General features: G+C 38.4%; 1 protein-coding gene across 3 annotated transcripts; it reads right to left on the reverse strand.

Annotated features, from left to right (window-relative positions):
• Positions 1–21,356: 21,356 nt before the first annotated feature.
• Ccna1 (cyclin A1) lies at positions 21,357–34,386 on the reverse strand. 3 transcript variants are annotated; one of them, XM_040281596.2, is made up of 9 exons: positions 34,235–34,386; positions 33,241–33,426; positions 28,709–28,955; positions 28,397–28,521; positions 27,464–27,687; positions 26,181–26,385; positions 25,084–25,197; positions 24,059–24,192; positions 21,357–22,699 (listed from the first exon to the last, which is right to left on the reverse strand). In XM_040281596.2, the coding sequence occupies exons 2-9, from the start codon at positions 33,403–33,405 to the stop codon at positions 22,648–22,650; spliced, it is 1,266 nt and encodes a 421-aa protein (XP_040137530.1). In that variant the 5' UTR covers positions 33,406–33,426; positions 34,235–34,386; the 3' UTR covers positions 21,357–22,647. The 3 variants fall into 3 exon arrangements, with proteins under 3 accessions (XP_040137530.1, XP_040137528.1, XP_040137527.1); XM_040281594.2 differs by having other exon boundaries at positions 33,241–33,423; positions 34,235–34,345; XM_040281593.2 differs by lacking the exon at positions 34,235–34,386 and adding an exon at positions 33,903–34,124.
• Positions 34,387–72,089: the final 37,703 nt, after the last annotated feature.

Consider the following 72,089-nt stretch of genomic DNA (forward strand, 5'->3'; position numbering starts at 1 on the left):
TGAAGACCTTGCCTGCTCTAGATATGTAAGTCCTTTTGTGAACAGATGCAGGATGTGTTGACCCCACAAAGCATGACAGCAACAATAACTTGTGTTAGTCCATTTTCTGGTAATATGATTAAAAACCTGAGATAAACAATTTAAAAAGAGGAAAGATTTATTTGACTCATGGTTTCAGGTTTCACTCCATGGTCACTTGGCCCCATCACTTTGAGCCTATGGTAAAGACAGAAAATCATGGTGGAGAGGTCATGGTGGAGCATAGTTGATCACCTCATAATAGCCAGAAAACAGAGAGAGAAGGGGCTGGGAAGCTAATATACCCTTCAAGAGTATGCCCCTGGTTCCCTTCTTCCAACTACCCTTTACCTTCTAAAGAATTCACCCTCTCCTAATAACACCGTCACCTGGAAACCAAGCCTTCAGCACATGAGTTTTGGGAGAATATTTAAGAATCAAATCACAACTCAACTCTATCCTTCTTTTGATGAGAATTTATCTGAAAATCCTTGGTTTGTTATTATCAGCATAGTTAAGGACAATATCTATTCTAAAAATAATGCTCACAGTTATCTATCACCATGACAATTATTTTACTTCTTTTTAAATTGTCCTACAATCCTTAAAGACCTCAGAACTTAGGTTTCTGGTCTTGCCGCAAATGGAAACCAAAGTTTACGTTAATTATTCACTGCCCCTTCTCACCCACTTCCTAATTAATCATGTAATAATGAGAACAGCAACAAGTTGTCCAGTATTGCTGGACTGGACAACTCTGGTGGCACAATTCCCATTGTATCCTTGGGGTAGATCATTGGATACAAGTACAATGTGAATTGCACCCTTCAAGTTGGGTGGTTTGGAAGGAGAGACTTTTTCTAGAAGGGAAATCAAGGAAAATTTTAGTGACTTAAATGATTATATATATATACACACATATATATATACACACATACATATATGTGTGTGTGTGTATATATATCATACATAAATACACACACTATATTTATACAATATACAAATGGAATAAATACACATACAGTATATTTATATAGTGCACAAATAGAACACACACACACACACACACACACACACTGGACATACAAAGCTGTAGAAAAAGGACACTCCAGTAGTAGAAACAGCTTGAACAAAGATATGGAAGTGGATCAAGCATGAGGAGCATGTGAAATATAGTGAAATAGTAAGTTTGTAACTTACTATTGTGGGTGAAGAGAATTGTCCCGCCCAGTTGGTCTGCTATAACAAATATCTTAAACTAGATAATTTAAAATAATGGAATCTTATTCATCCCAATTATGGAGGCCAGGAAATCCAAAATCAGACCACCAGCCGGTTCAGAGTCTAGTGAGACTCCCTCTCTGCTTCAAAGATGGTGTCTTGTCACATTTCCCTCACAGGCAGATGCTGCGTCCTCACATGGCAGAAGAGCCGAAGGTACTGGAATGCTCCCCTCAACCTCTTTTACTAGAACACTAACACGATTTATGAGGGTGGGATACTCATAAATCAACCCCACCTCTCAAATACTATCATACTGGGTTATTATGTTTCAACATATGAATTTTAGGGAAACATACATTCAAATCATAACAAAAAGGAAGGATAAAAGCTCCAGACATGGGCAGTGGGCTGTCGTTACAGTTTATGAACCACACTCTGGCACTACCTCCAGAAGTTTAGCCTAGCAACCCTGTACATAAGATAATTCAGGAGAAGAGTTGAAAGATGGTGAGGGGACATCTGTAATCATCTGTGACTATAGTTTGGATCTGAACTGTCCCCCAAATTTTCACGTGTTTAGGATTTTTGTCTCAACCTGTGGCTATTGGGAGATAGTGGAGACTTTAAGAGGTGGGGCCTAGCGGGAGACTTTAGGTCCTTGGGAGTGTTCCCTTGAAGAGGACTGTGGAAGGCCAATGGCTTTCTTTTTTCTCTTTGCTTCCGGGCCACCATGGGGTAAGCAGCTGGCTCTACAACAGGCTCCCTGCCATGATATTCTGCCTCACTACAGGCCTCAAAGCATCAGGGCTTGTGGACCATGGAATGAAACCTCTGAAGCCATGATCCAAAATAACCTTTCCTCTTTTCAAGTTGATTTCCTCAGGTATTTTTGTTTCATTAGTGGAAAGTTCACAATCTGGGTGGGAAGTATTAAAGTTATGAACTAGAAAGAAGGAGATAGAAAAGAGGGTGAGCACACAAGAACAATGATAAGAGGATGAATTAACAGGATTGGCAACAGTTTGGATTGAATAAGGAAGAATTCAAGATACCAAGGTGTCCAGTAAAGTATTGTTGCCATTAACTAAAGCAAACAAGTCTAAAAGAAAAGATAGTAAAAGATTTGAGAGAGAAGATGATAGCTTAGAAGTTGATAACCTGTTATTGTATAAACAAATAAGTAATAAAGTATAGGTACCTGATCTCCTCAAGTACATACAGATAGTGCTTAAGTTTGATCTCATTCTCCATTAACAGTAATGGAGAATGTAACCCTAAGCAAGAATCCTCAGATCTCTGTCTCAATATCCTTAAATGTAAAATGATGATGACAGAAATTCCCTCTCAGGGTTGAGTGACAACCAATAAAAAAATAGGTAAATAAAATGAATTCACATAGGTAGAAGTTTAGAAGGGTGTCTGATACAGAGAAAGTACTTTCCAGATGTTACCATTAAAATTGCAATAAAAAACCCAAAAATTTCCACTTGGGAGATACGTCAAGGCCCACTTATTCCTCTAGCAAGAAAGTTCTTCCTCATCTCACTCTGTGGAAGCAGTCATCTACAGCTTCTCAGGTGACTCAGGCCCAAGACTCCCAGCACTCTCTCTACTTTGAGGGCAGCTCTGAAGGCAGTTCTGTGCCTATGGTTGAAGAGTTAGTGAGGTTGTGTCCCCAAGTCCAAAGATATAATATGCTGTACATTAAGTGCTAGGTTTAGCAATTTGGTGAACCAACCCTCAGGAGCCAATTGTTAAATGGTTAATGGTTATTGAGCATAAAAAATCATATAAGCTTTAAGTAATTAAGCTTTAATAAAAATAAGCTAATGAACACTTAGTACTCATCATTTCAATGTTCTTAAGGTTATTCTTATCTATTATATTTGTAGGGTAGAAAGGCTATTTAATGGAATGCTACTCCCAATTCCACATTGGTAGCTTGAAATAACTGTGGTCGGAATATTTAATACACAAAAATTGGCAAAAGTTTGCCAATTAAGATTGGTTTGGATTTTAAGAAGTGATGGAGAACAGGGCACAGTGGCACACACTTGTGATTCCAGCAGCTCGGGAGGCTGAGACAGGAGCATCACAAGTTCAAAACCAGCCTCAGCAACTCAGCTAGGCCTTAAGCAACTTGGTGAGACTCTGTCTCAAAATAAAAAACAAAAATGGCTGAGGTTAATAGCTTAGTGGTAAAGTACCACTAAGTACCGGGTTAAATGTCCAGTACCAAAGTAAATAAATATAAAAAAATACAAGTAGTGGAGAAAACATGATTGAACTTTTTAAATGTACCATGTCTCTGGTCACAACACTGTGAATAGTGTTTTAAAATTAAGGAAATATTTATCCAATATTCTTCCAGTATTCAAAGTCATTGACCCACAAGTGAATTCCAACATACATCTCTGGTGTTTTGATTGTCCTACTGTTACCAAAGGGGATCAGAAGAGGTCCCAGAGAGAGGAACCTCAACTCAGGTCAAGAGGAACCTGGGCATATGTGATAGAAAAGAATTTTCCATGTGTCTGATATTGAGGCACAGAAAGCAAGGAATATACTTCCAGAGGACAATGTGGGACAATAAGGATGTTTGGGGGGTTCTTGGGTTCTTCTTTTTTTTTTTCCATTTTTTTTTATTGATTGTTCAAAACATTACAGAGCTCATGATATATCATCTTTCATACATTTGACTCAATTGGGTTTTGAACTCCCCAAATACATAATGCAGACTCACTTCTGTTACATACTCACATTTTTACATAATGGCATATTAGTGACTGTTGTATTCTGCTACCTTTCCTATCCCCTACTATCCCCCCTCCCCTCCCCTCCCATCTTCCCTCTCTACCTCCTCTGCTGTTGTTCAATTCTCTCCCCCTTTTTTCCCCCTCCCCCTTGCCCCTCATAACCTCTTATAATTTTGTGTATCACTGAAGGTCTCCTACCATTTCCATATGTTTTCCCTTCTCTCTCCCTTTCTCTCCCCCCATTCGTCTTAGTTTACTGTTAGTCTTTTCCTCATGCTCTTCCTTCCTGTACTATTCTTAGTGGCTCTCTTTATATCAAAGAAGACATTTGACATTTGTTTTTTAGGGCTTGGCTAGCTTCACTTAGCATAATCTGCTCTAATGCCATCCATTTCCCTGCAAATTCTATAATTTTGTCATTTCTTAGTGCTGCATAATACTCCATTGTGTATAGCTGCCACAATTTTTTTATCCACTCATCTATTGAAGGGCATCTAGATGCTAAATGCTCACTATCTCTAGCAATCAGAGAAATGCAAATCAAAACCACCCTAAGATACCATTTCACTCCAGTAAGATTGGCAGCCATTATGAAGTCAAACAACAATAAGTGTTGGCGAGGATGTGGGGAAAAGGGCACACTTGTACACTGCTGGTGGGACTGCAAAATGGTGAGGCCAATTTGGAAAGCAGTATGGAGATTCCTGGGAAAGCTGGGAATGGATCCACCATTTGACCCAGCTATCGCCCTTCTCGGACTATTCCCTGAGGACCTTAAAAGAGCGCACTATACGGATATGGCCACATCAATGATTATAGCAGCACAATTCACAATAGCTAGACTGTGGAACCAACCTAGATGCCCCTCTTGGGTTCTTCTTTAAAGGAATCCTGATGAGGGGTAGGCATGGGAAGGTACTGGGGATGATACCAGTCTTCTGATCACAAGAAGCTTTGTGGTAGTCTGGAAATTCTTAGGATCCTTAAGTTGTTGCCTTCTCCATTATCTAATCAATAGATAACTTTAGAAAAGTGCCTGATATTGTAGGTTTCCTATATCCCCCTGCTCAGTCTATTCTAAAACTACAAGTATTAGTTGGCTAATTAACAGCACACAGGGCAATTTTTATATGTGGGAGAATTTCCAATAACTTTGATTGTGAGTGAAGATTTTTACATTTCCCAGAAACATCAGAGTGTTGGGCCTAGGAAAGGAACTGGCTTGGAGAATAAAGGTAAGAGGAACAGTTAGAGCACAAGGCTTTCAGGTTGAACTTATATTTTCCTTGTTCTTCCCTTTGTCTCTGTCTTTTTATATCTTACTCATTGACTTCAATGAAAATATTCCCTGAAATTCATGTGAGAGTAAATTTGTTTCTCAATTGCAGCCATAAATTAACTATAGATACAAGGGTTCAGCAAAAATTAATTAAAAATATTCAGTAAGAATAAATAACTACATTGAATTGTTAGAGTCCGGCGGAGCGTCGGAGAAAGAGACCACACAAGAGACTGGCTCCATGCAATTGGCAAAAGGGGATTTATTGGGGATCGATTCCAGCGCGCTGGGGCTCCGTGCTTACTCAAGAAGGAAGAGCAGCCCGGAGCCCCGAGCTGAGGTCAAGCAGAGCTTAAGTACACTTTCTGGAGAGGGCGGTGGGCTTTGCATATATCAGAACAAATCATCATGAGGCGCGGGAAAATTGAACAACAATTCTGAGACGTGATTGGCACATTCATTGGCGGGAACAGGTTGGGCGGGGGTGATTGGTCATTCCTAAGCGGGGTACACATTCAAACTGATTGGTTCGGGCCCTAGGCTAAATGGCCAGTAGGGCGTTGTTTTAACTATCTCAGGAATCTGGGTGTAACAGAGGAACTTAATAATACCTAATCTTTTACATTCAAGCTTTCCAGTTTAGAAACTTTACCCTTTCAGAATTTACCCCATGAATTTATCTGTCTTCCTCCTGTAGTAAGAGGAATGGTTTATAGGGTTGAGATCAGGCAATGCATAGTACATATTTTTATTATTTACAAGTTGTGTGTTACATTCTTCTATTTATACCTGAAAGTTCAGTCCTCTTTCTCTACACCAATCCAATAATGAAGAAAAAAAAATTGAAAAAAAAAAGGAAAAGTGTTTATTGCTTTGCTAGCAAAGGAGAAACAGAGAACTCCTTCCCAAAAGCTGTGATTCTGTCCACTCGCAGGAACAGGGGGGTTTTATAGAGGTGATTCAGAGAAAATGAGATGAGAGAAAAGAGATCAGAAAGGAGAAGTTTAGGTAATACTTGGACAGGACCTTCTAACAATCTCCCTCCTCCACAATAAAAGCTGGGAGGAGAAGTTTAGGGAAAAGATTAGGGAGAAGTTTAAAGAAAAGAAGATCAGAGAAGTTTAGGGAAAAGAAGATCAGGAAAAAGAAAAACATGTATTCATAGCATCAAGTGAACCCCTGTTACTTGTTATTATTATTATTTTGTGTTGAACCCAGAGTGTTCTACCACTGAGCTACATCATCAGTATTTTTTTTTAATTTTTCAGTTTTGAGGGAGAGTATCACTAAATTGTGGAGGAAGGCCTTTAATTTGTAATCCTCCTGCCTCAGCCTCTCAAGTCTCTGGGATTACAGGTACATGTCCTATTACACTATTCTTTACAACAATATGAAGTATAATAAACGTATCTATGTATCTTCAGGCAAACTCTTCTTCCTCCAGAGAGTCAATTGTTATTTATTTAATAGCACATCACTGAGCAAGTTCCTTTTCTCCCCTTATAGCATTCTTACCTCTCCAGGACACAGGAAAACCCCAGTTAGTAGGCTGAGTCAGGACCTTTTCTTTGTAGCAATCTCATTCTTAAATCAGGTCAAGGACGTGAGCAGTGGGTCAGGGGTATGAGAAAATACTTAGTCAAGTGTCAGTTAATCAACAGCCCTGCCTCAGTGGCACTGCAAGGTGTGACATAACTATTTCATAATCCTTGCCTGATCTCAGCCCTATAAACTATTCCTCTTACAACAGAAGGAAGATGGATTTTAAAAAAAAAATCATGAGGTAAGAACCAAAGGGCAAGGATATGATAGTTCAAAAGGCCTTAATTGCTAAAAAGATCTTAAGAGCCTACACAAACAACACAGACCAGAAATTCCCAGACATAGGAAAACAGGATAATTAAGACCAGAGCCCACAGACCACAAATTTGTAAAACTAGTTCCAGTTAGTGTTACCGCTGTTTTACCGGTGAGGCTGTTTCACCAATGCTGAATTATAAAGTAGAAGCTTTTTTAAAGGATAGCAGAAAAGCTTCTCCCTAGAGGAAAAAGGGGTCCCAAGAGGTGGAATCTGTGGAAGGGCTAGGTCTTCCCTCTTTTATAGCTAAGGTCTACTTTCAGCTTTCCCACATTCCTGTTATCTTGCATTCCTGTCCTTTGTTCTGTTATCTTGCAGTGGTGGAATGTAGGTGGGCAGGCCCAAAGGGTGGGGGACAGGTGGGCCCAGTAATCTGGGCAGGGAAGACTTTTGGATTAGCATCTCCTTGTTTGCTGGGAGCTGCTTCATTAACATTTCCTTGGGATGGACTCCTGGCCTTGGGACATTTTTAATTCCCCCAGGTGCTGTTCTGGTTTCCTGGATTCCATTCTCAATAATGGCCTTCATTTCATCTTCACCTTAATCAATGTTAGACCTGATTTACCTAACTACACTAACTACCTATCTTTAAATCTGGCTTCATTAGAACCTGAAGCACAGGCCAAGAGACCAATATCTGCCCTAGGGTTGTTAGCTAATGTAATCTGTCAATCCAGAGCCAGGAGGTAATACTTGGATAGGACCTTCTAGCAATCTCCCTCCTCCCCAATAAAAGCTGGGACACAAAGAAAAAAGTTGTCCTCTTTTCTCAGAGAAGATCCACTCCCTTCCTTGAAGGTGTCTTTTTCTCATTTAATTCCCTTTTAATAAACTTTGCATTGGTTGCAGTGGTGCATGCTTTTAATCCCAGTGACTCAGGAAGCTGAGTTAGGAGGATCACAAATTCAAAGTCCACCTCTGCAATTTTGCAAGACCCTGTTTCAAAATAAAAAATAAAAAACAATTAAAGGGTTGGTGATGTAACTAAATGATAGAGACCTTCTAGGTTCAATCCCTAGTATGGAAAGAAAAAAAGAAAATCTTTGCTATACTTGAGAAACTGATGTGACTCCATTGAGAAACCAGCCTCTACCTCAGACAAAGCCTGTCCAAGGAAGAGGGTATGACCCTTGTCCTTGGAAAGACCCACAGAGTACTCCTAGGCACACACCCACTCTGCTGAGTTGTTTGTCTGCAAATAACAGGAGAGATCTGCAGCACCAGGTGTCCCTGACTCAGGCTAGGTGTGGAGTCATAGCAACCCCCTAGCAACCACTAATCAGTATGAGACAGGGAAAATACCTGGATGCCAGATGACCCTCCCCGTAGTTTATGGTGGTTGATAACATGTTGGGAAACCATATAATTCAGCACGTACTCCCCTCGTGGCCTAAACCAATCAGTTCAAACGAATCCCCCTCTTGTACTAACCAATCACCCCTACCCAACTTGTTCCCTCCAGTGAATGTGCTAATCATGTTCTAGAGTTGTTTTATGATTTTCCCTCGGTATGTGATGATTTGCTAAGAGATGCTATTGAAGCTAGATTTAAAGTTAGGTAGTCAGTGTAGTTAGGTAAATCGGATCTAATATCTAGTAAGATCCCAAATGGAGGCCATGTTGAGAATGAATTTCGGGAAAAGCAGAACAACTCTTGGAATGTTAATGAAGTCCAGGAAAAGCCCAAGGCCCAGAGCCCATCCCAAAGAAGTGTTAATGAAACAGCTCCCAGCAAACCTGGAAGATGCTGACTCAAAAGTTCTTCCTGCCCAGATTACTTCTTTGGCCCACCTGTGCCCCACCCTTCGGGCCTTCCCACCTACATTCCATCACTGAAAGATAACAGAACAAAGGACAGGAATGGGAGGGGGAACCAGATGAAGACTCTAGGTATAAGAAGGGGAGAAAACTGCACTTCCACAGATTCCACCTCTTGGGTCCCCTTCTTCCTCCAGGAGAAGTCTTTTCTGCTGTCCTTTAATAAAGCCTCTACTTTCCACTCTGACCTTGCCTCGGCGTGCTTCTCTGGTGTTATTCTTCAACATTGGGGAAGCAAGGACTCGTCACCGGTCAACAGCAATAACACTGATATATGTGAAGTCCCTGCCTTCCCCAAAGAGTGTATAAAACTGCTGCAAACCCTGGGCTCGGTGCCTCTCAGCGTCACCAGTTGCTGTGTGCGTAGAAGATAGAACTAGCTTGCAATAAACACCTCTTTGCTGCTTACGTTGATTTTGGTCTCTGGTGGTCTTTTGGGGGTCCCGAACTCGAGCATAACATACTTATTACTAAGACTTATATCTTACTAGAAATCCTCTCTCAAATGAGATCTTATCTGTGTTATCACTGGTACCTGCAATGACAACTCAAGAGTCTAGGGACAAGGCTGGGTGTGATGGCACACCCTTTGAAATCCCAGGGACTAGGGAGGCGGAGGCAAGAGGATTGCAAATTTGAGGTCAGCCTCAGCAACTTGATAAGACCCTGCCTCAAAATTTAAAAAAAAATAAAAAAGTATAGGGACAGAATGGCTCTAAAATGAAGCTAGGATCAGGGATCCTTGGAGTCTTTTTCTTAAGACTAGCCTGAGCAACTACCTAGTGTACATGATTTCAATGAAACTCCTGAACTGTACTCTTGACTTCTCATCAGAGTTTTGATTTAGACAATTTTCATCTGATTTTTTTCTTTCTTTTGTTCTTATTTCTCAAAATTAGCCTGGAATCCTTCCTTCAATGCTTCCTGAAATAGTCTTTGATAGTCTTCCCAATGACATCAAAACTTAGACATCTCCTAACCTGACTGGTGGAATGCTTCTTCCTTCTTTCCTTGCCTCAAACAAAGTTTCTCAAACTGAGACCCAGCAGTCCTCATCCAGGTTGAATCCAGCCTCTGGCAAACTTTAGGTAAAAGACAACTGAAAGGATTACAGTGTAATGCCAGATTCATGGGACCCCAATAGACCTCCAGGAGCCAAATAGGATGCAATCACACAAGAGTCTTTATTGCAAGCTCGAGCCTGGACTCAGCAATCTTTCCCAACGCAGCAGTCCCAGGAAGTACGTCCCAGTCCTTTATCCAGTGAGATTTTATAGGTTTTGGGGAGATATTCTATGTGTCACAACGTCACACAGCAAATCATTCCATACCACAGGAAAATCAAACAACAACTCTTAACCTTGATTAGCACATTCACTGGAGGGAACAAGTTGGATAGCAGGTGATTGGTTAGTACAAGAGGGGGATTCATTTGAACTGATTGGTTTAGGCCATGAGGGGTGTACATGCTAAACTACATGGTTTCCCAACATTTATCAACCATCATAAACTACTGGGGTGTCATCTGGCATCCCAGGTATTTTCCCTGTCTCATGCTGATTAGTGGTTGCTAGGGGGTTGCTATGGGTCCTCACCTAGCCTGACTGAGTCAGGGCCACCTGGAGCCTCAGATCTCTCCTATTATTTACAGACAAACAACTCAGCAGGGTGGGTATGTGCTTAAGAGTGCTCTGTGGGTTTTTCCAAAGCAAGGATCATACCCCCTTCCTTGTACAGGCCTTGAGGTAGAAGCTGCTGTTATTTATTTATTTTCAAAAATGGAGTCACACATCAGTTTCTCAACAGCTTCTCCCTGTTTCAATTGCAAATTTCTCTAACAATATAAAAAGGAAGGGCAAGTTGAAGACCACATTACACATCTTGGGTATTAATGCTTTAAGCATTGCATACTTCATTTATTAAGGTTGAGGCTTTGGAGATTACACAAAATATTAACTGCTTTTTTTTCTGATAGCACAGCCAGTTCAGCAGCATAAGTTAGGTGTAAGGACAAACCTATCAAAGCTTGTAATTGATAGAATGCATAACAGAAGAATATAGTATCTGGTTACAGTATTTTCTAAAGTGAAAGAAATGTCTACTGCTCATTAAAAACCTGCTCGCTTCACCCAAATGAGCTTTCTGAGCAAATGTGTTTTAGGTACCAAATCAATGATTTTATGTAATCATTTTAAAATTAGAGAGCCAGTTTAAATTGCAACCATAATCAAAATTAATCGCATGACATTCTTTTGAAACATTAGATGTCTGAGAAAATTATCACTTGACTTTGCCACGGGGCTGTGTTACCAATTGATTTTAAGACTACCCTGACAATTTCATGGTTAGCTTGGATTCTGTCATTGACTAACATGTCACATCCCATTCTCCATAGCTAATGGTGCTCTTACGAGTACAACATGGATCAAATCTGCTTACCTTTTCTCAAACTAAGGAAAAACAGGGGCGAATGTTTCAAATTAAATTACTATTAGTCTCATTGGGATAAAAGAACTTTAAAATAGTTTTTACCAGCTCAGAAAACCCATATTTGTGATTTCATATATTAAAGTAGTTTTCATATTATATCCCATCTTTTTGCATGTTTCAAATTAAGCAATCACTATTTCTTCCTGCTCATGGATGACTCACAAAAATTTTGAATACATATATAAATAGCACATTTTTTTCAATATGCTTGCCCAAAGCAAAAAAAAATTTTAATAATGGGTTATAGTTATAGGTTCTATGATATTATAAGGATTTTGAATAATTTATTTATATCAATAACACTGATTAAATGAGAACATGGGTTTGTATACCAGAGCTGTTCTACATAGGATGAAAACTAATCCCAGAAACAAAACCCAGACATGTACATGTATATCCTTCTATATATGTATATCTCTACATACTGGAAGATATGCACTCAAATGTGCATAAGCTGCAATGAATTTGTTTTCCCCAAGTATAATTTACTTTTTCTGAATTAGGCAGATAGAGCCCAAAACAAAAGGCCATCCTGTGTGGCACCATCTAACTATTTGGAGTACAGATTTCAAGCTTTCTTTCAAGTACCTGACATTTTCATCTTGTTCTGGCAGCCTCATTTTTTGTTTCTCTCTCCTGTTTGGCCAGAAATGAAACCTTAACAATGTGCCATATTCCCCTGAAATCTGATTATATATCGCATCTGTGTGTTTTTCAGCAGCAGACAGGAACTTCACATGGGGCTGTAGAAATCTACACAGCTGGAGTGAAACTGTGATTTTATTCAGACTCTGCATGAGAAGTGGAGAATTATAGGCATAGATAATAAACCGACCTCCAAGAGAAGAGATAAAAGACAAAAGGGGGTCTATCAGAACAAGGAAGCTCAGGGAGAGAGATGCAGTGTGATCTCAGCTGTAAAGCTTGTACCAGAGACTGCTTCCTATCGAAAGTCCCATTGGTGAGTTCAAATTAACAAATATTTATGTGCTTTCTAACATATTTTTAAATTTACCTATATGTGGTGCTGAGAATTAAACCCAGTGCCCAACACATGCTAGGTAAGCACTCTACCCCTGAGCCACAATCCCAGCCTTTATTGTGCTTTTTGTGTGCTGGCAAAAATCTAGCTCTAGGAATATCAAGACAAATGAGGCATGGTCACAACCCCAAGAGAGCTTGGGGCTAGTGGATTTATACACAGTGTGGTGAGACCTGGTGATAGAATAGAATGCTCCAGGAGAGAGAGAGGTATAGCACTTGTCCAGGAATAGTGTGTTCATACAATTCTTCGCGATGGATACAATGTCTGAGATATGTCCAAAATTATGCACACTGATGCATGATGGAAAGACCACAAGACTGACATTTTCATCAGAGATGATAATTCAAGCCCTAGGTCTGCACATATTAACTTTTGACCTCTGGTTGCAATGAAAATAATTAATAATTATCACTGCTTAACATATGCAAAGGGTACTATGCTAAAATTTCTCATCAACTGGGTGAGATCCAATTACTTGCATCCCCATTTGCAGGTGAAGAAACAGCATGACAGAAATATTAAGTTACTTGCTCAAAGTCAAGAAATGAGTAAAGTAAGTAGATTTGGGCCATTACTATCAACTATAACTCTAAACTTGCCAACATATGGGCCAATTTTCTTATCTGTAAAATGCAGTTAATAATGTTTGTCTTATTTAACCACACAAAATCTTATGAGAATCAAATGAGGTAATGTGGTCGAAAATGCATTGGAAAGTGTATATCCAATACAACTACAAGATACTAATTATTTTTCCAGTTACTATAACATTAAAATTGCCATGCACTGTTGCTCCTTCAACATGTGCAGTAACTTTTCTCCCCAGCCCAAGACAACAAAAGCTCTTTGTGATAATGTATTGTGCTTAAAGCTTGAATCATGTACTAAATGTTGGCGTATCACCCATGGGACAAATTCATGAGTACAGACAATTCTTGCTTAAATCCCCTTACTCTAAACACTGCAAAAATTGTGGTATCTGGAGCTCACATTAATAATAGAAAACACCACAAAGGTGTTGCTCAAGGATTCCACCTGGAGGATTCTATCTGATGTCTGTTCATCTACCAACACACTCCAACCTAAGCCCAGGTGTTTTTCCTGGATGAGGAGTTATGCATGCTCTGGATCCTGAACCCAGTCTTTTTACAGTTTCTAAAGTTCCTTTCTAGTTAAGCTTCCTAGGTTGAGGCAGAGGGGATGGTTGCAAATGCTGAAAGTTCACCCTCTTTAATTTAATGAGGGAGGAAACTAAAGAAGAAATAAAAGCTCTAAGGGACTCCCAGGTGCTAATACAGACCTAACCCATGGGCCCTTTCCCCTATGTAGTTCACAGCCAAGAAATGGTAACTGGAGACTTTTCTGTACATTATACTGCCACACAGAGGTCACTGAATAGTTGCAAGGAAAAGGGAGAGTAGAGATGCAGCTTGTCTGAGTTCAGTGTTTCAAGTACAGGATGGAGAATCAAATAGAATAAGACTCTTAAAAATTCCACTTTAAGCCAGGTATGGTAGAGCATGCCTGTAATCCTAGTGGCTCAGGAGGCTGAGGCAGGAGGATTGTGAGTTCAAAACCAGCCTCTGCAAAAGCAAGATGCTAAGCAACTCAGTGAGGCCCTGTCTCTAAATCAAATACAAAATAGGGCTGGGGATGTGACTTGGTGTTCCAGTGCATCTGAGTTCAATCCCCAGTACCCCCCCCCCCAATCAAAAAAAAGTTCCATTTTAAAATTATTTAAATTTCGTCTCACTGTTTATTTCTAGCAAATGTATAATGGTGAGGGCTAGATCCACAACACCCCCTGGGCTCAAAGAACTTGACAGCAGTGATTAATTTCTAAAGGTTCAAATCTACACACACAAGCCTATATCTATTAACTCTTATACTTCTAGCACTGATTTGGATGCTATAGGCCAGTACTTCTTAAGCTTGATTGTGTGTGCAAATTGCCTGGATGTCTTATTAAAGTGAAGGTTTCAGATTTAGTAAATCTAGAGTAGAGTTCGAGGTTGTATGTTTCTAACAGGCTCCCAAGCAATGCTTTTAGTGATGACCCATGGACCACACTGAGTAGTAGACAACAGAGGATGCTATAAATAAAGAAATAAGTATCTCTGAGGCTACGCAGAGTGGTACACATCTGCAATCCCAGCAACTCTGAAGGCTGAGGCAGGAATATCACAAGTTGGAGGGCAGCCTCTACAATTCAGTAGGACCCTAAGCCAGATCCTGTCTCAAAAGTAAAAATAAAAAGGGCTGAGGATGTGTTTCAATGGTAAAGAAAAAAATAAAAGTACCTAACAAATTCTGCTATAACAAGCACTTGTAAGTACCTTGGGGCCAAATTGCTTTCAAAGCCAATGTTAAGGATTCATAAATTTTAACATTCTATATTGTCAGATAATAGTTACCAAAACTTTAGTTTTTCCTGAAGGTAATAATACAAGTCACAAAATGCTTAATAACATCAGACATTTTTAAGTATTTCAGAAATGTCTCTTGTGTCAATATTTAATATGCAGACAGCCACTAACTTAGTGATTTGCATTAACAGGATTCAACAAAGCACCACAGGGGACACCAGGAAGATGGCTGCTGCTTGTCTGGATGGCCCATTTGGGCACCAGGGCAATAACTATAACGTCAACTGAATGTAAATAGTTAGGAATCGTTTTTTCTAATATCTGCAGGATTCCTTTATAATTCAGAATAATAAAATAATTATTTAGATAAGACTAGGAAAAGGATTAAACAAAATTCACTAACAGATAATTTTAAAATATCTGTATAAGCAAAATTGTAAATAACACAACAATTGAATGTCAATCAATTTAGGTAACTGTAATTGCTAATTAATACCTTTTCCATAGGGCAACATTTCCAATCTGTGTTTGTCTGAACATTAGTGTCCTTTTAAACCTGAATAGGTTTGAGTAAAAGACATTTGAGAAATGCAGTTTATTCTCTTAGGATTTATAAAGAATATGTGTTATTTTAGGACCTCCTAAGAGCAAATAGCAAGAAAGGAGTAGATTTATTAGGGGAACTACTGTGAGATGAAGACAAGGAGAAAGCTGGAGGAGACAGGAGAACCTCCAGGACCATAATGTAGGTCTGACTTCTGTGCAGAGGTAAAGGAAGAAAAGTTTGCATATAAAGAGGCTCACACTAAGAGAGAAAATATTAACAAAGTATTCAGAAGTCCATCTAGGAGTCCTCCAGCTGAAGTCACTAGTTAAAAGAATCCCCACTTGTCTTTGGAATCATATTCTCAGCCACCAAGAGCAGCCTGAGACTGACCAAGGTCTCTGCAGGGCAAAGGGCAGGTGCATGGATTTCAGAGCACCAGTTGGGACAAGAGTGCCCACAGTGAGATATCTGCAGGGTGTTTATCACGGCTCTGAGAGTTCCAATAGAGAACTCATTTAAACTGTTTTTAGCTTGAGTTTATATGGCCACAAACCACCTCCCATCTTCCCACATGCACACACTTCCCCTGTCTCTCAGCTTTGCAAGGAGCACAGGGGTCCCTTAGAACACAGCTTGGGAAACACCACCTCAGGGTAGAGACTCATTCTTGTTTTGATATTTTTCTTTCTTTGCTCTTGTGTCCTTTCATATCTGCAGCTGTTCAAAGTTCAATGTCTAAAGAGTAATCTTTCTGCCTAATTGCAGTGTGGCAAGCATGTTTTCTTGCCCTGGCTATTTCTAATTCCTAACTCTCAAACTGATTCAACAAAGAACCTCCAGAGAGATGTTCACTGTTGCAGCCCATGATATGTGTTCATCTGATCATTTCCTTTCCTGGACAAAAAGCTAAGCTACTTTCCCCAGCTCCTATCCAAAAAGAAATATGTAAGCACTGAAGTAAAGTTCCAGTGTGATTTTCCATGTTCTCTTATTAGCATATCTGAAAACAAAAATTTCCATGTTGGCAGAGTTGAACAGCACCTTGCTGCTGTTGGAAGAAGTGGGCCAGTTCCCTGAATTTTGAAATTTTGAAAAAAGAACTTGGACAAACTGGCCTTGGAATTTGGGCCATATTTGTTATTTCAGCAAAGCCTATCTAAACTAAGATAATAATCCATACAATGCAGGATTCCTGGGGAGAGAGGAGTTCTACAAAGCTTTTTCTCCAAGAAGTTTAATTCTGTATTGTTAAAGTGAGAAGAACTTTCTTGATCTCCCAATTAGGCCTAAATGAACATCTTTCATGCTGTGTGAATACTAGAGGAGTGTCTTTCTCTGAAGTGGTTTCCTGCTCCCACCACAAAGGACACCAACAGTGGTCTCACCACCTTTGCTCCTGGACTGAGCTCAGTCTGGTTGATTTGGCCATTGCTGCTTTACTGCTCCATAAACATGAATAACTTTGCATTAGTCCTTCAATTCTGGGGTTCAGATGACTTGAAAAATGTGCTTCCTCTAACGTTCTGTCACAAAGCCAAAGCTTCAAGATTTATGACATCATGAAGTGATTTTATTTTCAGGGATTGAAGAATAAGTCATTCTGCTTAAAGGTCTTTTGTTTATGCATTTCAAAAGCAAGTATGATTTATGATGTATCAGAATACATGCAAAATAAGATGTTATTCTTTATTAAATGGCAGCTCAGAAAGATTTCCTTTTGAACATAAAAAATCTTCCCTCTAAAGCAGATGAGGAAATACATAAAGGCCAAAAAAGACAGCAAAACCCTGAATCTGTCTCTCAAGAATCATTCTATCCTCAATTCTCATCTTTTAAAAAAAAATTATTTCAAGTTTCTAGTGAAAGTTTTTCTTTACCTTCTAGCTTCTTATATACAAGAGATGTAAGAATTATGAAGAGAATGAACTTTGTGCAGTATATTTTGTTTCCATTATGATTTTTCTCATAAATTCATTTCATATAAATGTTCTTTGAAAAGCTGTATAATTCCCAGCTATGTCACTTTGTGACTAATTAAATCAAGGGCTAGTTATTGTCTATAAAAAGCCATAGTCAATTGGTTTATTCAATAAAACATTACTGAAAACCTAGCATAAAGTAAAATGTTGAGGGCAAAGGATGAAATATAATCTAGGAGGAGAACATAGGCAAGGGTCAGCCAGTTGTCCACAAGGACACTTACCTGAGGCTGTCAGAGAGCCAAATAAACGATTCATTCTGATGAATCAGTAGCAGAGTGGTATAGGTATAGGGATGAGGGAACTATTTTCAGATCAAGAAGTCTCTGGAAGGGAACAATGGGTTAACTCAAGCAGAGTCTGTTGGGGTGGGTAGGCCTGAATATTGAAGGGCCTATGTGCCCCATATTTTGTCCCAATGGTAATAAGAGATGGAAGAATTCAACTCAGGAAAGTGATACTCAATTTCATTGCAGAAACTCTAGAAAAAGGGAAGAGGAAACTAAAGAGCCAGGAGAGTTTATTCCTATGATTCATGCAGATGAGAATGACAGGGGGCTCTGCTAGGGCTGTGACAGGAGGAGTGTGAGGACAGAGATGGATTCAGGCATTAGGAAAGTAACCCTGTTATTCTTTGTTTCTAAGAGAAATTCTGGTTTGACATATCATCTCAAGTTTAAGCACTTTCCCCAGCCCTGCTCTTGCTCTAAATGTCAAAACTGCCACATCAAATTGTCCATCTCAGACATGCCAATCTTGCCACTTCCCCCACTTTAGCTTCTAGTGTTTGGGGGCAAGGGCGGGAAAGGGGGAATAAGGCTGAAATGAAATGCTATCCCGTTACTTTAATGTGACCCCTTTCTGTTGTCCTTAATCATCCTAAGATATGACATTCTCAGGGGAGAATGCAGATGGTGATCAACTTTCAAACATCTTGCCCAAGCACCCTCAAGTTTAAGATATGTAATAAAGTGAATTCATATTTGCATTTACTTTTTTTAACCATTAAAATTTTTTTCCACAGAACGTCAGATTACTGAATTCCACGGGTTGATATACAGAGTTTTAAGTGACCTACATTCAGTAGTTATGTATTCTAATGGATGTTAGAACATTTGTAACACACTCATTATTTCAGAAATGTTACTGTTTAAAAAGGGTGAAGTTCCAAAGTAAGTCATTTCAAAGGTGTTGTCCAGATATGCTAGAAATAGCAAAAATTATTTAATTTCCTAAAAGTCAACAGATATCAATTCAATCAAACTCATCATTCACAGTGAGATGAAAGTTCAGAACAATGAATGAGATGCCCACAGTGGCAAAGATAAATCCTTTATCAACACTGAAATCACCTTTCCTCCCAGAGCTTAGAGCTGAGTTTCATTTCCCAGTTCCTTGCAGTAAGGATGGGTGTGACTTCTCCACATTCTCATGCCTCGCCTACCACATTTAAGAATCAAGCAGGGGATTCCTGCAGAAGGATGGACATGTAGAAACAAAAACTCCCAAATGTCAACATGCACTGGAGGGTGACTGGAGGGTAAACTGAGAAGTCTTCAACAAAATGAGCCTCAGAAATTTGGAGATGGCTGACACAACAGATTACCTGAACACAACCAGTGTCACACAATTGATAGCCAAGTTGAAAACAGGATCCTGGTCTCCTGTTTAGGATAAAATTAAGAATTAAGTCCTGAATAAAAAGATAAAGGTAGAATTGGTCTCCCACTGTATTTACTTCTCAGTTATAATTCTCCTAAAAGAATGAGCTTCTGAGAATCACCAAGGTGACTGAAGAAACCATATTCTAGATGACACATTTGAAACCAATACTCATGACAATTGAGGTACTCAGCTCCACATGGTGGTATATGGATGTTATTCTCTATGTTCTCTTTGCAGATCAGAGGAGAGAGTCTTTTCTAGCAGGTTTGAGTTTAGTCAGATGAGCCCAAGTTGACCTCAGTTCCTCCCCTAGCACCTCAGACATTAACCTGATCTCAGATCTCTGGTTCCATTTGAGGCATTCTAGCCACATACTCTGTTATGATTCAGTTAATGATAACCTGATCCCCTTCCCACATGCTTTTCCTTTTGCCTGAGTACTTCCCATTCTTTTTTTTCAAAAATTACCATCAAGTCCAGTGATGCCTAATGAAAAACATAGTAAAAACAAACAACCCTCTGTCTACAATGAATTCATACATATCCTGTGAAACTAAAGGGAGGGATGTCTCATCTGCAGTGAAAAACCATCAGAGACTTTGGGTCTTGCACACTGGGTCTTGCCTTGGTGCCAGGATGCTACATGGAATCACAACCGTGCACCCTGAGGAGCTCCTCCCCTGCCCCAGGTACCTATCCCCACAGCCCTGACACATGGAGCAGAAAACTTGGCAGTAGCATGGGCCAGGGCTCTCTCAGCCAAATAGTATATACTTCCATTTCAAAGTTTTAGACTAAAATGTATGTAGTAGTTTTAACTCTGATGGTGAAAGATTATAAGGAAAACAGAAACAGAACACATTGCTTATATCCATCCCATCTTGGGCTTTAGCTCTCAACAAAGGGTCATCAAATGCTGCCCCTATCATCTTTTCTTGAGGAACACTTCACTAAGAGCCCATTGGTTCATGGTCATGTCTGAGTTCCTCAGAAAGGGCTGGGTTTGTCTAAAGCCACAAGCAAAAGAGCATCCAAAGATAGACAGATACAGTACTCCCAACCCAGAGCCCTGCCCAGACCAGTTTCCTGGGTGGCAAGAAGTGGGTGTGGCCGGAAAGGGAGAGATGGGTGAAAATTAAGAGAACAGATAAACCATATTCTTATGATATTTTATAATAGTAGAAGTAACTAAGATTCTACTTATTCCCTATGGATAATCTCAAAAAACAATGCTACTTCAGATATGTAACACAGAAGGGTACAAGAGACTATCAATGACCATTAAACGTTAAAAATAAGCATTGTTTATAGACACATATTCATAAAAACAGTGAATGGACTTCATCAACACAAAATTTAGGAAAGAAGAACAAATCAAAGGATGGGCATGCAGATGGCTGATATTCACTTTCAAATTTGGCAAGAGATACACAGGGGAAAGTTATATTTCTGTTTTCAAATAATGTATTTCAGGGAGGCAATAAAATAATAAAAAAGGTCAAAGCTGAGGTCTAGTTCTTTGCAGTCAGTGGGTATTTGTGTTGGGGGTGTGGGAATAGGGTATGTGCAAATTGCCAATAGCAAGTAACGTAAGGTATGTGTGCAGACCTCTAAGTCCTATAGTGTGGTTTCATGGTATATTTTGGATCCAGATTTGGAAACAAAAACATCCTCTGCAAAGTGATTTTTAATGGATGATCTATTTCTACAAAGTCCCTTCTAGCTTAAGTAAAGCATTCTAAAATCATAATCTTACTAGTAAAAAAAAAAAAGAAAATATTACTGTGTCTGGTTCTAAACTGGGTCCAAATGTTCTTGTTATTGTGTCAGGTTCCAGCCTGAGATAGACACACATATCATAGGAAAGTAAGTGATCAGCCAACATAAACAGAGAATGACAGGAAGCTTCCCCGGCTGAGTTGCTCAAATCTTTAAGGCTTGAAAGGGGCAAATACAGCACTTCTGTGACCAAAATCAGCCACCTGCCCCACTGAGAAGGGATTGCACTGTCATTTGCAGGACTGCTGGAAAGTTCAGCATATATATGCAGTTTATATCACTCAGACATAAACCAGGTGACATTGCCAATTGTTCATTATATAACATAAACATAGAGAATTCAATATTGATATAGGACCTATGTTCCCTTATGACACATATGTTATAAATATAAAAATACTTAAGAAAATGTTGATTTCTTCAAATGGAGACAACTTGAGAATGTTTATCTGCAGGGGAAAAGGAGGGAGCAATGCTAAAACCTTTTAAGAGTGTGGGAGTACTTTCAAATATAAAAAAATTATTCACAAAATATGTAAAATATGTCTATATTTTTATATTCATAATTCCATTAGAGCTTGAAAAAAGTGTAAAACATGGAGTGAATTTCATCTACTCTCATTTTTCCAAAATATACCCAAATCTAATCTTTCCTATGTGAAGGGAATCCAGAAAACATATTTCCTTCTTTTCGCCTCCAGAGTCATTCAGACTGAGCCTGGGGGCAGGTCCACAAACAGAGGCCTCTCCCCAGAGGACAAGCACACAGCACAGAAGGTTCGTGAGCCATTAAGACCTACTAGCCCAGAACCACCAATTTTGTGCTTAACAAAAACACAAACACAAAGCACACATTTAATACTCAATAAGCATAATTCACATTTAAGAACAAATCTACTCTCATTTTTCCTTTCAATCTTTAAAATAAAAGTCAAAACAAATGTTTTGCTTTCAATTTTTTCTATCTTGTATCCTACATAGTGCTGTTGAAAAGTGCCAAATATGAATGTGTAAGAAAGTAAAATACAGAATTATGAATAATTTAAGCAACAGCAAAGCTTAGGGTGGGTATCTCTCAAAGGACATATGTAAAGGGGGTTGGATTCATTAGTCTCAAGTCTCATGATGAAGTTTGCTCTTTCTACCCCAGAAGACATCTTCTAAAACTAAAAAAACATGATGAAGAGTTCCTAAATCCAACCTGAATACAGACATGATGGCATCCTTTTACAAATGAGCATACCATTCCTGGATTAGAATGAAATGTAAGTCACCACCAAATATATTTGAACACATTTAGGCCTCAGCCCACTGATTTAAACTATGGAAGAAGCAGGAGTAGAAGTGCTTGTTGGTGTCTCTTCACCATTTTGCCTGAGCTAGCCTTTCCCTTCTTTGTCAATCTACAGAGATACTTGGGGAGAGTAAAGAAATAGGAAACAACAAGCCATTTACCAAGCATGAATATCCCTGCATGCCTCAACACTGAATCTGAATAGCATGCCTCATTTATAAAACCAATTTAGGAGAATGCTTGAAATAGTGATGACATTTGTAATATTATCAACTAAAATTCCAGGCAAGTCTGTCAGCCATGCTAACTAGTAATAAGCCTAACACATGGTCATAAAGTAAGTAGTTTATTCTTCAAAAATGCTAGACTAAATTATAACTACTAAAGTCTAATAGAACCTAATACATTTACATATTTTTAAAGTCATTTATATTGACATTAGTTGGCCAAACTTTAAGAAACTTATGGAAACTAAGAGCAATCCTGTTGATATGGTGGTTGGGTTCTGGAAGTGCTCCAGTTCTGGCACTTATTGCAGAGGAAGAACTGCAGGTGGTTCCATGAGGGACACATGCAGGTACCTGAAATGAAACCCACAGCAAGGTTAGCACAAAACACAGACATTCATTTTATATAATCTCAGTTAGGCTACAGTGGTGAAGGCATTCCACTTCCCACTGTCTTGACAAGGTCACAGTGAGGACACTTGTGGGAAACCAAAATCATGAGACCCTTTTTTATATAATTGGGACTTTTTATTTTATATTCAGCCTAACAGAAGGCATGAGTAAACTTTAAATTCTAGATGGCCAAGAATATAACAGGTGGTTCATGACTTAAAGGCTGCTTTACTATCTCTCGGGACATATAGGACAAAACAGAAAAATATCAACAGTCATTCTGGGAAATGTTACAGGAACACTAGGCATCACAATTGATTATATCAACTAAGAATCCAAGTTCATATCTTCAGTCTTTCAAACCTGCGTAGACAGTTATCATGTCCATTGCACATAGCCCACCATATGTAGCCTATTTAATTAAGGGTAGGATATGGTATTCATCCAGGGGAGAAAAAGTTAGTTAAAATATATTTTCCTTCTAATAGACCCTCTTTTAACTTTACATAGGGATTTATGATAAGCATAGTTAATGTTAACTGCAGAGGGATTGACATACAGAGCCTGCCCTTTAGTTAAAGATTACAAAGATTTAAGAACTGCTATACTTTAACTAAGAAACAAAGAAACTCTCTGAGAAAGTAGCTTAATCAGTTTTATGAGAATAAATGTAGGCATTTTAGATGCTTTTAGAATATATTATAAGATTGTTATAAGGGAACTTTTAGATGGGATCTTAAAGTACAGGTGTGCTTTATACTTAAAGGTTAATGACAGGTTAGGAGACATAGAGTCTGGTTACGTAGTTTGGCATCTGTTAATTAAGGAAATGTCACATCCTGGGAAAATCTGGAAATTGTAAATTGATGACGTATTTTATTAATGATTCTGGACCCATAATGATGAGAAAAAATAGAATAAAAGGAGACAGAGAGAAAGCCGTAACAGCACTCGCTCGCTCTCTCTCTCTCTCTCTCTCTCTCTGGAGATTGCTCCAATGGAACGACTCCTTGTCTCATCCCTTGTGCTGATGCCTCTCATCCTTTAGGACCCCTTGGACCCTGCTGGTGCAGGACCCTGGCACTACAGAAAACTCTCTAAGTCATCACAGCAGATAGGAAGGAAGCTGAGTGACTATAATTACTACAATCTGACAATTATCAATCTAGGTCTCTCCAAATTCATTTTCTTGATTTTACATGTATTCTTACTTTACCAACCTAACACCAGATATATAATTTATTCCACTTCTAATTCTGATACAACTATTACCCATTAAGCTTTGAACAGAGCCAAGATAAGAAAATGTCAGTAACTTACTTTGAAGCCTTATACTTCTCCCTAATTGCTTGCTGAGGTCGATGGGGTATGTCAAGGCATGCTTTGTGTAGCTCACTCAGGCAAGGCACAATTTCACTTAATGAGTAGCCTGTAAATGCAGCAAGGGTTTCTGGCTAATCAAGACAAAAGAAAAAAAAATTGTTTCACATAACTTTTTAAGATGTAGAAGTCAGAAGACAACCAATTGTAAAGTAAAAGTAAATGTCCATATTAATTTAAAGAAAACATGTCCACCTTCTTCAGAGACATTAGATATGAAATACTTAAAATACAGCAGAGTTCTAAATTTCTAAGTTTGCTCATATTTCATATCATAATTCTCAATTTAGGGCAGATCACTTTCCCTGTACCCTCATGAACATGGTTTTTACTAGTCCCTTAAAGAGTCCTACTTTTGTGACCTCCTTATTTATATAGAAAATGAAAGCTTCTTAGTCTAAATGCAGCATAAAAACTAAGTATTCCAGAAAATAAAGGGAAATATCCCTTTTTTTTTTTTTTTTAGTATAACAGTGAGCTTTCAGAACAAAACCTAGGGACCTGTTTTTGATGATACCACCTCCTCAGGAAAGAGGCAACACCAATGTTCTGTTTTCTCAAAAGCCTACTGCAATTTCTAGCTATCCTCATTGGACTGATGTTTTTTTTTTTTTCCACATATGATAAAAGTCAACAACTTTTGCTTGAAGCAGCCAATGACTGCATCTCAAGTCATTAGCAGTGGGCACCCAGATTTTCAGGCCCGCTTCTGTTGAATGGGCCTGCAACATGATCGCCTGAACTTCTTGCAACCTCTGCTGGACACAGAATAAAGCCACTGAGTCAAAGCCATGATGACTAGCTGACCTGCAAGATTCAGCAGCAAGTTGCAGTCTACTGTAAAGACATCCAGTTCCTTATTAAACAAACTTGCCCTTCTAAAAGGGAAGCCTGTAAGCCTTAAAAACTACTGAACAGATTTTAGACAGGTCTTGAATTTCATCTAGAAAGAAGAAGAAACTTACCCAGAAGTGCCTGTTCACAATATAGTTTGCCAGGCAGTAAGCTGCAGCAGCTATCAATGAAGGAAGATATTTCAAGAATGGATCAGCTTCAAGTAGACTCAGTTCTGCTACATACTAAGCACAAGAGAAAAAACCTCATTGGAGTTAGAAATTTGACAAGATCTAATTGACTGAAGTCATAAGTAAACCTAGAAAAGTCATAGTAATAAATTGTGTTTTCTCTTTGTTCAGACAGTATCCAGTGACTAGTACAGACATAGTTAAAATGAATCACTGGGTCAATAATTGGTATGACTGTCCTTAACCAGAATAATATTTATGTTTTAACAGAATTTCAATACCCTAGTATTTGGCCTATCCACAAAGTACATATGATAGGTTACTTTTCTCGTCTTACACTAGTAGTGCAGGTTTATGCTGGTCAGATAAAGTTGTATTGCTCTGGCACCTGGAATGGGAACAGAGCCTTCAGTCAAAGGCAAAGATATGACAATATTATAGCTATTAATTTACTAGGCAAATGAATATGGTTCTGAGTCTAGAACAGTACTGATGGGAACATATCATGTCAGAATAAATATACTTAAGAAATGTATATGGACATCCTTATTACTCCCTGTATGGCATAAATGTACTAGATATCATAGTCTGGAGTGACTAGAAAGCAAGTTGATTAGACTAATACTATAGTACTTTCAACTAAGTTTCTATAACATTAAATAACCAAACAACACTTCATTAGTTAATAGGTTAGGATGATATTAGAACAAAATTAAACTACATCTTAGTTCCCAAACTAAGAAGTGCTGCTTGCATGTGACTCTATATACACACCAAGGAAAGAGTTTCCAAGTTTAAATTCCTTTGATGGTTGACTGATTTGACAACCTGTGCCTGCCAACTGTAGTCAATAGTAATGTCCTGTAACCAGATTTTGTGTTCTTAAAATCAGCTGTCTTTCATTGCTAAAAAGGTGTACTGGGCCCAAGACTAGGGGGGAAAAAAACTGCAAAGGAATGCAGAACTGAAGGATGACTGGGAAAGGCTGCTTTTTACCCTCTTTGGTACCAGAAGTTCCTGGAAATCACATGGCATACCTTGGCCAGGTTCTCAGTTCTGACACACACTCCTTGACGCCTTAAGTACTGAAGGAGAAATTGGTTGGTGGTTGGAACTGTCAGATCAAAAGCTAGGACTTTCAGGAGCAGGTGTTCCATCCTTAATAGTTGCCGTTTTGTGTATGTGTCATCAGTTATATAGACAAACTCATCTACTTCAGGTGGATATATCTCTTCATATTTCCTGGGAAAGGTAGAGAATTTTTAGGAGTAGTTTGGCACCCATACTTTACTTCCTATGTTACCACAGGCCATGTTTTTCAATAGAGACCTGCAGAGTTCTTTATTCCCTCTTTATCCACTTCAATATCACTGAATTTCACAGGGCTATGAAAATATTAAGAGCTTGTTTCCAGATCATGAACATGAGTATTATGAGAACATGTTGTACTTACTGCTAGCAGTAGAAAGAGACACCATGTCCAACTGAGAGTTTAGGTTTTGGTCTCAGATACACTGAAAAATTCTGAATGACAGACAGCACAAGTGAATTCCTATCAATTCTATAGACTTCAAATTGTTTTGTGGAAAAGAGAGAAAAAAATTCATAGACCTTTGATTTTTAAAAACATCATGTTTAACTTTGTCTGCTGAATTAGCAATTGATGCTGAATAGTCAAGAGAAGGAGAATGATGTTTCACTATTTTCATTTCTTACCTTCTGCTTTTGTTTCTACTTTCTTTAGGAAATATTGGCAAGTGTTTACATATTAATAACTAGACTATTTAAAACCAGAAAAATAGAAACCATCATGCAGTAACAGGTACATCATGACAGCTCAGATATAACCCAACTCTTTTTTCTCACACAATGAGATATTACTGAGTCACTGAAGGAACAGGAACCAACTAAAATTATTTATAAACTATAACCAAATAAATAAACTATTATTGTGAGTTATTTGCTATATCATGAAGACAGTTTTTATGAAATAAAAATCTCTTTAAATAGGACTTTTACTTGTATTAGAATATAGCCAAAAGACTGTTCTGCAAAACAAATTTCTGCATTTGAGCTGATGGCTCCTTTAGTCACGACATTGAACTTATTGTAATAAATCTTAAACATCTGAATTGAAGAGTGAACATGTGGGTGAGATTCAGTTTCTTGGTAAATCCTGAAAAGATAATGATCTTTTATCAAAAGAGACACAAATAGTTCTAATTATCAAGCATTGCATTTCTTTAATAAATGTGAAAAAAAAGTCAAGTGTTTTGACAGGAGGTAGTTTTACATTATTCAAGCTCAAAGAATTACTTACGAAGCCAGAAAAATAGCTGCTGTCCCTACAAGCTGCAATTTCCCTCTCAGAACAGACATGCAGGAAAGAAACCTGTCCAGGAAGTTGACAGCCAGGTACAGAGTTTCTGATCGAAGCTTATATTCTTCGCCAACCTCCACCAGCCAATCCACCAGAATTGTACGCATGCTTTCTGTGATGTCTGGCTGTTTCCTCATGTAGTGTGCTTTGGGTCTGTATCTTATCTGTTTGGGAAAATAATTTGGATATGTAGAAAGTTGTAATATCAGAAAGATCACTCTCCAGTATAGTGGCTATTTTATTTTAAAATCTCATGAGCAAAGGTTAGGAGGATGCTAGTTTAGAGACAAATGTTTTCATCATGATAAAGAAGAAACTATGAAATTCTGGTTCTATAATGTAATGAGTTAACAACTTGAGGAGGAAATAGCAATACTGGTTATTCCTAAGAGTGAAATACTTAACACATAAATCCTTTGAGTCGTATAGAAATTGTGCCTACAATTGCTACTTACCATCACTATTACAGGTTGAGTATTCCTTTTCCATAATGCTTGGGACATGAGGTCTTGGATTTGGGATTTTTTCTAATATTTACATATACACTATTAGCCATCTTGGGGATGGGACCCAAGCCTAAACATAAAATTCATGACTTATACACACAGACAAGGATAATTTTATATAATACTTTTAATAATTTTGTGCATAAAACAAAGATTCATGGTGTGGAGTTTTCCACATCTGGCATCATATTAACATTCAAAAAGTTTTAAATTTTGAAATGTCAGACTAGAGATATTTGACCTGCATTATTTTTCATAGATTTCTTATATTTGGATACCATGATAGTGCCATTCTCTAGTGGTATGGTCAAGAACTTGTAGCTTAATATTAGGAGTTTGGGATCCTGGAGAGGTTAGGAAAACTCACTTCAGCTTCTCTAAGGTACTGATGAATTTCTTCAGCATATTCGGTCACATTTATCACATCTGTGCCCAAATCTGACGCTTCTTCAGACTGGAAATGGAGAGATGAATCTACCAGCATAGGGGAAACTGCAGAGGTTCAACATTGTCAGATAAGTCATTTAATTGAAAAACTCCTTACCTCTACTCACCCTCCACAGGCAGTTGTGAAAACTAGCCATTATGTCATGTTTTTCTCTTTCTAGATACTTGCTACTGGAACACTGCAGACAATTGAGAATACAGAGCACCATCAGCTATAGATGAGTCAGATTACCTGTATTAAAATCCAGCAGGAAGTGAAGGTCTGACTTGAGTGTGCTGGTATCTACTTCATACACATCCTCAAATGCCATCCCCTCTCTTCCTGAGCAGCTGTCTCTGTCCCCCTGCTCAGGCTCGTCCATGTAGATATCAAATCCATGCTTGGCTGGCTCCAGGACCCCACAATCAGAGAGCATTTTCTTTCCAGCTGGAGGGAAGACATTTTCTGATCCAGAAAAACACCTGATTGCTGTGATCTCCTAAAGAGTTAATTTCTTGTTAGAGACTACCCCACAAAGATCAACTAGGAAATGTGAACCTAGCAGCTTGAATAGGTAAGATTGAATCCTAAATTGAAATGTTATTAATTTAATTACAGAAAATAAAGTTCAAAAAGTTATATTAGTCTATGTCTGATATACAGAAAGAGCTATCTAAAATTTGCTATTTTCTTTACATATGTATCAAAGGGAACTCAAGATTATAGAAAGAATAAAATCTATATCTCTTCTCCAAAATGAAATAGGTACAACTTGCAGGAGGAAAACTGCAAGTTGGCTTTATGTTTACAGCATCACAAGACATTAAAATACTCAGCATCGTTCTTAACATATGGTCACAGAGTTCCTAGAGCCCCCTCCCGAAATATTTAATATTTAGTTGCAGCCACCTATGAAGTTCCCAGTTTCATTCTTAGTTATTAGAAACATGATTTTGGAAACTCATACTACTAACTTCTCTCATAAGCTATAAAACCTTTTTGTATCTATAATACAATCATGCTTGGTGAAATTTTTCAAATAACTTCTCCCTTTTCTTTAACATTAACAGTGCAAACAACTGTGGTACCACCACAGTGAACAAGCATAGCACATCAAATGCTGTTGCATCTTAAAGGAAGTCATGTTAGATGGTGTGAAATCATATGAGTTAGGGCAAGTAAGCCTGAGTTATATTTATGCAAATGTTAGCTCTATCTACTATATTAACATTTTGCTTATACTTAATCTATGCTATTAAAGGCTAATTCCAAGTTAGTATGTGGTTATATAACTTTTCTTTCTACTTATTATATATATATGGCTTATGACTAATAAGAAAATAATCTTGGGCTGGGGATGTGGCTCAAGCGGTAGCGCGCTCGCCTGGCATGCGTGTGGCCCGGGTTCGATCCTCAGCACCACATACCAACAAAGATGTTGTGTCTGCCGAGAACTAAAAAATAAATATTAAAAAATTCTCTCTCTCTCTCTCTCTCTCTCTCTCTCTCTCTCTCTCTCTCTCCCCCTCCTCTCTCACTCTCTCTTAAAAAAAAAGAAAATAATCTTATCTTTATGGTAGTTTTGGAATAAAAATCACAGGGACTATAAAGGACCACAATCAGAAGTTACAATAATCAGATAACTATGACTCCAAGTCACTATCAAGTTTAACTTTTCCTACATAAATAGAGATATCTAGGTTGGGGTATATATTCATTAAACAAATATTTACTAAGAATCTACTATGCTCCAGACACTGCTCTAGGTGCCCAAAATTCAAGAGTGAACAAAATGTTCAGCCCAGAGGCGGTGGTGGAAAGACAAACAACAAAAGAAAAAAGTAGGAATAGACAGAGCAGAGTAAGAAGGAGAAGAGTGTAGGACATGAGGTCAGGAAGAAAATAGAGGTCAGCTCAAGGAGGCCTTACCATAGGCCATTTAAGAATGATTGACATTCATGCAGAGGGGAGCCACAGAAAGATTTTGGGCAGAGGAAGACTGTGATCTAACTTATGTTTGTTTGTTTTTGGTGTGGGGGAGTGGTTACCAGGGATTGAACCCAGGAGCACTTAACCGCTGAGCCACATCCCCATCCCTTTTTTCACATTTTATTTAGAGACAGGGTCTTGCTGAGTTGCTTGATGCCTAAGTTGCTGAGACTGGTTTTGAACTCACAATCCTCCTGCCTCAGCCTCCCAAGCCTCTGAGATTTCAGGTGTGCGCCACCATGCCTGGCCTGACTTATCTTTATAAAAGGATCATTTTAGGTGCAGGAAGCAAAACCAGAATAACAGAACCAGTTATAAAACTGACAAATCCAGATGAGACACAACAGAGGTTTAAAGCAGGATAGAAAAGGATGAGAGGGAAAGAGGCTCTAGACATTTTTTTTAAAAGTAGAACCAACAATACTTTCAAAGTAGATTAAATGGAAGGTAGGAGAAAAAGAAGGGTCAGGGATGAAAAAATGTTTTAGGGTTGGTCAAAGGAAGAATGGCTATTTCTTTTCCTGAGATGAGCAAGACTTTGGGAAGAGCAAGTCGGAGGTAGGGAAAAGGGTTGGTGTTTGGTTTTGCCCAAGTATGAGATGCTTATCACATGATTCAAGTGAAGATATTAAGTGGAATGCTGGGTATATGCTCCTACAATATAGCTCAGGGGGGTAGGCCAGAGATAAAAATATGAATCATCAACAGACAGATGGTTTTTTTTTTAAAGAGAGAGTGAGAGAGGAGAGAGAGTGAGAGAGTGAGTGAGAGAGAGAGAATTTTTTTTTAATATTTATTTTTTAGTTCTCGGCAGACACAACATCTTTGTTGGTATGTGGGGCTGAGGATCAAACCCGGGTCGCACGCATGCCAGGCGAGCGCACTACCGCTTGAGCCACATCCCCAGCCCCCAGACAGATGGTTTTTAATAGTATTTATTTTAACACCTGAAGAGATTACTGAGGGAGTGAGGCCAGACTGTGACCAAAGCTAAGCCCTGGGGCACTGTGACTTTTAGAGATTAAAGAAATAAAGAATCAGGATACTGAGGGAGTGGCAAATGAGCAAGGTAGATCCCTTGGAGAGGGTAGTGCTCTCGAGTAAGAAGAAATTATTAATAAATTATTAAGACTGGTCAACCATGTAAAATGCTACTGATCAGTCAAGTAAGGAAAGAATTAAGAATTGAATCAAAAGAACTATAGACAGAATTTATTCAATAAAAACCTATATGATATTCGGGCATATGTACTGTTCCAAGTACTAGGAATACAGCAGAGAACATGACATCCTCTCTGATTGAACTTATGTGCTATTAGGATAGACAAATACTCAATAAATCTTGCAATAAACAGGACAGTAGCTGCAAAGAGATGTGTAGTTGAAAGATTTTGATGAAAAAATATAATTTTTTATATGCTTATGGGATTGACTCAGTAAAAAAGAGAAAACTGATAAAAGAATAAAAGTTACTGGAGTGAGATCCTTGAAGAAGCAAAAGAACACATTTTGTGGGAAAGGTCACCTTATCTAAAAGGAACATTTTAGTTACAGAACAGGATAGCAATGGCAAGGTATCTGGCACATGGAAACAATGGTTGTTTCTACATTTTCAGGAAAATAGGATATAAAGTCATCACCTGAGAGTAAAGATGAATAGGAGTTATGGAGGATTAAAGGGAGAAAGGGGATAGGGAATAGGTTTCTAAGAAGGTTGTAGAGGATGGAGCAAGGAAATGTAGAGGTGGGACCAGGTGAGAGATTACTGATTTTGAATTTAAAATGAGACCACTTAGCATAGGCACAACTGCCAATTCACAAGCACCAGGTCTTAAGACTGTAAAAAATAAATATTGCTAAGAAAATTAAGTTTATTAAAACCACTTTCACTTAATTTTCTCCAAAGCTTTGAACAGATTACTTTGAATATTTTTTCCACACGAACCAAACCATCAAAAGGTAGATAATTTAAAGATGCAACAGATGGAAAGCTTTTAATCTAGTCTCTACCACAACATTTTTGGGGATATTAACCTCACACTTTCTCATCTATAAAACAGAAAGAATACCTTACTTCACTGGACTATTGTGACCATCAAGCACTTACATGTACAATACAGGTTTAAGGCATTTTTATGAAGAGTAATCTAATAGCAGAGAGGGAAGATTTTTTTTTATCTAAATAATTCATTCCTAAGGATCCAAACCCTGCCTTCTCATTTAAGTGTCTGGATTTATTTTTAATCTTCAAAGGAAGGTAACTGTGATAAGTTTAGCACATACAAATAATATCTGAGGGTCCATTATCTTTTTGCCCAACTGCTCTTTGTCAGCAGGAAGATATCTGCTCTCAAAGTAACCTTTTTGAAGTAACCTAGTATAATCTGAAGTAGCTTGATCCAATCCCAGTTCTCACATTATCCCAAATGAACACAGCAAAGGTTGCCCAGTATTGCTTTAGGCACTACCTTGAACATAACTCTGACCAAGGAATTCCAGCTCCAAATCACATTTCCTTTCAGCCTAGCCCCTGAATCACTTTACATATATTTAATACAAACAGTTCCCAAACTTATTTCCTTAATGTTGGAAAAATAACAAAAGTAATAATCACTATTTCTGGCTGAAAACAGAACTGGTTAAGATGGTCTTAAGAAATCAACTTCCTTGTAGTCCAGATCCAAGGCTGTAATATTCTAGGACAGTAGTAGGTACAACTGCAAGAGAAAAGCACCTACTACCATCAAAGAAGAGTCATTCTCCACAGCATCTTTCCCAGTGCTTCTGGTCATTACCTGGCCACAGGTCTTCCTGTACTGCCCATTCTCGGTTAGCACCCCTAGCACTGTCCTTTGTGGGGGATCTTGGCCAAGCTGGGCTCTGGTGAGCATCTGAGAAGCTTCAGGACCTCTAGCCACTGCAGCCAGGACGACTCCACTCTTGGAGCTGCTGCGACGCATTGCCTTGGACGCCACAAACTGCTGTCACCAGGAGAAACAGAGAAGCCTGTTAGTCAACCCTCCCTAGCTGAGGCTCCATGGATTCAGTGAATCTCTAGGAGGCAGAGTACCAAGTCTTGGAATCCCCATTAATTGCTGATCTTCCCAACAAATTATTATGGTTTGAAAGGTCCAGGAGCGACAGCACTAGGGATCAAAGCTGCCCTGAACCAAAACAGTGATTTGAATCTCTGCGGGATTTCATCCAAGACCTACCCGAGGGCTGGTAGGAACGAGACATCCTGCCAAACCTCCACGTCAGCACACTAAGCCCCATGTAAATTGGGAGTTTACACCCAAGAGCCTCAGTCTTCCTCTGCCGCGAAGCTCATCTCCCCTGACCTCAAACAAAAGATCCAGGAATACCTGACTGCCAGAAAGTTATGTACCCTTCCCAAGTGACAAGCAAGGTGCTGCTGCCCCGCGGCCTTCCTCCCACCAGCAGAAGAAGTCAAAACCTGCTTGGGAGCCAGAGCGGGACCTCCGCTCCTCCTGGCGCTTTATCTTTCTGTCTCCAACAAGCAGCAAGTGCACACCGTGATGGGGCTGAGGTGCCGCCTGAGGGGGGCGGGGCGGGCGGGAGGGAGGGTCCGAGGTGTTAATAGATTCCAGCGGGGGCGCCGGGCTCCCTGCGGCGGCGGCGGGGCGCACAGCGCAGATTACTTTCAACCCACCCGCGTCTGTTGAATCGGCCAATCAGCGGCGTCCCCGGGCCTCGCTGGGGCTGCTTCCATGCCAACCGCAGCGGGCCTGCGCGCCTGGGGCCACATCGCCATGGCGACCTCCTCACCTGACGCGCTGCAGGCCGACGCGCCACGACCCCTGGGCGTTCAGCCCCAGCGGGGCCAACGGGCGACCGCCCCCTGGCTCTTCCTGCGCAGCCCTGCCCGGGCGTGCTGCGGCAGGCGGTCACCGTCGCCACACGCGCCCCTTCTGGCCAGCTCCCCCGGCCTGGGAGGGAGCACGGCGCCCCACCCCGCGATTGCCGTGCTTTGGAAGGGACTGTTTCCCTCAACCCGTTCCCCCAACAGCCGCTAACTCCTCCCGCTAACGTCTTTTGCGCGGCCCGCTCCTGAGAACCTTGGCTCGGGAGAGCGACGCGGGGCCCTCGGGGCTGCGCAGGCCGCGGCGCCCTGCCCACGCCGGCCCGAGGGCGCGGCTCGCTCCCTTTCCCCGGCTCACACACCTACACTTCCTCCCAGACAGCAGCCGAGGAGCGGCGGAGTGGCCCCAGGTTTGACCCGGGGGCCTCCTAGTCCTCGGTGACGGCGAGCCATCGGTCATTTGGGGCCTTAGAGCACCGAAGGCTGCGCTTCGCCTGCCTGGCTCCTGGCGCCGTGGCCCAGTGAGGCGGGAAAGGAGATTTGGGCTTTGAGGGTCGCATGTGGTGCTCGAGGTCCCCTCGAGAGATCTTCCTGGACGGGTTCCTGCTGGTACGGGGTAAAGCCAATCCCGGAACGCCAAGATTGTGGCCCAGGAAGAGGAAGGAACGCTGGCGGCTGCGATGGGGCCTGGGACATTGAGGGGAACCGTGGAGAGGCACCGAACTGGGATCCCTGCGCGGGCGGCCTCGCCACGCGGGGAGGGAAAGGCTCTGGAGGGGTCTCCCCCAGGGAGGCTGGAATGGGGCGTTCAATACGGGCCGCTCCTCGAGTCCTGGGAGCCCCTGGCACCTACAGAGGTGACTGCCAACCGGCAAACCAGGTGAAAGAATCTATAACTGAATTTGGGGGGAAAATGAGTGGGTGTTTATTCAAACCTATATATACTCATATTACCCATATTGTCTGTTTATGATTTTGCTTTTAAAAAAAATCATCCCTAAATCCCCAACGCAGACTCAAAGGGCATTCAAAGACCACCATTAGTTATAACCATTTTTCCTAAGTGCACTTTATTTATGTTTTCACTAGCAAACTGGTGTGTGTGTGCGGGGGGGGGGGTGTTGTAAATTGTTTTGCTTAAAAAAATAAAAGTATTCTAACAATTGTGTGAATTGAAAGCCATCTGGTTGACTTGGCTGTTAAGAGGACATTGGGAAGCATCTGGGGTAATTGGTGCTGGATTGCAGGAGAGTCTTAAGAAACTGATCTTGTTCAATATGAAACATTTCTACACGTTTATCGCAGACTTTAATTGCTCTTTGCAGTTCCTGTGCCTTTGAATATAAAAGCAACACAAGAACTCAGGTAACATTGTGAATGCTATAACAGAGGCCGCAGATGCCAACCGGGACCAAAGGTGCTACTTTACATGGTGGCTCTATGTGGTGAAGGAAAGAGTGTATGTATGTCCTCTGCCTTGCTGGCCCTGTGGAAGACTTCCCAGGAACCTTCCCACAACACACATAATACACCCACCGCTTCTCCTCTTTCCCACCCCAGAAATCCTTGTTATCTCGGGTGAAGCTGAAGGCCTCAGGAGTTAACTCTGTCTCGGACTAGGCAGCAAATATTGCCAACAGCCCTGGTCACTTGGGACAGGACTAGATTTGCTGGGCTGTCTAGATTTGAACCCTCTGTACATTCCTTTTGATCTGTTTTCTTGGGACAAAAAATGACTGAAACCTCATACCCCTTGCTTTTCCCCCAAAACAAAGGAGCCAGTGCAGTGATTGCTTCTGGAACCCATTATTTTGAACCTCTTTTCCAGGTTTTAAGTAGAAGATTGGAGTGGGGATGGGGAGGGACCCAGCTTGGCAGAGGCATATCTTTAAATTTGGATGCTTCTGACTGAAATCTAATTAGATCTAGAGGACAAGGCTATGAAAATGTCTAGTGTTTCTAAACTGTCTTTAGCAAGAAAAAATATTTAAAAAGAAATAATCAAATGGAACCCTCAGATTATTTCATATTCATTTTCTACCCTTATTCTTCACTGAAATAGCTATTCCCTAATCTAGCTCTTTAATACATACAAAATATTATCATTACATGTTAACACCTTTCTTAGAAAAGATGAATATGTACCTATGGTTTTCTTTTCTTATATATATAAAATATTTGACATAACTTAAATACTAACTGATCTGCCCTATTTATTTATTTATTTAGAGTACTGGTGATTGAACTCAGGAGCACTCAACCACTGAGCCACATCCCCAGCCCTATTTTGTATTTGACTTAAGAGACTTAAGAGACAGGGTCTCACTGATTGCTTAGTGCTTCCCTGTTGCTGAGGCTGGCTTTGAACTTGTGATCCTCCTGTCTCAGAATTTCACATCAAATCATTATAATCCTCTGGTCAGATATTAAATTGGTGAGTAAATGAACTAGTTTTTGTAAATGTGTGTAACATTCAGTATGATTTCAGAAGTTGGGTAACTTGTGCAATACTTATTCCTTTCTTGGCTTTAAAAAAATGTTCAATAAATATTGTGTTTCAATGATTTATGGCTTAAAACCAAACTCAACTGATGAATAGGTACCCGATTTTTATTAAAGAAAAAAGAAGACTAAGCTGGGAATGATTGTAAACATCTGCAGTCCCACCTACTCAGGAGGCTAAGGTAAAAGATCCCTTGAGCCTAGGAGTTCAGTATCAGCCTGGGCAACATATGGAAGTCCCAGCCCAAAAAACAAAACAACAACAAAGAAAATATATAAATCTTTAAACTTAGAAATAAGAACAGGAACCAGTGAGACCAGAAAGTACTTCCTTGTAGTTTTAGTGTGATTCATTTAATTATGTAGGAGAAGCACAGAAACTAATCTGTCCTTTTGATTTTTAAAATTTTTCTGTTTTACATATTATGCTGATAATAAATTATATTAACATTACATTTAATTATAAATGCACCTTTTATATATCTATAATATTTGATATAACTTAAATACTAATATAACTTTTTATACAAAAATAAAATTACTTTAGTGGCACTTCTTACCTGGTACTGAAGGCTCAGCTAGCTTTGACTGTAGAATTAATTTCCATGATAAGAATGACAGCTGAATTCTTTACTAGAGATTTTTAACACCCCCAAATTTTATTAAAACTGACTCCTTCCCCTTCCTAATTACAATTCAAAGACAGTCTTTTCTGTTTGCCAGTAACTACCTGCCATTTTCAGAAGTGGTTATTACTTCTATTACATTCACTCAGTGTAGCTACTTATTAACCTCCTATTCAAACATTTCAGTTTTCATTAGTTTGTATGAAATCAAGTAGATTTTCAGGATAGGGCTGAAAAAGAGATGAAAAAGCAGAAGAAAGAGTCAATTTTATTGAAGGACAGAGACCCATTTGGTGGCATATTTTGCCTGCTCATGGACATGCCTCTGTCATTTGCAGGTGTATCTTTAACTTAAGAACATATCTACATAGTCAGATGGGAGACAGATGCTAAGGAGCCAAAACAACCAAGTATAATTTGTGATATTTTAGCCCATGGCTCCAGGGAAGATGACCAAGGATCAAGCAAAGTCCAGCTTGGGAAGCAGTCAAAAATATCTAACCTTAGGAAACATATTGTATCCAGTTTAAAAAGTACACAATGAGTGAAGTTCTCATTAAAACTTGTAAAAACTTACCTTCTCTCAGTGCAAGTAGTGTGACTACATACATGACATTTAGCAAAATCTATTTGAGTACCTATCTGAAAACAGGCAGTAGCTGGGTATGGGTACAAGTTAAAATGTTCCCTGCCCTCAAGGAGCTTTTGTTCTAGGCAAGCAGAGATAACAGCTATGCTACAGCATAATTAGTACTTATTTCACCCTGGGGGGTACAGATACATAAATAAGGAGCAGTTGGAGCTTAGAGAAGAACAATGCATGTTGCTGTGGAGATTTGGAAGCAGCATCCAGATCTAATAGTTAAGATGATATTAGTCTTTTAAAAAGTAATGTAGATGGGAGTATGATCTATTTATATCCTAGAAAGGGGACACCCAAAGAACAAGAATTTCCAGCTGTATTTTTCCAGCACCTTCCAAAGGAGAGAAGTAAATTGTGATGTTCAAAAATACCATTCAAGATTGCCTCTCCTGGCTCTATTACAGACTCTCTGAGCAACTATCTCATGAAGAAGTCAACTTCCCAAGAATTTGGTGAAAGGAATAAGGTTCTGGTGACTTTAGTTACCATGAACCAATCCTTAATAATGTGTTCACCTAGAGATGCACTATTAAAATCAGATTTCTGTGACTGCAGAGATGAGGCCTTTCAAAGATTCTGCACCTAGGGAAATCAATGTCAGTCAGCAAGACAATGGAGATATTTTCCACTTAAAAATGGAAAAAATTGGAAAACTTTTGAGTTTTAAGAATTTTATTAAAAATATATTATCAGAGGAGATTGAGAACTTGGGTTTTACACAATCTATTATAGACTTAAAATTCATCTAATAAATCATAGATCAATATGAGGTAATTATATCATTAAAGTTAGCTATCATGTATTGATTAGACCTTTCTAATTAATAAGCCTGTTTATACCAAATTTTCTGCGCAAATCAGTTATTCTACCATCAGGTCTACAACAAAGTTGATTCCATGAAATAGATTTCTTGTATTTCACATTTATGTCAATCTCTAATTAAAAATGCTATGGACTTTCCATAACAAGGGTCTGTATTTGGTTGTATATGAATACTTTGCTGTTGTTAACTCCAACAGACGTTTATTGAGTAATAATTATGTATGTTTCAGTTTGGATATGAGGTGTATCCCCAAAGCTCATGTGTCAGACAATGCAAGAATTTTCAGAGGTGAAATGATTGAGTTATGAGAGCCTTAGCCTAATCAGGGGATTAATCCACTGATATGGATTAACTGGGCAGTAACTACAGAGTGTAGCTGGAGAATGTAAGTCACTGGGGGTGTGCCTTTGAGGTTTATATTTTGTCCCTGTTGAGCAGAGTGCCTCCTCAACCCCACCTTCCTGGTGCCATTTCCCAGCTGCTTTCCTCCTCCATACTCTTCCACCATGATGTTCTGCCTTACCTGGAACCCAGAGGAATGGATTAGACCATCTATGAACTGAGACCTCTGAAACTATGAACCCCAAATAAACTTTCCCTCTTCTACATTGTTTTTGTCAGTTTTAGGGGTCACAGGGATACAAAAGCCAACTAAAACAATTTGCCTATCAAATTTTTCATTAATTAAATCCTGTTTCCAGTAAATCACAGAATATTTGTAAAAATCTGTGTTGCATTGCCTCATTTCTTTAATTGTTCATACAGAAATCAATAATATCAATCATGGTTGCAACAAATAATTAGTAGTTTCCATTCTAAAATTTACTTTTTTAAAATTCAGATTTTTTCATGCTAAAAAAAAATAATAATTCTATCCAGGGGCTGGTACACACCTGTTAATGACTTTGTCATGACTCTCAGAATTTTCAGGCCTAAAGAATTTATATGGTCATTACTTGTGAAAATTCTGTTTGAATTGATGAAATCTCAAACTTGTACACTTTCTTGTAGCAACAATGAGTCACAAAATTGTTTGCATGGATATGTATTTATTCTTGGAATTTATATATTTTCTGATTGAATGAAGTTGCTTGATGATTATGCCCATAACACCAGAACCGTTTCTTATTACTGATCATTTTGTGTCAATGGTCAGTGAAAATATGTCCACCTGAAGTTCTATAAAGAGCACAATACATCTTAATTCATTGTAGATATAGAAATAGAGTTGGCATAATGAGTAAGAATTTTATGCCAAGTTCAGTCTTACATAGAAAGAAAAAAGAGGCACAAATAATTTGTCTAAAGGTAGTGTAAGATAAACTCTTTCTGAGCAGTTCAGAGAAAGTTCTGGTTAAACGCTAGGGATGTTTACAGTTAATTAAGAAAATAGGAAAGGTTTCTTAAAGGTTTGTGATTAGCCTTGAAATTTGGATCTGGTTTTGATATGCAGGGTTTGAGGAATCTATTTTCAGGAAGCAAGTACTACATGAATAATGACACTGAGAAAATTTCAAAACATGTTATGGGGAATGCTGGTATTCTATAACACCTGAGATTATAGGATCTGTGAGAACAATTTAGGAACATTGGGATGATGTCTTAGAGGGTTCCAAATATATCTGAGTAAGTTTACTGTGGCACTTCTGATCAGAGTAATAGTGAACTTAGAACTTATTGATGGGAGACCAATCAGAAAGCAATGATTGACTCAAGATTTTAGAGTAGAAGATGTTTTGGGAAAAATTTATTAAAGGAAATGAAGACCAGAACCAGAGTCACACCATCGGCACTGGAAGGAAAGGAGGCTCAATAATATCATTATGACCATGAAATCTATGTGATTTACCAAATGATTGTGTGTTGGGTTTTAATGAGAAGATGGAGAGAAACATGGTTTTATAATTTCTACATTAGGTTGATAGGGGGGTTGACAAAAGTAGAAATGCCACAAGATTAGCTAAATTTTGAATTAAAAGGCGGTAAATACTGAGTTTAATTTGGGGTATCATTATGACAGAATTCAGTCTAATAATTGCCAAGGACCAATGTTCCTCTTCACTTCCATCCCTGGATGTGTAGGAATTATACTTGTATTCAGAGGTTAGTTATGGAGTTGGAAGTAAAAAGAAAATTAATTCTAATACATTTTTCAAATATGTTTGCCTGGTACCCTCATTGTAAGATAAATATTAGCAGCTAGGTGGCTATACTAGAAAAAAAACATGAAAAGATTAACTGCTACCTATCACATCAGATCTCACTCTCCCTTTCAAGGTCCTCTCTTGAATAAGTTCCTTAAAATCAAAGACCGTTTGTTGATGAAATGATTCACTAGTAAGATGTAGTTATACTTGTTACAAAAATGAGCCAAAGATGGCCCCTGTATATCTGCCCTGTTATTCCCTGCAAGCCTAGGACTGTAACTCACACATACCTAACTCAAATTCTTGTACATCCAGTTGTTTCTAATATACTCTAAGAATATTTTTTAATCATTTGGAGCCTTCCTGTTTTGCTTACTCCAGAAACTGTACCCAATAGTTAGCCTTAGATAAGACAAACTGGGGCTATACAAGCCCCCAAGTCCCTGTTACCCTTGCTAGCTCTCTTTCCCAGAGTCCCCCATTATGTGATGCAACATCACCTAACCAATTAACCTCCCTCTCTGATTCCTTGCCCTCTTCCACTTTGGGGTAGTGGCTCCAGCGGCCCCATCCATTGTCTCTGGTATGTCTCATGAGTGGAAGGACTTCTCACCCCTATCACCACTCCTACGTGCAAACCTGACAAAGTACCACCCAAAGAAAGTGCACTATGTGCTACTGCCACCTGGTGGTCATATCTTTCCCCCATCAGCCTGGAAAATCTTGAACTTACCTCAATACTAGATGAGTACCTGAGAGGAAATCTGATGTATTTCAATGCTTTCTCCAGCCTACCATTTTCTTTTTTCTTCCTTTTTAGTAAATTCTTGTTTTGTATTCATTGAAAAAAATTCTTAGATTCGTAAAGGTAGGAGGGTATTGAAGATCATTTCGTTAAATCCTGTCCTATGTAGGTAAAACATTGGTTCAGACTACCTTCCACCAAATAATTCATAAAAGTGACATTTTGAAGTAAATTTACACCCAAAAATTCTAATTTTAATATTTAAAAGTAATCATAAATGGCTTCAAAGATTTACCTACAGAGCTTTTCATAATAGAAAAATTAAAAATATAGATATCTTAAATAAGGAATGTATTAAATAAAGTATAAGTATGATAATAGTCTATACTGACAACCATACAGCAATAGTCTGAATAACTATTATTCAGCCATGTGAAATGATATAAACAAAAATGACAGAGAAATATAGTTGATACAACAAATTTTATAAAACGGTAAGTTTGGTACTGTGCAATTCATTTAAAATTTGCATATGTTTAGAAAAAACAAAAATGTTAAATGTTAAGGAGTTATCTGTGCATCATAGGACTAGTTTATAGTTGAATTAATTTGGTTTGTCTATGGTTTCTAGATGTCATATAATGAAAATGTTAGATTTGACTTCCTGACTCCTGTTGGTGGTTGTCTATGGACTAATCTCTGTATTCTTTTCTGTCTTGATGCAGCTGTTGCTGCCAAGAGGCCTGACAGGCCCAGCCTGATAGCTCCTTGTGCCATCCGCCCAGGTCCATTCCAAGTCACCATGAAAGTAGCTGGGGACCATGCTTACCTCCTGTTTCCTATATTTCTTTCTGCAGGCCATCTGGGGCCTGTCACACTGGAGCATTATAACAAGCATGTTCTCCGTGACCTGAACACCCCAGCCAGCACATCCTGATCATGTCTTCATTCCTGGATGGCTTCTCTTGGATCATGTTATTCAATTCCAGTCACCTCTTCTGTAATCATGATTTCTGTGTGCTTTCATGGTGACATCTGGAACCACATATATTGGCCCTGCTTGGAGAGATCCCTGTTGTAACAATAAAGTCTATTTAAACCTTGAAAAAAAATTAAATAAAAATGTTAATTACTTCATAAGAAAAAGTATTTAAGAAGTAAATTATCAACCAACATGCTGACCCATGCAGGAGCCCAGGCCCAGACCTAGGATCACCCCTTCTGACCCATGTGGGAGCCCAGGCCCAGATTAGGTCCAGGACCACCCTTCTCACCAGCAGACCCACCCTGAAGCCCATGCTCAAGCCTAGTCCCACCCATGTTGACCCTGGGCAGAGCCCAGGCCCAGGCCCAAGACTGCCCCCATCAATCCACCCAGGAGCCCAGGCCTAGCCCACTTCCATCTTGGGACACTACAGTCATCACCATAGCCCTCCCCACATAGTAGCCTCCACCTTGGGACAACAGACAGCCTGGAGGCAACTGCATCTTCAAACAGGGAGGCCAAAGCCATTGTAAGGTGCACCCTTTCAGCTCCAAGTCTGAAAGTGGTCCCATCTTGGGGCACCCCCATTGCTATCTTAAGTTACCTCCACTATTGCCACCATAACCTTTAGTTGCAGTAACATCATCTTGGGAGACCAGCCAGGGACTGGAAGCACAACATGAAGGTGTGGTACAGGTAATATACACAGACACTACAAGACTATAGGGTAGAAACTGCAATACTTCAGACCCCCACTGCAAGAAAGGAAGACACATAGACAACATGAAAAAAAAAAAAAACAAGGAAAGAAAGTGTCCCAAACAAACCCAGATATTACAATAATAGAATCCATTGACAGCACAGTAGATGAAATGTCAGAGAAGGAGTTCAGAATTTACATAATTAAAATGATGTGCAAATTAAAGAATGACATAAGAGAGCAAATACAGGCAAAAATCGATCACTCCCACAAAGAGATAAGAGAGCAAATACAGGTAACCATTGATACACTAACAAAGAGATAAGGAAAAAATATAAGAAACCACTGATCATACCAACGAAGAGAAAAGGGAATATATACAGGTAGCAAAAGATTAATACAATAGACACTAGTATGGCCCTATGTATAAATGTGGCTGTATAACCAATATGATCCTGCAATCTGTACACGTGGAAAAATAAGATTAAGATTACTTACCCCATTTGAATCAAATGTATGATCATTGTAATGTTTTGAGCAACTAATAAAAAATTTTTTAAAAAGAATACTTCATGAAAGATATACAGATTCTGGGGGGAAAAACAATCAGAAATCCTTGAAATGAAGGAAACAATAACCAAATAAAAAACTCAATAGAAAGCATCACCAACAGACTAGATCACTTGGAAGACAGAACATCAGATAATGAAGACAAAAAAAATAATCTTAAAAATGAAGCTGACCACACAGTGAAGATGGTAAGAGCATGAACAGAACATCCAAGAATTATGGAAAAGCACCAAAAGACCAAATCTAAGCTTTATTGGTATACAGGAAGGCACAGAGATTCAAACCAAAGGCATGCCCAATCTCTTCAATGAAATAATATAAGAAAATTTCCCAAATATGAAGAATGAATTGGAAAATCAAATACATGAGGCTTATAGGACACCAAATGTACAAAATTACAACACATCTACACAAAGGCACATAGCATACAGAATAAAGATAGAATCTTAAAGGCCAAAAGAGAGGGGAATCAGATTTCATATAGGGGGAGACCAATTCAGAACTCAGCAGTTTTTTCAACCTGGATCCTCAAAGCCAGGAGATCCCTGAACAACACACACCACGCTCTGAAAAATAATGGATGCCAACCAAGAATCCAGCAAAATTAAGTTTCAGATTTGATGACAAAATAAAATATGATAAACAAAAGTTAGAAGAATTTACAGCAAGAAAGCCTGCACTACAGAGTATTTTTGTCAAAATATTCCATGAAGAGGAAGTGAGAAACAACAAGGAAAATCAGCACAGGGAGGAATTACACTAAAGGAAAGGCCAAAGAAGAAACTAAGTCAAGTTAAAAACAAAAATAAACCAAAATGCCCAGGAAATCAATCATATTTCAATAATAACCCTCAATGTGAATGGCCTAAACTCATCAATTAAAAGACATAGACTGACTGGATTTAAAAAAAAAAAAAAGACCCAACAATATGCTGCCTCCAAGAGACTCATCTCATAGGAAAAGACATCCGCAGACTGAAGGTGAAAGGGTAGGAAAAAAAATGTACCACTCACACGGACCATATAATTAAGCAAGGTTTCCATCCTCATATCAGATAAAGTGGACTTCAAACCAAAGCTAGTGAAAATGAATAAAGAAGGACATTTCATACTGCTTAAGGGATTCATACATCAATAAGACATAACAATCATCAACATCTATGCTCATTTGGGGCATCTATGTATGTCAAACAAACCCTTCTCAGCTACAAGAATCAAATAGACCACAACACAATAATACTGGGTGACTTTAATACAGTTCTCTCACCACTGGATAGATCTTCCAAACAAAAAATAAATAAACTATAGAAGTCAATAAAACAATCAATAATTTAGACTTAATAGACATATATAGAATATTCCATCCATCAATGAGTGAATAAACTTTCTTCTTAGCAGCACATGGATCCTTCTCCAAAGTAGAACATATGTTATATCACAAAGCAAGTCTTAGTAAAGAGAGAGAGAGAGAGAGAGAGAGAGAGAGAGAGAGAGAGAGACTACCCTGCATTCTATCTGACCATAATGGAATGAAATTAGAAATCAATGATGAAATAAAAAATAGAAGCTACTCCAACACCTGGAAACTAAACAATTCACAAAAGAATTAATACAAATACTCCTCAAATCATTTCATAAAATAGAAAAAGAGGGAACCTTCTAAACTCATTCTATGAAGCTAGCATCATCCTGATACCAAAACTGATGGATAACAGAAGACATCAAGGGAGGAGATAAAAAAGAAAAATTCTTAGAGGTAAATGGGAACTCTGAAATAACTTATCAAAATCTCTGGTACACTACGAAGGCAGTGCTAAGAGAAAAGTTCATTGCATTAAGCTCATTCATTGGGGACCAGCATGCTGGGGCTCAGAGCTCACTAGAGCAAAGAGAGATAGAGCCCTGAGAACAGCTTAAGCAGAGCTTATATACTTTTCTTGGAGAGGGCAGGGAGGGAAGTTCATTGAAGGGTCAGGGCGAGTGGGCAGTTTGCCTGCAACGAGTGCAGAAGTGCATTCTGCAGTTTGGCAGTTGGAGACAGCACATTCTGGGAACAAGTTTAGCAAACAGTTCTCAAGATTATTAACCTTTCAACATTATTGAAATACAGAAGACAATTAGAAACTATTTTGAAAATTTATACTCCAGTAAAATAGAAAACCTCAAAGACACTGACAAATTTCTAGATGTATATGATCAACCCAAACTGAGTCAAGAGGTCATACACAATTTAAACAGATCAATTTCAAGCAAGGAAATAGAAGACGCCATCAAATGCCTGCCTGGGACCAGATGGATTCACAGCTAAGTTCTACAAGACCTACAAAAAAGAATTAATACAAATTAATACAAATACTCCTCAAATCATTTCATGAAATAGAAAAGGAGGGAACCTTCTAAACTCATTCTATGAAGCTAGCATCATCCTGATACCAAAACTGGGCAGAGACACATCAAGGAAAGAAAATTTCAGACCTATATCCTTGATGAACATAGATGCAAAAAATTCTCAATAAAATTCTAGCAAATTGCATACAAAAATATTTTAAAATAGTGCACTATGATCAAGTAGGATTCAAGGAATGCAAGGTTGGTTCAACATATGGAAATCAATAAATGTAATTTATCACATCAATAGACTTAAATATAAGAATCATAGGATTATATCAATTGATGTAGAGAAAGCATTTAACAAAATACATCATCTTTTCATGTTCAAAACACTAGAAATACTAGTGATAGTAGGAACATACGTCAACATTGTAAAAACTATCTATGCTAAATCCAAGGTTAGCATCATATCTAAATGGAAAAAAATGGAAGCATTTCCTCTAAAAACTGGAACAACACAGGGATGTCCTCTTTCACCATTTCTATTTAACATAGTTCTTGAAACCCTAAACAGAGCAATTAGGCAGATGAAAGAAATTAAAGGGATACGAATAGGAAAAGAAGAACTCAGACTATCATTATTTGCCAACGGCATGATTCTATAATTAGAGAATGCAAAAAAACTCCACCAGAAAACTTTTAGAATTAATAAATGAATTCAGCAAAGTAGCAGGATATAAAATCAATACCCAAAAATCAAATGCATTTCTATACATCAGTGATGAATCCTCTGAAAGAGAAATTAGAAAAACTACCCCATTCACGATAGCCTTAAAAAATAAAAAAATACTTGGGAATCAATTTAACAATCCAATTCCAATTAAAATCTTTATATATGTCATTCTTTATAGAAATAGAAAAAGCAATCATGAAATTCATTTGGAAAAACAAGAGACCCAGAATAGCCAAAGCAATCCCTAGAAAGAAGAGTGAAGCAGGAGGCATCATAATACTAGACCTTAAACTATAGTACAGAGTAATAGTAACAAATACAGCATGGTATTGACACCAAAATAGACATGTAGACCAATGGCACAAAATAGAAGACACAGAGACAAACCCACATAATTAAAGTTATCTCATACTAGACAAAGATACCAAAAACATACATTGGAGAAAAGATAGCCTCTTTAAAAATGGTATTGGGAAAACTGGAAATCCATATGCAGCAAAATGACATTAAACCCCTATCTCACCATCACAAAACTCAACTCAAAGTGGATCAAGGACCTAGGAGTATAGACCAGATACCCTGCACCTAATAGAGAAAAAAGTAGGTATAAATCTTCATACATCCTATTAGGCCCCAACTTCCTTAACAATACTCCTAAAATGCAAGAAATAAAATCAAGAATCAATAAATGGGGGAATGGGATTATGTCTCAGTGGCAGAGCACTTTCCTCACACATGTGAGGCACTGGGTTTGATCCTTAGCATGACATAAAAATAATAAATAAAATAAAGGTATTGTGTACATCTACAACTAAAAATATATATATAAAAGAAAGAATCAAAATGGGATGTATTCAAGCTTCTTCTCAGCAAAAGAAACAATCAATAAGGTGAAGAGAGCCTATACTTTGGGAGCAAATTTTTGCCACATGCATGTCAGATAGAGCACTAATCTCCAGTATATATAAAGAACTAAAAATTATGAATCACAGAAAGTAATTGATTCTCAGAGAAACTACACTGTGTCAATGGTTTTATATCATGTTCTTATTACAAATTATAGTAGGAAAACAACTTAGGAAGAAAACAGTCAAGAAAAGGATATATATTTTGTTCAGAGCAGAACTCAACTGACCACCATGTGTCTTAATGTGATGTGACTGTTCTTCACCAGTGAATATTCTATCCTGTGCTGAGAAATATAGTGGCCACTAGCTGCATTGTGCTTATGTAAATTAAGCTAAATAAAAAATTAGCTCTTCAGTTTCACTGGTTGCATTTCAAATGCTCAATAGCAACATATGGCCATTACTGTACTGGACAAGGCAGATAGATATAGGGTATTTTCATCATTACAGAAAATTCTATTGGATAATGTCTGATCCTACAACTTGCCATGATAATTTACTTCTTTTTTATTGTTTAAGTTTGTTTATTAATTTATTCTAATTAGGTATACATGACAGCAGGATGCATTTTGATTCATTGTATACAATTGCAGCACAACTTTTCATTTCTCCGGTTGTACACAATGTAGCATCACATCATTTGTGCAGTCATACATGTACTTAGAGTAAAGATGTCCATCTCATTCTACCATCCTTCCTGCCCCCATGCCCCTATCCCTCCCCTACCCCCTCCCTTTGCCCAATTAAAGTTTCTCCATTTTCCCCATGTCACCCATTATGGATCAGCATCCACTTATCAGAGAGAATATTTGGTTTTTGGCTTTTTGGAATTGGCATATTTCGCTTAGCGTGATATTCTCCAACTCCATCCATTTACTTGCAAATGCCATAAGTTTATTATTTTTTAATGCTAAGCAATATTCCATTGCATATATATACCATAGTTTCTTTATCCATTCATCCATCAAAGAGCATCTAGGTTGGTTTCACAATTTAGCTATCGTGAATTGAGCTGCTATAAATATTAATGTGGCTTCGTCACTGTAGTATGACGATTTTTAAGTCCTTTGGGTATATACCGAGGAGTGGGATAACTAGGTCAAATGGTGGTTCTGAAGCCAGAATTATAGGTAAATCAAGTCAGATGAGATCTAGGAGGCCAATTTGGGTCTGGGAAGTTGGAGAGAGATTGAAATGTTAATTCCTTCAGAGCCCTTCTTCCACCCTTATCAAGATAACCTGCTTCTGCTCCAACCTGTTGCTAAGGCAACCTGTCTCAGGGATTGTCCCTCCCTACAGGGACTTGTTAATTATGCCCCTATCCTTCCCAGATCACTCCAACTTGGCCCCTCCAGCCCACCGATTCTCACTTTTTGGCCATCCCACCAAGCATCTCCCGGGTAGTCATGTACTCAGGAAGGAGAAAGATAAGGGGAAGAGAGCAGAACAAAGAAAGCCTAAGAAGTATACAAAAGGCAAACTCCTCACTTCTTGGAAGATCAGGATACCAGCTATGTCCCCCTTCTCCCTCCTGGGAGAAGTCTATGTTACCACTTTTTAAAAAAACCCTATTTTATATGCTTGCCTCAGCGTGCTTCTCTAATGTTATACTTCAACATGTGAGGGAGCAGAGCTTGTCACCAGGAACCAGCAGTATCATATTCCAAGTTTTCTAAGGAATCTCCATACTGCTTTCCAGATTGGTTGCACCAATTTGCAGTCCCACCAGCAATGTATGAGCATGATTTTTACCCACATCCTTGCCAACACGGATTGTTGTTTGTATTCTTGATAACTGCCATTCTGATTGGACTGATATGAAATCTTAGAGTAGTTTTGGTTTGCATTTCTCTAATTGCTAGAGATGATGAACATTTTTTCATATATTTATTAATCGATTGTATATCTTCTTCTGAAAAGTGTCTGTTCAGCTCCTTAGCCTATTATTTTTACTTAGCTTAACTTACATAAATCACAATGCAGCTAGTGGCCACTATATTTCTCAGCACAGGGTAGAATATTCACTGGTCAAGAACAGTCACATCACATTAAGACATACAGTGTTCAATTGAGTTCTGCTGTGAACACAAATGTGTATCTTTTTTGACTGTTTTTTTTCCTAAGTTATTTTATGACTGTAATTTGTAATAAGAACATGATATAAAACCATCAACACAGTGTAGTTTCTCGGAGAATCAATTACTTCATGTGATTCATAAAGAAGACCCACTGATTAATAAACCAGGGAAGTTTATCCAGAAATTATTTTTTTTTCTTATCATCCTTTTTTTGGGGGGGTCAGGCAATAGTCCAAAGCTAGAACCATAACAAATAAAAGATCAAGTTGTATAATAACCAGGTGCCTTAACCAAATGTTTGTCATTTAATTTTATAAACATTCTATTACTTAAAATGCAGGTCTTAGTTCATGTAAACTCTACCTTAGTTTTATTTTTGTTCATAAAGTTGTATGTTGAACTTTATAAGCAAATTGATACTCCTCTTCCCTAATTTAAGAATTTACCGCTCAGATTAACACCAGCATTTGTGAACTTATCATTTCTGAACCAGAGCTTTACCAGCACCCAGAACAAAATTTATTTGGGGTACATTGCTTTGTTTCTTGCTTCCTGACTGAAAAACTCCATTACAGGAATGAACCTGGAATATAATTAGCTGCCTATCTTCTTTCCAGAAAATAAGAACTAGTTCATTCATGCAGCACTGCGCTCACAGTTCTGCTTTTCTTATATTACTAGAAACAATTTTTGTCACTAGTTTCCTTCATTGAGTAGGGTAACATTTTCCTACATCCTGAAGTGCTTTCCTTCATATATCTTCTCAACTGATGAAGCAGCATTCTATATTGTGATTCAAAATTCTGGAGCTGTGAAAGGAATAACATTAGATACACTACTTAAGATGATGATTTTTCAAGTAGAAATTTTTTGGGGAGATAAATTTTCAATTACAATTAATTGAGAAAATACATAGCTAGAAGTGTGACTCATTTTGGCTTTCAAATACAAGAGAATTCATTTAGAACAAATTATAATTATTTTTTTTTTCTGAAGCTGGCAGGGACAATTGCTAAAAAAAAAAAAGGAAGAGAAGTGAAAAGTTTTCAACTGAGGCTAGAGGGAGGGAAAGTAAGCTAGTGAGCTACAAAGAAGAGTTTGATGGCTTGTAGTTGTATCAATCCTTTGAGAAAATAATCTGAAAATGTATTTACACTGTAAATTAAAACCAATTCAAATAAACAGTGATGAAGTAATATGAACTGTATAAATAGGATTTGGAAATAAGGGAATTTTCCAAGCAATATCTGGGATGATTAAAATCATATTTTTCAGTATTTCTGTTTGCTTGTTTTGAGTGCACAGTCAATGTTTTATCCCATGAGAAACAGATATCGAACCATGTTTAAGTTGCCTACATTTTCCAGAAAGCTGACCATTTTACAGGGGGAAAAAAAGTTCAAAAACAAGTATAAATTTTCTTTGTTGGTAAGTGGAAGAGGAAAAACCAATATAGAAATTTCTGAGATCCTATTTCAAGTTTCTATCCATCTCAAGCCAAGACCAAAGCAAAAGTGAAGAGTAGACATCTCACAACATTGAACCTCACCAGAAGAAATAAAGGCAAATAACCTCCTTGAGCTGGGATGGTCAGAGCAGGGTTCGTCTTCTCAAATATGTTGTGGTCCAATGTTTCAGCCTCTAAATATTCATTAAATGCAGCATGCTGAGGGTTAACCATCTGTCAGTTCAAAAACAGCAATTGTTGAGAGCCACAGCTGAAGGGGCCCCAGCAAACTTCCAGCTGCCAGCAAACTTCCAGCTGCCAGTTGATGATTGGCTCACAGCGGCCCCAGCAAACTTCTTCTAGCTGCCAGCTGATTGGCTCCTCTGCGGTGATGCTCATTGGGCTGTTTCCCCACCCTTTCAGACCACGGAGCTGCTCATTGGGGGACTTTTTTGGCTCCGCCCACATGACCCAGCCAATCGGCCTCAAGAGCAGGAGGAGTGGGGGGTGAGGGTTGAGAGGCTTGTGGGAAGCCGGGGGTGGCAGTTGGGCTCTGAGGGAATTCCTGAAGAGCTGTGTGGTTTGGCGTGTGTGTTCTAAAAATAAAGTTTGTTTCTGCTTGACAAGTGGCTCATGAACTGTGCCCAGCCAGACTGCAGGAAGCAATGATTTCTGTGTGATAAGTAAAATGCAATTTCTAACTCATAGCTGTGAATTAATAATCCGTAGCAATGTAGCCCAAGGGTATTTCAGGGCGGAACTGATTTAAAACTTATTCTTTTAGATTTTGATTTAGCTCATTAATCAGAAAGATTTTGTTTAATTATTCTTTTTCGACAAGCCATATCTTCATTTCTACTTCAAAACCACATTTTGGGAGAAAGATAACAATTGTTTAATTTTTTTTTCTGAATATGGTTATGTTCCTTTGGGGGTAAAATTTTATACACATGTTATGTTTGCAAAAGTCTTATGATTTGAGAATTGAAATTCACATTTTACATATATAAGAAGTAGGGCTATCATTAAAAACTTTTAAGAGCAGAAATAAGCATAACCAACACCCATTTCTGATTTTCATGATGGTTTTCTAGATGCGCTTCTAACATACCACCAACTGGCCCTTAATACTATCTTTGATTTAACTTGTCTGTCAAGCTTTTCAAAAGATTGAATGAATATATTCTTTCATATAATTTCACAAGAATAAAAGTTTGAAATGTAATTTGTAATTGTTAGGGTGTTTCAGGAAAAATTACAAACATTTAGGTTTGCAATTTAATGTTTTATTTCTAAAAATTAACTTGATGCTTACCTACGTTGGGGTGCCTACTTTTTAAAAACATATTTAGAACAAAAGTGAAGTGATTGCCATTTTCTGGACAACTATTATGGTTTAGATATTAGGTGTCCCACAGAAGCTCATGTGTGAAACAATGCAAGAATATTCACAGGTGGAATGACTGGGTTATGAGAGTCTTACTCTTTTAGGGAAATGAGTGATAACTGAAGACAGGTTAGGGTGTGGCTGGAGGAGGTGGGTCACTGGGGGCATGACTTTGGGGTATCTATTTTATATCTGGTGTCTCTCTCTCTCTCTCTCTCTCTCTCTATCTATCTATCTATCTATCTATCAATCATCTCTCTCCCCTTTCTGATGACCATGTGAGCAGCTTCCTGATCATCATATGAGCAGCTTCCCTCTACCACACTCTTCCACCATGATTTCAGGCTTACCTCCAGCCCTGAGGAATGGAGCCAGCTGTCTATGGACTGAGACCTGAAACTGTGAGCCCCCAAATAAACTTTGACTCCTTTAAAATTGTTCTTGTCAGGAATTCTAGTCACAGCAGTGAAAAGCTGACTAAAACACTGATTGTCAGACTTTCCCATTGGTAAGTTGGTAAGCTGTATGGTAGGGCTTGGACTCATGGAAGCATGTTAGGTGGGCAAGAGCTACATACAGCCATAAGATTTATTGCCCTTTCTATTGTGTACTTACCCTGTCATTTTCAGTGAGTGCTTCCCTAAGTTTCAGGACCACAGCAGGGAACAAGGGAGATGTTCTCACAGAATTTACAATCTAATCTCTGCTTTTACTATAGTGGCTGTGAACCCATTTGATCAATTATTTTATATTCTTTTTTCAACTCTAAATTTAAAACAGTGACATTTTAAACTAACCTTTCCTCTTACACAAATGCCCACACTGAGGTACCATCAACATCCCATTGACACCTGTCATGACAGGGTGCTGCAAGGTGTCCACTCACTAGCCACCTCCACAGGACCTCTTCTTGCTGCCCTCAGAGAGGCCATGTCCTTTGTAAGAACAGGACTTTTGGAGTTCTTGGTTCCTTTTGCTGCACCTCACTTCTTCTAGCTTTGCTTCTCCCATCCCAGTAGCTGCAGGAGACCTAACCCTTCAAATGTGCTTTTTTTTTTTTTTGGCAACATTAAAAAATATGGAGGTGGCAGGGGTCTAATTGCAATTTCATAAGGGTATTATTTTTGGAACCAGATCCATTTTTCCTCATCAATCTAAAGTTGTGCATTTTAAAAGTCCATTCAACATTAGCAAGCTGCTTCTCTGGGCCAGGCATTGTTACAGAAACTAGGATAGCGTAGTAAAAGAAAACTCTTGCACTTACTTTCCAAGGAAGGGATCAGAAAAGCAAAGGGATAGATAGATAGATAGATAGATAGATAGATAGATAGATAGATAGATAGATAGAGATATAGAAATAGATAGATAGATATGATACTGAGAGAAATAGTGGTAATGGCTATGAAGAACATTCAAAGCAGTAAGAGGATGATGAACAGTTGAGGGAGAACCTGCCCCATGTGCGGTGGTTGGGAAGGCTTCTGATGAGGTAACATATGAGCAGAAATCTGAGTAAGAGAACAAACTCCGTGGCTATCAGAGCAGAAAGCTCCAGGCAGAGGAACCAGCAAATACAAAAGGCTCTGTTTGGCTTGTGTACTAGTTTGCTACAACTGTAGCAGAATGCCACAGACTGGAGGATTTAAACAACAGAAGTTCAGGAGACTGGTTGTCCAAGATCAAGGTATTGGCAGATTCAGGTTCTCCTAAGGCCCCTCTCCTGGACTTGAAGATGGCTGTCATCTTAGTGTGTCCTAAATGCTCTCACATGATGGAGGTATTTTTTCAATTACGGTACTCTGCTTTCCTTACAATGAATTATTATGCCTCAAAAGATGGCATTTAGACTTATACTGGGAACTTATGAGGTCATTTGACTGACCCAATAAAAGAGACAAAGACTTTCAGTACAGATTTGGTAATTATTCTTCCAGATAGATCCTTCTAATTGCACTGTTAAGATAAACAACATTATCAAGTTCACTTTTTTTTTCTTTGTAAAACAATTAGTATCTGGTGGTGATAACAAATGTATGTCTTCTGGGATAATGAAAAACAACTGTCCTACTGATTCACCATTGGCTGTTTTGTTTTGGAATAAAATTTCCAACGATTACATCACATGCTAATCAATGGTATTTCGTCTCAAACAACTTAAAAGATTTTTATCTCAAAAGATAGAAATAAGACCAGCACAGTAGTGTTTTTCCAGACTATTTCCAGCTACTCTGAAGGCTGAGGCAGGAGGATTGCAAGTTTGATGCCAGCCTCAGCAACTTAGCAATGTCCTCTCTCAAAATAAAAAATAAATTGATCTGGGGATGAAGCTCAGTAGTAGAGCACCCACGAGTTCAATCCCCACTACCACACACAAAGACTTAAAGTTGGAAAAATATTTGGTGGGTCAAATAGGGAGAACTCTTCCTCTGATGAAGACACCAGTGTCAAGATGTAAGTGAAGAATTTGAGTGAAATTATTTCTGAAATGAGAAGAAATATTTCTAAGTTGACATTTTATAATATTATTTTTTAAGTATGATCATGTAACCAGGTCAATACTAACTCATTCAAGTAATTATCAACCATTTTATTAACATACTTTATGTTCCAATATTCACATTGTCCAAAAAGCTTTTTAGTACTGTTTGCATTTTGAAAAGAGAATCATCTCGTATTTAGGGTTGTCTTTTAATTTATAAGTAAAATATTTTTAAATGCTAGAATTATTTTAAGTCCAAATTCATGAATAACATAACCTATGGTTTTACTAAATTGATTTCTATTTTTATTTTTATTTTTTGGTACCAGGGATTGAACTCAGGGGCACTCAACCACTGAGCCACATTCCCACTCTATTTTGTATTTTATTTAGAGACAGGGTCTTTCTGAGTTGCTTAGCGCCTCACCATTGCTGAGCCTGGCTTTGAACTCGTGATCCTCCTGCCTCACTCTCCTAAGCTGCTGGGATGACAGGTATGCGCTACCATGCCCAGCAACTAAATTGATTTTTTGTCACTTTGTATCATTGTGTGAGTGCTAATATGAAATTTTACAGATCAATAGGATTAATCTTTGAGCACAAGCAACCCAATACAGTGCTACATATACAAAGGCTCATTCAACAGAGTTCACTAAAGTAATTCAGTGTGTTTGATTTAGATGGTTCCAACATGGGTCATAAAGAAGTGGTAGAGCCTTGGCAGAGAGTGCGAATACTACAAGGCCGGACAAGATCTGCTGCCTGGAAGAGCCAAGATCAAATACACTGCATTACATTGGAAAAGAACCACAGTTCACGCACCTGCACAAACTCAGGTTAACTCCAAAAGTTCTCTGTGCAGGTTGGCATTTTTCTATGCTGAATTAAATAGGTTAGTATGTTTTATGCATTTTAATGCATATATTATTATATTCACAGAAGAACGAAATCAAGGAAATAAACAGTTCCTTTTCTATTTCAATATAATGTTCAAATTTAAAGGAAAACTATCTTTTGGATCCTATGCAGTAATTATATCTTGTGTTTCATTTGTCTAATATTTGGTTTCTTGAGACCTAGGCCATCACTAACACATCATTATTCTATTTCATTTTACTCAAAGTGTTAGGAAGGACAGATGATCAACATCTCTCTGTACAATGAAAAAAAAAATTATTTCTAAAAGCCAAAGGGTGAGTGTTTGCAATTGTGAATGAACGTGACTGTTGACACCCTAATTGATTTTCTCTTAGAAAATTATATATACTAATTTATCATTCCAAGTAAGTAGACAGCATAATTCCTCACTGAAATGAGTTAAATTGAGGTTAAATATTTGTTGTGAATGAGGAATATTTTTTAAACACCAGATTATGATCTTTCAAAATCATTCCCTTCCCCTATGATATAAAGAATAATAATTAGCATGACAGTTGGTCTGATAATTAAATATTTCAGGATTAATTAAATATGAAGTTTATAGTCTTCCTGACTATTTCAAGTGTAATGCTATTCTCCTGGTACAGTTTGTTGAAATACATCACCTGCTCTGACTTGTGATTCTCACTGAGAGATTCGGTGTTGGCAGCACTATTTAATTTTGTGTCATTACTCAGTGTCTAAGGATTATGAGACCTTAAATTATATATTTATCCTTTAAGCCCTGGGTGGCTGAATTTATAGCTTATGAGAACAGGAGCTCTTCAACAATGAAAATGTGGGAAAACTGATTAAAGTTTAATAAAACTGGCAAATCAATGAGATTGATCTCTTTAGAAAAAAATTTCCCTTGTCAAATTTTAGAAGTGCTATAAAACTCATTTTCAAGCATTTATCAGCAAAAATTTCGGAGATTCACTTCTACACCAAGGAGATGCCATAGAAACTTCAGGAAAAATAGTTTAGAAAACTTGGAGTCTTCAGAGATGGTGCTGTTGCTATTTGCTGTTGCCAAGGCAAAGAAAGGAATCTGAGAAAAGGTACCAAGTTACAAAGATTCATGTTACCCAATTTGGAAATAAAATTAAAAGGGTATATGGAGCTGTTTGAATATTATTTCTCTTAATTATGCAATCTTCTTGAAGTTCCCAAGTCATACTTTGGACAAAAAGCTTAGTTGATAAAACATATATTTGGGATAAACACCTGTTCAGAAATGCAAAGTAGAATGTGCTTGTTCCTGAATTTAATAAAAACATCGTTTACCTACTAAGCATCAAGAGTAAGGGAGATGAGATAGTGAAGACAGTCTGCTTCTGATAATAAGGCAGGCAGGCTTTTTAAAAACCCCTTGCAACAGAATACCCAGATGCCAGAGAAATTGCAAGAAAATTATTTTAAATGTGTAGTTCAGAGGATACAAGAGCAAGGCACTACATAGGGCTCTTACACAAAGGGGGAATTAATATGTGAGCGTTAACCTAACTCTGAAGCTTCAGTCGACCTCAAGGTATCTGATTAGCAGGAAATGAGGGCCTTGTTTCTTTAATCATCAGCAGCAGCATTATTATTATTCCAAAGAATTAATTTTTTTTGCTAAGCACCCTGCAAATCTACATCTGTTTCAGCTTCCATGTTTCCAGATAAAAGAGCTTTCCACCATGACATGTTAGGATTCCTCACAACTCCCCCAGGGGTTCTGAAAACCCACGGAGAAACTTCTCAGTTGGAGAAGTTTGTTCCTGGGTCTCTGTTCATAGCTTGTCTTTGAACCTACATGGATGAATCTAATAAAATCAAAGTAAATTTAAATAAGATATTTGTTTGTATTAGTCAGCTTTTTATTCTTTTTTATATTTTTGGTGATGGTGGGATTGAACTCAAGGCCTTGTGCATACGAGGCAATCACTCTACCAACTGAGCCATATCCCCAACCCTAGGTTTTCATTCTTATAACAACATATGTAGGCTACTTTATAAAGAAAGAGGTTTTATTTAGTTCTCGGTATTGGAGGCTGAAAGTCCAAATAGCTTGGCACAAATTCTGATGAGGGCTGCCCTGGGCTGCACGGCACTATAGTGAAAATACGTTTGCAACTCTGGGTGTGTGTGTTCTCTCTCTCTCCTTCTACAGCCACCAGGACTCAGTCATGGGTGCTCTACCCTAATAACCTAATCTAATCACTTTCTAAAAACCTCACCTCTAAAAACCATTGTTAGGTTAGATTTGTACCCTTTTAATCATTTTAACATAAGATTCTGGGGACTAAATTCATGCATGTCAGGGGAGATAAATTATATTCAGACTACAACAGTATCATTGGGACTTTTGGGCTAATGTGCTGCTAGACTGTATTCTAGAAACTGGTGAAGAACCCCTAGAGAGATCTGTGTTATTTGCATGAAGCCTGAAACAGCAGCCCAGACCTGCTATCACAGCTTGGAGGGCTGAAGCAGAAAGATAGCAAATTAGAAACTAGCCTGGGCAAATGAGTAAGGCCCTGCCTCAAAAGAAAAAGTTAAAAGGGGAGGGGGGTAGCTCAGTGGTAGGAGTGCTGCTGGGTTTATTACCCGATATCTCAAAGGAAAAATTACATGAAAAGTGGCTTGTTTTCTTCCACTTGAAAGCAAGCTTCAAAAACAAGTGACTTCAAATGAACTGGAGCCTAACAAAGCTGAGGACCAAATCTCTTTCATCTGCCAGCTAGTTTCGCCATGGTATTATTATCTAAATGTACTAACAAACAGCTGTCCTATGTCCTACTCTGAGAGCCTCCATGCTAGAGCCAACTATGTAAAATAAAGAACACGATTAAGTAGTGCTCTGAGCTTCTATTCCTGCAGTACTGTGCTCAAATTTTTGCTTGATGGACGACTGGTTGTCTTTTATTCAACTAACCAATGGTTGCAACTCACTGGAAATTTTTTTGAAGTACATATTTTGGCTTTCGGTCTGACGGTTGTAAAATAAACTAGAGCAATGTTCATCTTGACAATTTCTGTTCATTAGCAGGATCTGAGATGCTGTACATTAACATTCCATATATTTTAACAAAATGTTCATGAAGCAGTGTGTTTTTTTCCTCCTTTCTTCCCTCTCTCCCTCCTACTTTCCTTCCCTTTTTCTCTTCTTTGACTCCTTCTTTCTTTCCTCCTCTCTCTCTCTCTTTCTTTGTTGACACGGAGTCTCTCTCTGTTGCCTGGTCTGGCCTCTAACTACTGGGCTCTATCTATCCTCCTGCCTCAGACTCTCCAATAGCTGGGACTATAAGTAGTTGCCACTATCAAGATTACCATTAACCATACTTTACAAGTTTTTAACATTTAAGTATCTTTAAATTTGCTGTATTATATCAAAAAAGCAAAATTTTTTAGAGATCTGAAAGCATCCCAAACCTCATCAATCAATCTCCCGAGGAAGTTGTAACCTTTGTGTATAATTACATATGGCTAAATGCATGCTTCTTTTCAGTCACATTACAATATATTGTACCACTTAATTGTCAGCTTTAGGCTATGTATGAAGTTTGTCACTTTTTTTTAAAGTTGTTAATGAGCATAATACTCTGTAAAAACCAATGCTTAAAACAAATGATTAATTAATTGCACCTACAAGTTTTTCATCCTAAAATAATCACTATAATTTTTTTTCTTCTCTTATTTCACAATTATAGTATTAATTAGCAAATACCAGCTGCACAGTTGGTCTGTACCTCACTGCCCTTCAATTCCTTCCCCAACCCACACACCATTTTCTGTACCCACTTCCTTACCCACACAACCCTTTGTTCCACTCTGTTACAGCTACCCTCACATTTCCCAACTGGATCCACTGCCGTTAGTTTTAATTTGCTGGTGTACTGCAATAGTGAGAACAAAAATTTGCTCTTAGATATCTGATCATGTTGAGGTTTAAGGAGCCAGAGGATATTTTTCTTGCTCCAACAACATCTTGTACTCAGTTATTTCTCACTTGTCCCTGAGATCTCCCCCACCACACCCCAGGGCTTGGTTCTAGAGATGGTATCATCATGAACAATGTGCATCCAACTCTATGAATTTATTGAGTCCCACTCTCTGGGTGACCTGTCTTAGCATTGTGGGCAGTGATAGCTGGCCTTTGGACCAGACATAGATAATCTCATCTGCATCTTTGGTTAAACTAATAAGAGTTTCAGGAGAATCTTCAACGGAGAGATAATTTCTATATACGTAAAAATGACAGACGATACCTGTCATTTACCTTCTGGGAATAGTTGAGCCGTTTATGCTGAGGTCATAAAGATCCTTTGAGAAGAGAAGAAATACGATAAGATCTGTGTTTGAAAAAGGTAAATAAAGTCACCAGGCAAGATGAGTTGCAAAGAGCTAAAGGCAGGGAGAACTACTAGGAGGCTATTAAAACAGTCCTGCAGAGAAACAAAAGAAGGCTTAAAATTAAGCAATTTTCCATTAGAGGGCAACAGAGAGTTACAGCCCAATAAGTGTACACTCTCCACCTTGTTTCCCAAAGGTGTTTTGAGGTTCATTAGAAAAGATGGATTCCATGGTCAAAATTTATTATACTTAAAAAAAACTCAGATTTTGTATAAGCTTATCAAAGCTCTGATAATTTTTGCAGCAAAGAGACCTACTGTTTTGTTTCCCAAACATAACTTAACCATAGATCCCTCCCCACCCTCATGAAATGTTTATTAAAATCATTGAATTTTACATGGAATATTCATTGAGAAACCAGAATGAAAAATATGTTAATCTTTGAGAGAAACAGGAAAATGAAGTTCTGCCTTGAGAAGAATATGATTTATATATTACACATATGTCAATATTCAGGATCTAATTTTCAGGCTAAATAAACAGAATTAAAGAGGCAGGATTTCCAGATTGGAGATGTGAGGAGCTCTGAAAAATCCTTTCACCAGAAAGCAACAAATAAATCTGAGCACAAATTTTAAAAGAACCATTTCAGGATGCAGGGAATTGGCCAAAAGCACATAAAAATTGAGACTCACTTATTGAAGAAAAGTTACTGATCACTGGGAATCGATAGCACTTCTGTCTGAGATTACCTCTGTCCCACCTGCCCTGTCCCCAGCTCCATCAGTCCTCAGAGTGACCAGGACAGAGAAGCCTGTGAAAACAAGCATTGCCAAAAGAGGCTGACTTGATTTCCCAAAGGTGTTTTGATGTTCATCAGAAAAGAGAATGGAACAGAGGCAGAGCACAGAAAATCCCCATGCCCTTGGGCTTTGTCGGACTCTGTTGTGATCTTGGTAAAGGCAAGTCGGAAAGTCCTCTGTTACAGCTAGCCTGAGGTTGCCATCATGGTTGGGGCAAGCTGCAGATCAGGACACTGTCCAGAAACTTAACAGAGAGATCTGCAAAAAACACTACCATATTAGGATTTGAAAGGTTCCCACATATCCCCCTGGTGGCCTAGAAGGTCTGCACATGAGGCCACACACTTGCTCAGAAGAGCTCAGAGAGGGCCTAGCTATTGGCACAGCTCTGGTAGCATGTTGGGCCCTGCACAAGTCTGTCACACATGCAGCAAGGCAAGCCAGGGTCAATGCCTGACTGATTTGGCTGGTAATGACACAAGTGGACATTTTTTTGATTCAGACAGTGTATTACTTATACAGATAACAAAAGGAAGAGTAGCCAAGAGTGCTAGATAGCCCTCCAGGTTTTTATCACACATACCAAAAAGTACAACCATGAAACACAAACAATGGCAATGTGAGTTATGGGATACCCTGTTGGTGAGGATGCAGTTGTAGAACGGTAGCTAGAGAATTTTGTAGTCTGCACCTTTATTCTTATGAGGTGGTGGGGGGCAAAGCAGGAAGTCCCTTCCCTCCCCACAACTGAAAAGATAATAAGAAATGTCTCATGACAGAAAGCCAAGGAAGCTAGCAGGAAATAACCTTGGAGCAGCTTCCTAGATGCCTCCCACCCTCTCACTTTACAGGACATTCCAAGGCACATCACCAAGACTCAGATTTGATATGGCTCCAACCTTTGCATGGGGGGCTCACGTGAACTTCATGGTCTACAAGGCACCATGGCAAAATTGTTTTCCTACAAGGTACAGAGAAATCGTGACAGAAAGTAATTGCAGAATGTACGTTCAAGTGCACACAAGACATTTGTCAAAATAGGCCCTATTCTGGGCTATAAAACAAGTGTCCATGAATTTTAAAGGACTAGAACCACACAAGTATGTTCTCCCAACAAAAGGGAAGTAAATTTAGAACCAACATCGAAAGTAATTTGAAAAATCCCCTAAACATTTGAAAATTTAAAAAATACCACTTTATCAATAATTCATGAGGGAAAGAAGAAGTTTGAATTGGAAGGCCAGATGTATGACTTTAAATATGGGATAAATGATTATTGCATGTTGATGGAATATTGGGTGAAAGAATAAAGCAGAAAGATATCATTTTATACCATAGGTCAACACACCTAGTCAGATAAAAGCATGCAACAATTGCTTATTATGATGACTGTATTCAACAAATGCCAACAGAACATGGGTGATATGTATAGGCTGCCTGCCCACCTAGTATTTACATTCAGAAGGTTTAATGAGCAATATAGAGTGAGATTTTCGTAGATCCACAGAATTGGAAGTCATTAACTAGCAATATTTGTCTCATCCTTGTCAAGTTTGCAAAATGTCATCTTTGTTCCATGTTTCTCTCCATGTGAGAGGTTTGCAAAAGTTCAGTGACTGGCCTGAGGTTTACCAGTGTGGTAGGCTGAAAAATGGCGCCTCAGAGATACCCCTTGGTATTGGCACCAAAACAGACATGAAGTTCAACGGAACAGAATAGAAGACACAGAGACAAACCCACATAAATACAGTCACCTCATATTAAACAAAGGCGTCATAAACGTACATTGAAGAAAAGATGGCCTCTTTAACGAATGGTGCTGGGAAAACTGGAAATCCATATGTAACAAAATGAGATTAGATCCCTATCTCTTACCCTTCACAAAACTCAACTCAAAGTGGATCAAGGACTTAGGCATTAAATCAGAGGCCCTGCATTTACTTGAAGAAAAAGCAGGCTCAACTCTCCATCATGTCAGCTTATGACATTCCTCAACAAGATTCCTAAAGTGCAAGAACTAAAATCAAGAATAAATGGAATTATCTCAAACTAAAAACTTCTTCACAGCAAAGGGAACAAGAATATGAAGAGATAGCCTACAGAATGGGAGAAAATCTTTGCACCTGCACGACGGATAAGGCATTCATCTCCAGGATATACAAAGAACTCAAACAACTTAACATTAAAAACCAAATAATCCAATCAGTAAATGAGCAAAAGAACTGAACAGGCACTTTACAGAAAAAAAATATCAGCAACAAATATATGAAAAAAATGTTCAATATCCCTAGCAACTAGAGAAATGTAAATTAAAACTAAACTGAGATTTCATCTCACTCCAGTCAGAGTGGCAATTATCAAGAATACAAGCAACAATAAATGTTGGCAAGAATGTGGGGGGAAAGGAACACTCTTACATTGCTGGTAGGACTGCAAATTAGTGCGACCACTCTGGAAAGCAGTATGGAGATTCTTCAGAAAACTTAAAATGGAACCACTATTTGACCCAGTTATCCCACTCCTTGGTATGTACTCAAAGGACTTAAAATCAGCATGCTATAGTGACATGGCCACATCAATGTTTATAGCAACTCAATTCACAATAGCTAAGCTATAGGAACCAACCTAAGTGCCCTTCGACAGATAAATGGATAAAGAAAATGTGGTAGATATCCACAATGGAATATTACTCAGCCATAAAAAAGAATGAAATTATGACATTTGCCAGTAAATGGATGAAACTGGAGACTATTATGCTAAGTGAAATAAGCCAACCCAAAATCCAAAGACTAAATGGTCTCTCTGATATGCAGATGCTAACACACATAAGGGGTAGGGGAAAGTAGACATTTATTGGAATAGACAAAACTTTCCTATGTTCCTATATGAATATACAACTGGTGTAACTCCACATCATGTACAACCACAAGAAAGAGAAGTTGTATTCCATGTATGTATAATATGTCAAAATTCACTCTACTGTCATGTATATCTAAACAGAACAATTTATTTTTAAAGATACCCATGCCCTAATCCCTGAAACCTGTAAAGAAGTGTCACTTAACATGGTAAAAGACTTTGTAGGTGTGATTTAGGGAAGGATCTTGAATTAGGAGGCTCTCCTGCCTATCTGGGTGGGCCCCATGTAATCACAGGGAACTTTGTAAAGGAAAGCAGTAGGAGGAATGACAATGGAAGCAAGAGATGGGAGGGCTGGGTGAAGTGGTTTTGAGCTAAGGAATGTGGGCAGCCTCAGGAAACTGGAAGAGGCAAGGAACAGATTTTTCCCTGGAGGATATAGAAGCAACCAAGAGCTCTGTGGATTACTTGATTTTCACCCTTAAGACATATTTTGGGCTTTTGAAATGCATATTTTGGGCTTTTGAAATCAGAACTGTGAGAGAATGCACGTGTGCTGTTTTAGGCTCCTAAATTTGTGGTCCTTTGTTATAGCAGCCACAAGGTAACTAAGGCGCTCAGGAAATGCTCCTGTTCAGTATTTTTAACATCAGAGTAGAGCTGGCTTTTTGAGTTCTAAGCACTCATTGTGTTTGTATTGTTATTTTCTTGCCAAAACCTCAAATTTTTCACGTCAGGTAGTAGGTTTTATGGCAAAACACAGTCTTTTTTCTAAAGAAGAGGCAATAAATTTTCACACAATTACATGGCTTTGAAGTTCTCAAATACAAAGCTCAAAAAGAAAATTGCTACTTTTTTTCAGTTGCCCAAATACACAACCTCATTGGACTTGGACAAATTATTAATTACTCCTTGACTAATTAGCATTTCCTTATTAAATATGCTAGTATTTCATCAAAATTATTTTTTAAAGACTTCAAGTGGGACAGACTCAGTAGGTCCTGAACGTTATCCTGATAGTCTAAAATCTTATTTTTCTGCAGGGATCATCTTGTTCTGCACAGCTGCACTGAAATGTGAACAACCAAAATATAACCTGGGTTGAATTTCACTACTGGACCCGCTTTTGCTTTCAATAAATCCAAATGTGATAATCATAGATTTGCCTTTTGCCAAAATCCCTACAGCCAATTTGTACAATTGAAACTGAAAGAAAATTGACTTTTTGTGAGAAAGATTATTTCTCAAATGCTAATTTGCCTAATGCCCTAGGATCCACATAAGCTAATGCTCACAAAGTATACATATTCAATTTTCACAATTCTAGTAATTAGGTTTCCTAATAGAGTTTCAGAAAGAGAACAGAAGGGTGGTGGATTCTATTTGGGGAAGAGATGTTATGTTACAATTTACAGAGGATGATTTGTTTTTCGTAAGACCTCACCCGTGCACATTCTTTGGGGTAGATGTGGGAAATTGTATTAAAGAGGAAGAGAGATTGCCTTGATCTAGTAAGATTTTCTAGATCAAGGAAAGAAGATGAAGTTCCCTTGTGTCTGGCCTTCCTGGCAGCCTTCAAACAACTTTCAGAAAATTAGTTTTTGGCAGCGCCTAGAGTCAAGAATACTTAAAATACTACCAAAGAAAAGGAACTTAAGAATCACCCTCATCTGTAACAAAGGACCTAGAATAGTGCTTGGCCTGTGGCTCACTCAGTACTTGTGGGATGCATGGGTGAGTGGGAAAGGCTTTGCTTCCCTATTTTTTCTAATAACTAAAAATATGTCAAAAATGAAACTAGGCTTATTATGCTCCTCAAGGAATTACCATTATTCTAAACAAATATTCAAGTGTCAGGGTGTACAGGATACTTCATCCAGCAAAGAATACTTACATTATTAACAGATTTTCCTCTGAAGGCAACGCCTCCTCCAAGGGAGCACATAACCACCTGCTATTCTTTAGTAATAAAGAATCAAATTACGGTTTGACATGTTTCATAGCAACTCATTGTCTTCAAGGCTGCCTTTCAGACTTATTGGTCTAGCAGGAAAGAGAACAGAATACTGGGGCCCATCCGTTGTTCTCCCTGCAACAGAGATGCGTCACCAGGACAGGAGTGTCGCTTTCAGCAGTACGGTATGCATCGTGTAATTTTCTTCTTCATAAATGAGCTGAGATTTTTGATTAGCATTTGATATAGATGAAGAATATGGTAAATCTATCATATTCCTCCCAAATTTTAAGTATCAGTTTCTCCATAGAAGTCTGAATTTAGAGAATGAGATTGCAAGCAGTGTCTTCAGCCTAAATTCCACAGTTGTCATAAATGTGTTTGGGACATCTGGGGACAGTAGCAAGAAAGAGAAGGTGCATCACAGACACCGTCACTGCTAGTGTGACATCCTGGGGAGCAAAACAACTTCAGGAAGAAAACCCAAGCCAAAGCAGGGAGGGCCTGGTATACAGTCCATAAATCCCAGGTACGGGGCCAGTTGGGGACATAAATGGAGGGTGCAAGGATCAGACAAGGTAAGTTTTCAGGGAGCTGGAGTGAGCGGGCAAAAGAGGGAAGGAGCCTCAGTGGTCAGGTAATTATGGGCTCCAGGGTGATTCTGGCATAGGCTTGGTCAGGGTGGGGATGTAGAATTCAAGTCAGAAGCAAGGAAATTGGTAAAGGACAAATATCAAGAATGGCATTTTAGATATGGAAATGGCAAGCTGGCCCATGATCAAGCTTGGTCTTGGTTTGGTAAAATTTTTTATTATGGTAAAATATACGTAACATAAAATTTATCATTTTTTATACTTTAAGTGCACAATTGGATGACATCAAGTATATCAGCAATTTAGTAGATCTATCACCACTAATTCTAGAACAACTCATCATCTCAAACAGAAATCCTGATCCATTAAACAATTACTCTTGGTTCCCTCATCCTTCAGTCCCTGGGAAGCTCTATCTATTTCCTGTCTCTGAATTTTCCTATTCTTGATACTGCATCTCAATGGAGTCAAACAACATTTTTCCTTTCATATCTAGCTCATTTCACTGAAAATGATGTCTTCATAGTATTGGAGCATGTGTCAAAATTTCATTCCTTTTGTGGCTCAGTAATATTTCCTTATATGCATGTACCATATTTTTTTACCTATTCATCCGATGGTGGACTTGGGTTGTTCTCACATTTTGGTCTATTTTGAATAATGCTGCTATGAACCTTGTGTTGTGGGTGTCTAAATCTTTGCTTTCAATTATTTGGTATACATTCCTGGGAATGAAATTGCTAGATAGTATGATGATTGCATATTTAACTTTTTGAGGAACCACTAAATTGTTTTACACAGTAGATGAAGCAGTTTATAATTCCACCACTACTGTATAAGCATTCCATTTTCTACACATCCTCACTACTACTTGTTACCAACCCCCAATTTGTTATAATTGCTATCCTAGTGGGTATAAAATAATATATCATTATGGTTTCTGTTTGTGTGTCTTGGTTTTACAGTTTTCTAGAGTTAGCTTTCATTGGATGTTTGCTATGTAGTTGGCATGGTCCAAAGTACTTCAAGTGCATTCTCCAATTAATCTTTACAATAAATCTATTAAGTAAATGATTTTTTCCTTTTTTTAATAGGAGAGGTTAAGAAAAGTAAGGTAACCAGTTCAAGTTCACATGTAAATAAAAGAGGAAGCCAGGATTCAAATCTGGTTTGCTATGGTTTTATGATTCCTTCCCTCTGAAACACATATTGAAATGTAATTCCCATTGTAAGGTATTCAGAGATTGGAAATTTAATCTCATCATGGAATGTGGAGATGGAGCCTTTGAAAGTGATCAGGATTAGATAAATTCATCAGGGCAGAGCCTACATGTTTGAACACTGGTGGCTTTACAAGAAAAGGGAGAGAGACCAGAAGACATATATGTTTGTGCTCTTTCCCTCTCACTGTGTGTTAGTCAGTTTTATGTTACTGTAACAAATACCTAATGAATAGAAAAAGGGTTATTTTGGCACAGAGTTTTGGAGGTTTCAGTCCATGATTGTCTGTCTCCATGGTTTGGAGGTCACAGCAGGAGTGTATGGCAGAGAAAGCCTATTTACCTCATGCCAGTACCAAAAAGATTGAGAAAGAGACCAGCACTCCACAATCCCCTTCAACGGCACACCTCCACCCACATTAAACCTTCCATTATGCCTGATATCTTGAAGGGTTCCACCACCTTGCAATAGCACCCAGATGGGGACCAAGTGTTTAACACATGGTGACATTCAAGATTCAAACCACAGCACTTTGTGATGTCCTGCATTACCTTGAGACTTTATAGCAATAGGGTCACCACCAGATGCAACCACTCAACCTTGGACCAGACTGTGAGCCAAAATAAATCTCTTGTCTTTATAACTTACCCAGCCTCTGGCATTGTAACTTATAGAACAGAAAATGACTCAGGCAAGGATCTGTCACCATAGTTCATGCCCCCTGTTGCTATTACGCTCTTTCCACTGTATCCAATCCAGGAGAAAGACTGGCATGGTGATTATTTGCTGTCTTCACACAGTCCAGGTGATCTGCCTCTGCCTGGTGACTGCCACTCACCAGGTGAGGCAGGATTCCTCAGCCACTGGTGACTGTGACCCATGCAAAGGTCAACTTGGAGGCTCTGATTATCCTAACATAAATCAAGAACATATGTAGATATATTGTCTTCTGGACAATATTGGGCTATTGATTTTTGTTCATAACTAGTAATTAGGCTATTATTGAAAGCCAGAAGTTAAAAGTCAAACCATCTCAAAGGGGGAAATCCTACAGGTTTCTGAGCAGTGAAAAATGTTTTTTTCATCACTGAAAAAAAAAATACCTTCACACTTTTTCCTTTTACTATTACCAAGCATATTTTATTTTATTTGGTACTGGATAGATTGAACTCAGAGGCACTCAACCACCAAGCCACATCCCCAGCCCTAGTTTGTATTTTACTTAGAGACAGGGTCTCATTGAGTTGTTAAGCGCTTCGCCATTGCTGAGGGTGGCTTTGAACTCCTGATCCTTCTGTCTCAGCCTCCCGAGCTGCTGGGATTACAGGCATGCACCACTGTGTCTGGCACCAGGCACATTTTAAAATAATTTTTGAAGAAATAGTAATATCATTTCCTGTTTTCATAAGAACTTTATATATTTACATATAATTTCATGCACTACTGACCTTTAGTCAATTTCATATAACCATGGAAACCCACAGTATTAGTTCTAGTACTGATACAAAAGCAATCTTTCACTTGTGAGTAAAACAAAAAGTCAGTGTATACACACTTATTATATAATTGTTAGTTTTAAAACTAAATCAGCAATTAAGAAGAAGAAGAGAAAAAAAGACTCTCAGAGGCTTTATTTAATCATTTTAGCAAGAAAGATAAATGGAAACAGCCGTGGTGCTGATGATTTATAAAAAAAAAGAGGGGATACCACCAATAAGAACATGCTCATGTTTTTTGAGTTCCTACATTATAAAAGTATCCCAGAAGATTTTTAATTGGGGCTCTAAACTAACATCTACTTATAGCATTTCCCTCTGCAACGAACAATCCATTCTTCATTACATCTAACTGTCATCTGCTAGAAGGGCGTGTGTATTTTGGTTTATGTCAACTTCATCCTGTAGAGGGGAATGAGCCTGACATGCCTTTCCCTTGACCTCTCTGCTCCTCATCTACATACACCTGTGTTCTTATTTTGTAAGTTCTTTCTGCTTTTGTTTATTTGTTTGATATTTATTCCCTGATAAATTATGTTGAATTTTAAAAGAAGGACTAGCTCAGAGGGAGGAATGGGGTTCTTGAACCAAACCCACCAAGTTAAGAGAGAAACCCAAAGTATGGTGACTCCATTTAATTATTGCTTGCCTTGGTCCTGATTTCAGTTTTATAGCCTCTAATTGATGCTAAGAGCTCAAATGTCATTCTACCAAATTCTCTCTTGTAAAAGTTAGAGTCAGTTTCTGTTTCTAGCAAGCAACAGATCTTAAAAGATAAATTGAATCATTTCCATTTATAGCTGATCTTACTGATGTTATGTTGTGGTTTTTTTCTGAAAAGTTTCACTTTTTGGAGAATCCTGGGGAAAAAAAATTGAGAGTAAGCAAATCCACTTCAACTTTATGGAATGGGCACACAGGATACAAACAACAACATCTGGATCTGACATTGGTTTGTCCCTTAGTGAATACGCTAGTTTGTCCCTAACAGCCATGTATCATGACAGAAAAATTTTTCTGCATTAAGAATTATATCTAGATAGATACTTCAGACATTGGAAAAATCTCCCTTTTGAACAAGGATTTTTCTTAGAAATAAAAGATAAAGATCATTCAGGGAAGACAAAGTACATTTAAAAATTTAAGGATCTTCTTTGTTAGATGCAATTTAGCCTTGCCTTATTTTCTATCCCTTTGTAATTAAAACAATGCCAATGTCTCTATAAGGTATAGCCCATTGAAACTGAAAAGAAAATTTTTGTGCTAAGTATGGGGATAATGTCATTTTCTTAAAGATTACATTAGATGCTCTTGAAATGGGTTTTTATTTGAGGAGGAGTTCCCCAGAGTTAGGAATAAATAAGCAGAGCAGTGTTGGGACAGATTGAAAACTGAATACTTGACTTTGACCAACAGAACCTGTTAACATTTTAGAAATAAAATCTCAAATACGAACCTTTGCATAAATCTCAGGGCTGCATCAGATAGCAGAATAGTTTTTATTACATTTCCCTCATGTCCAGAAGATTCTATTACACTTCAGGAAAAATTATTTCACACAAGAGCACACTACCCAAAAAGGTAGTGATCTGTTTGTGCTTGATACAGGTGTGCCCGCTGGATAATGATTCAGATGGAAGAAGCCTTTTAACTGTGTCAGTGATCATAGCAATTTTCACTGGGTGCAAACATGCAACAAATATTTTGGGGTCCTGCATATAATGCTTTATTTTATTTCCTTTTTGTGTCTTAATAAGGAGATTTTATTAAAGGAAAGGAGCACTGGACCTACATCAAAATTTAATTTCAGTTATATTTCAAGCATGTATACATCTTAGTAATAATTAGGAGTCTGGTCCTGTAGTCTAATGGGTTGGAAACTGACTTATTATTATTCTTCTGGCTCAAGGTGATTGAGGAATTCTGGAGTTGGACTTGGACTGGAACAATTCAGGCATCCAACAAAACTTTCATTGGGAAAATAGAAAATATTTTTTCAAAATAAGTAAAAAAAAGATAGATGGTGACCAATTTAATATAGAGAAATAATAAAGTAATGTAACAAGAGGACAAAAGGAATCTGCTTTGAATTAGGTGTGAACGGGAATGTCCCTACTGAGGATCTGACATTTCAGTTGAGTCCTGAGTGATAAGGGAGAGTTATTGTAAAAGTCCTTAGACAGAAATAAAGTGGCACATTCAAGAGACAAATGATTTATTTCTCTGTGCCACAGTGAGCAAGGTAGAAAGTGGTTTACCATCAAATCAGTAAAGTAGCCACAGGCCAGGTTGTAGAAGCTTTGTAAGCTCTGCTGAAGGGTTTGGATTTTACTCTGAATATAAAGGTAAGCTAGTGGAAGGTTTTTAATCAAGAAAGGATTTGATCCAGGTTATGTCCATGGGGTCACTTTAGAAAAAATAGAGGGCAAGAGTTGGAGCAGGAATTCTAGTGCCAAGACCACTGTAATAGTCTGGGAAAGAGACAATGATTGCTAGGACTAGAACAGATCAGGCAGAGAGAGTGGAAATATGTCT

This window comes from Ictidomys tridecemlineatus, chromosome 6 (assembly GCF_052094955.1).
Source record: "Ictidomys tridecemlineatus isolate mIctTri1 chromosome 6, mIctTri1.hap1, whole genome shotgun sequence".
Taxonomy (NCBI): Eukaryota; Metazoa; Chordata; class Mammalia; order Rodentia; family Sciuridae; genus Ictidomys; species Ictidomys tridecemlineatus.

Coding starts and splice junctions, on each gene's coding strand:
- Ccna1 (XM_040281596.2), bottom strand. CDS start 33,405: ATGCGTCGCAGCAGCTCCAAGAGTGGAGTCGTCCTGGCTGCAGTGGCT. Junction 26,386..27,463: donor GCAGCTATTTTTCTGGCTTC/GTAAGTAATTCT, acceptor TACCTTTCCCAG/GAAATATGAAGAGATATATC. Junction 22,700..24,058: donor GAGAAGTATAAGGCTTCAAA/GTAAGTTACTGA, acceptor GTTTCATTTCAG/GTACCTGCATGTGTCCCTCA.